Source organism: Haliotis cracherodii, unplaced genomic scaffold, assembly GCF_022045235.1.
Source record: "Haliotis cracherodii isolate W230 unplaced genomic scaffold, xgHalCrac1.p SCAF_25, whole genome shotgun sequence".
Taxonomy (NCBI): Eukaryota; Metazoa; Mollusca; class Gastropoda; order Lepetellida; family Haliotidae; genus Haliotis; species Haliotis cracherodii.
Window position 1 is genome coordinate 6,404,596 of NW_027266281.1, and position 68,371 is coordinate 6,472,966.

General features: G+C 42.9%; 1 protein-coding gene across 1 annotated transcript; it reads left to right on the forward strand.

The window, feature by feature from the left end:
• The first annotated feature begins 323 nt into the window (after positions 1-323).
• Positions 324-53,666, forward strand: LOC139472848 (DNA-directed RNA polymerases I, II, and III subunit RPABC3-like). The gene is made up of 4 exons (XM_071255317.1): positions 324-460; positions 6,001-6,084; positions 10,085-10,259; positions 52,927-53,666. The coding sequence occupies exons 1-4, from the start codon at positions 388-390 to the stop codon at positions 53,042-53,044; spliced, it is 450 nt and encodes a 149-aa protein (XP_071111418.1). The 5' UTR covers positions 324-387; the 3' UTR covers positions 53,045-53,666.
• The last annotated feature ends 14,705 nt before the right edge of the window (positions 53,667-68,371 follow it).

A 68,371-nucleotide genomic window follows, 5' to 3' on the forward strand; every position in this document is an offset into this window, starting at 1 on the left:
AAAAGTGATGAACGAAATAAAAATCTAGCGTCTTTCTTTGTTTCCTTTTTAGATTAGTTATTAATTACATTAATTTAAGTTTTAAGGATATCGCTGCGACTTTTTTTATGCAAATGACAAGCTTCTACAAAATTGTTTAGAGTTATGTCCCTTGGGGGAATCTTTTCGCTCTAAGATCATTAAGTTAAATGCAATACTCTCAATGGTTTTGACATAAACAGCGCAGTCATTCTTAAAGGGAAAGAACAATCGCCTCACATATAACCTAGATACTCCGAATTGATAAAATAGTCTGCAGTCATGTGATGATCGACCTCATCTTTTCAAATCTAAGAGAAAACGTATCCTTCGTCACATGGTCGTCGAGGCTATTTCCGCGAAATAAACATGGCGGGTGTTTTGTTTGAGGATATTTTTGATGTTAAAGATATTGATCCAGATGGCAAGAAATTCGACAGAGGTGAGTGAAACTTTGTTCCCTTGCATATTATGAATGTATGTCAGCGCCCGCCATTCACTGATGGCGTTTAGGCGAATGTCACAGTAAACAGGCCAGGTCACGTCGCCCTCGTATCGCACCGGCTCCGAGCATGGCCGGACATGTGATTCTGTGTGATGCGCAGTATTTTGTGTTGGATCGCAGCCAAAATGATGACGGTTGATGTTAATGCTGTTTTAAAAGAAATTGGTTCGTGATAGTGAAAGTATGACATGTTGCTATAGTGATTTTTATTTATGATCGACCCCGACTGGCGTGGTCGGCCACGATCGTACCCGGCACCCGCTGGCGTGTTGTGACATGTCACCAGAAATCGTGAACATTGGACGATCTGTCAAACATTGCTGAACGCACGCCACCAGGCGCGGTCTGTCCAGGGGATGTTCTCTCCCACCTTCACCGCACCAAGTCCACATATGTGGCCAGCCACCCCCAGGGACAGCAATCCCCACCCCCGGGACTCTGCAGGGCAGGGTGGGGGCATCTGCCAGGAACGTTGGATGGTGAGCTAGCTACATTAATTTACGTTCAGTGACTGTTATGTAGATCCAATACTTAGGACGTGTGAGGGCATGTACCTTATCTACACATTCTTATTTGACAAATTGCTTATGAATTTCTGTCTGTTTTATGCGTTTGCTAGTATTGTATTAATGAAAATGTGGAGGCAATATTAGCTAAAACTTGAACCCTATGTTGCTTATTATGCAGGAACTTCAGTATCAAATGATGGAAACTTATGAGTCAGCTTTTTTTGCTGTGTAATCATAATCAATGACACTCAAAAAGACAAAAGGCATGAAAACTATGGTAACAAAATAACTTATTTGGCAGTTATTTATCTAGCTGATGTTACTTTGTCCCTGTTACCAACATGGTTTGCGATTGTTTGTATATCCTCTGTTTTAATTATTGATTAATAATTAAGATTTCTGAAATTGATAAGCGTTCAGTGTTGAGAAACTCTAGCCCTTGATCAGTGATACAGTTCCAAAGAATGCAAAATAAAATTATGAATTGAAAAGAAAATCCTCTTGCATGACAGGACATGCTTTATAAATTTCAGGTCAGACTACTCACAGATAAATGTCTATTCTTATCTGATTCAGCTGCTATTGCAAACTGCTAAAGTTTCTGGTTCGTGTTCAGACTTCTGCTTTCTTTCTCTCCACACTTAAGCCCCTGTGTCTCATGCCCACGTCCCTCTGCTAGTTGCATGTGTTTTGTGATGTAAAACACATTATGTTAGGAGTATCGTGACAGGCCTGTAGTTGCAGCTATGAAGGTAGATTGGTGTTATAATAATATCAGAATTTAAGATAGGTTCAATTTGACTGACTGTCATCCTAAAAGGATTTTACGATTTTGGGGATGGTATAGACAATTGTGTTCAAAATTTGCTATGTTCATGTAAATGTCTTTATGACATTGGCTTCTTTCAAGATCACTGTACTGTTTTGTATTGGTAAAGTCAGTACTAGTGGACCAGTGCTGTCGGGGTTCTGCTAGTCAGCATGCAAGGTGCAGGTTAGATCACGACATGCTGGTTGCTAGGATGTACAGGACAACAGTGACTGAGTCAATGCCGGTCTACAGAGGATCAGCTGACACATTGACCTTAGTGCTGGGGGCATGTGTCACATGATATACTGCAGCCAGCAGCAGGTGAATAAGGAATATATATATATAAAATATATGCCATATATATACATGCCACATGATATACTGCGGCCAGCAGGTGAATACAGACTATATATATACTATATGCCACATGATATACTACAGCCAGCAGGTGAATAAGGACTATATATAATAAATGACACATGATATACTACAGCCAGCAGGTGAATACAGACTATATATATAATATATGCCACGTGATATACTAAGCCAGCAGGTGAATACAGACTACTGTAAACAGCTTTATTTCTGTGCTGTTAAAATATTGCGAATACCACGCCAAAGACAATACTGCGACGAGATATTTTTGCGAGTTGCCGTTTTGAGATGACCCCTCGATTACCAATCTGAATTGACCGTAAAGTTGAACGGAAGGGATTGTGACCAATTATCAAATTTGACAATTGACTCAACTCAGTGTCATGACTGTAAGACTGTGACTGACGCAATCAAGCAAGGTTGGAAGAAGGCAGGATTACTGTGAGGTAACAGTGACACTAATTGGTCTGTTTACACTGTCATTTGTGATGTTTTGTGTGACCATTCTGCATTCATTTGTGTTTTTAACTTATTGAGTAACTTGTGGTTCTGGTTGATGATTTCAACATTTGATGACGTGTTGCAATGAATAAAGTATGTATGTATTATTTATACTTTTTTTTGTGTTTTGAATTTTTGCGATTGAGTCTCGTTCGCAAAGCTCGCAATAATAAAACGGTCGCAAAACATTCCCTGTTTACAGTATATATATAATATATGCCACATGATATACTACAGCCAGCAGGTGAATAAGGACTATATATAATTAAATGCCACATGATATACTACAGCCAGCAGGTGAATAAGGACTATATATAATATATGCCACATGATATACTACAGCCAGCAGGTGAATACAGACTATATGTATAATACATGCCACATGATATACTACAGAAAGATGGTGAATAAGGACTATATATATATAATATATGCCACATGATATACTACAGCCAGCAGGTGAATAAGGACTATATATATATTATATATAAGCAGGTGCAACTGACAGGTCACATGATATACTACAGCCAGCAGGTGCAACTGACAGGTCACATGAAATACAGTCAGTGACCTACCATCACATTTTGACTTTTCTTATATTTTAAAACTACAGTATCTCTGGAACGCAAAAATACAATTCACAAGCTTCAATTCATATTTCGAACATTTGGACTCATTTTCTGACTAATGACTGTTAATGTAATAACTGCAGTTTTTATACATAATGTGTGATGAATTGAAAGTAGACATGTATGCTGAAAGGTTTTGAAATAGTGTTTTTATTACCTTATGAACTAATGTGAGAAAAATAATATATGTTTGTACGGTCCTCACACATGGCGATCTTCACTAAAGTAAGTTGACGTTAAACGTCTTATGATGTCACAGCATTATATCCTAGGACCGATTTGGTCCTTTTTCTCAAGGTGGATCACAGAGAGAGATGATTGATCATGGGGACTTTTACACACAAAATTCCTAATGGCACAAAAAAATAAGTTGGGCACTGCATGATATACAGAAACTGAAAAATGATTTCAATCATATCTTTCACTATTGTCTTTAATTCAACTCTAATTTTCATTGATCTTTGTGACAATGCGAAGTAAATACATTTTAACAATTGGAATTCATTAATCATAAAGTCTTCAGTTCACATCAGTGATCATAGGTTTAATGATATGTTCCAAATGAATTTACTAACGTTGCCATGTAACGTATGGTTTGGTCATCTGCTATAATCATTTCCGAGAACAAGAGTTATGTCCCTTACATAACCAGGCCCTATCGTCTTTAAGCTTTCATTTTACAATCTCGTATACCTGTCCCTCACACTTTTCATAGTGTCTGAGAAAAGAAGGCGGACGAATTTTTAAATGAGGTGATGAATTTCATCAGCTTTCTTTACAATGACAAATCATAAAATAGTTTATGATTGATGTTTGTTGGTTTTGAAGTTAATTTTTTCTGAGGAAGTGCAACTTATGTGTTGAGTTTACAATTGTCGCCTTGAACGTGACTGTTGCCTTGAACGTGACTGTTGCCATGAACTTGAACGTGACTGTTGCCTTGAATGTGACTGTCACCTTGGTCGTGACTGTCTCCTTGGTCCTGACTGTTGCCTTGAACATGACTGTCACCTTGGACGTGACTGTTGCCTTGGACGTGACTGTTGACACACTGAAGAAAGTGGGATTCTTCATCTCTGAGAAAATTGTGACTGAACTTTGTGTGAATGGCGTGTAGATCTAAGTAACTTTAGAGATGATGTCATGTTGAATGAAATAAAACCAGATTAACCTTTTTTAATTGTTGAAAGTTGGGACTGACAAAAATAAGGAGGGACTGGTAATTTTTAGCATGTATAGTGTTGCCAGACCACCAGGACTGCCAGTTTCAAAACTGACTAGAAGAAATAAAATGTGAAAAGTGACAATGTCACATCATGTGAATACATATAGTGACACTGACGAAGCTGACATGTTGAATTCCTGATGTGAAATAGGTAACCATGGTAACTTTCTCTAAGTTTTATGTCTTTATTTAAAAAATAATTGTGTGTCCGCTGGTTTCCTCAAGTGTCCCCAATTGTTAAGAAGGTCGCATTCATTCACCAGTTTCTGAACAATGAATCATGATAAACTGGTTCTAAGAATCCACTGACTGAATCTGACATCTCATCACCTCCACACCGTGGTCCACTGACTAGCTGACATCTCATCACCTCCACACTGTGGTCCACTGACTGACTAGCTGACATCTCATCACCTCCACACTGTGGTCCACTGACTGACTAGCTGACATCTCATCACCTCCACACCGTGGTCCACTGACTGACTAGCTGACATCTCATCACCTCCACACCGTGGTCCACTGACTGACTAGCTGACATCTCATCACCTCCACACCATGGTCCACTGACTGACTAGCTGACATCTCATCACCTCCACATCATGGTCCACTGACTGACTAGCTGACATCTCATCACCTCCACACCGTGGTCAACTGACTGACTAGCTGACATCTCATCACCTCCACACCGTGGTCAACTGACTGACTAGCTGACATCTCATCACCTCCACACTGTGGTCCACTGACTGACTAGCTGACATCTCATCACCTCCACACCGTGGTCCACTGACTGACTAGCTGACATCTCATCACCTCCACATCGTGGTCCACTGACTGACTAGCTGACATCTCATCACCTCCACACCGTGGTCAACTGACTGACTAGCTGACATCTCATCACCTCCACACCGTGGTCAACTGACTGACTAGCTGACATCTCATCACCTCCACACTGTGGTCCACTGACTGACTAGCTGACATCTCATCACCTCCACACCGTGGTCCACTGACTGACTAGCTGACATCTCATCACCTCCACATCGTGGTCCACTGACTAGCTGACATCTCATCACCTCCACACTGCGGTCCTCTGACTGACTAGCTGACATCTCACCACCTCCACACTGCGGTCCTCTGACTGACTAGCTGACATCTCACCACCTCCACACTGCGGTCCTCTGACTGACTAGCTGACATCTCATCACCTCCACACTGTGGTCAACTGACTAGCTGACATCTCATCACCTCCACACCGTGGTCCTCTGACTAGCGATAGCGAGAACTAAGATCTGATTTTAATGAGATTGATGTTTTGAAGGTCAACAAATCCGCAGTGAAGTGTGGAATTTGGCTTTCGCATGTTTAGTAACAGTTAAGTATCACTTGGTTTTTGTGTGTCAGTGTAACCATGGTAACATGTCATGTTTCAGTGTCTCGGTTGTTCTGTGAGAGCGAGTCCTTCAAGATGGACCTGATTCTGGACGTGAACACACAGATCTACCCTGTGGAGCTCGGTGAGTGCCTCTGGAGAAATGCCCTTGGGCACGCCAGAAACCTTTGATTGTGGGTTTGAATCCCTGTTCACACCAATTATGTTTCTAGGTTTGTCAGCACCCTACTCGTGCTCGTGGGTTTCACCGAAGTGGTAAGGTGAGGTGAGGTGAAATGGGGTTTAACGTCGCGTCCAAGATTATTGCACTTATATAGCGACATCCATGCACGTGTGTGTGTGTGGCTGCTTGTACTAGTCCGGACTGATGCCAATTTATAGTGCTAGCCCACTGAGATACCATGCCGCATCCAAGATTATTGCACTAATGTTGCGACATGCATGCACGTGTGTGTGTGGCTGCTTGTACTAGTCCGGACTGATGTCAATTTATAGTGCTAGCCCACTGAGATACCATGCCGCCGTTTAACTTTAACAAGAATACCCCACTCAGACACAGTATACTGACTCCGAGCCGACCAGTCCTTGTTTTAGTCCCTTATTGTCGAGCGCCAGACAGGGCAACAGCAAGTACCATCTTGTAATGTCTTTTGGTATGACGAGGACGGGGATCGAACCCCGGACCTCTACTACTAGACCACGGAGGCGGTCCCGAAGTGGTAAGCGTCTGAGACCTGCATCACTTCAGGTTTTCCTCCCACATTAAGCTGACACGCCGTGATATAACTTGAATACTGTTAAACTCAACTCACTCACTCTGGATAAAACAGGGTTGGTTCATCCATCAGAGCAGAGTTTCCCCTGACGCAGAATTCTTGCGAATATGACTCTCAATTAAGGAAAAATATGTCAAGAAATAAATGACTGCGTCATGACTGACGCAATTTCAAAATATCTATGTCGTTGTTTACCAGCTTTGGAATGAAAATATTACAACTACTCACCTGAACTTTATTTATAAACATTTTCTGAAGACAATATATGCAAACATCTTAAAATTTGCGTCTAGTTTTTAATTATTTGTCGTTTTTAGAAGGAACATAACTTCGCATAACACCACTGCCATGGGCTAATTTGCAAAGCCTGTCACATGACCAGACTTTTCTCTCGTTTTAAAACAAACGCTAAAATCAGAACAGCCCGGGGCTTTACATATTGTTTTGCATAATTATGTAGATATGCTACTAAAACTGTGCGACTGTGAGGTACACGACAAAATATATATAGTTGAACGTAACTCTCACACTCCGTGTGGCTTCTATGACAGCATGTGATGTAAACAAAGGAAAACTCCGCAAATGGACAAGGTTTTTCATGTTTCGGCATATTTTCTCACTAAAAGTTAACCATGACATGTTTATCTAGATGTGTAGACTCGTAAAAAAGGAAACAGAAGAAAATAGTATCATTGTTGCGGTGAATAATGTGATTTGGCGCGGTCACAGTATGTGGTTAAGCGGAACCTATGGAACGGGGTAAATGGAAGTTGTAAGTATCGGAGGGATACGTTTTGGCCGAAATTTAGGTAAACATTATTGAACGAAATGTTAAATAAAATTAATAAAATAGATGACACACATAAGGTCAGATATACAGAGAACACATTTTTATTACCAGATAGTGTGACAACAGGATTAACTTGCGTAATTCAATTCGGATTTGTTATGCTATATCCGATGACGGATCATGACAGCCTGAAATGAGACTGAAGAAAAGTCTGTGCATATCATACACGAGAGATATTTTTTTCAGGATTTGATTGCCCATAATTAAGGATGCGTATTATATACGAACAAATATGGTATATTCGAAATGTATGGGCATGTTTGTTGTTGCTAATAAACTGTATTCAACCAGAAAATATTACGAGTGTTCACAATTCTTCAGTTCAACTTCACTGTTGATAGATAATACAAGATAACTAGATAAAACATGTAAATGAGTTAGTAGTATTAAATTATAATCTGACATGAAATGTATTTTAATATCCATCCATGATTAAAAATTATGTCTCACAGTTGAGACTGATGTTATTTATTCATCCTGTATTAGTGTCACTGTAAATTGTTTCATGAGCTGTGAAGTAATTAAAGATAAAACCAACAAACTTTGTTTTTCATTCATATATCCTTTATTTCTCTGTAGTACAACCAGCTTAGAACATTAATTAGCACTTGTTAACTTAAACTAAAGACATATTATATTTAAAAGATATTTAACTTTAAGTGTAACATTAACAGTGAACACTTTAAATTTCATTAATCACACAATAAAACATTTGACTCTCAAAAAATATTTTTGACTCCCAAAAATTCATAGGCTGAGTCAAGGTGACTCTCAGATATTGGAGTCTAGGGAGAACCCTGGTCAGAGTGATGACTGACAGAGAGTCACTGCTTTGAAGTGAACCGATTCATGAGTACCAGCTCTACCAAGGTGGTCTGGGCTGTCAGATCCATGACACAGATGTACCGAAGTGTGATGGATGACCTGTCATGTGACTGCTTCTTGAGTGACTGATGACCTGTCATGTGACTATTTCCATGGTGATTGATGACCTGTCATGTGACTGTTTCCATGGTGATTGACGACCTTTCATGTGACTGTTATCATGGTGATTGATGACCTGTCATGTGACTGTTTCCATGGTGATTTATGACCTCTCATGTGACTGTTTCCATGGTGATTGATGACCTGTCATGTGACTGTTTCCATGGTGATTGATGACCTGTCATGTGACTGTTTCCATGGTGATTGATGACCTGTCATGTGACTGTTCCATGGTGATTGATGACCTGTCATGTGACTGTTTCCATGGTGATTGATGACCTGTCATGTGACTGTTTCCATGGTCATTGGTGACAGACAGATAGACAATCTTACAAGGGGTACAGAAGTGGTTATAGCGTTTGCTCGTCACTCGGAAGGCCCGGGTTCGATTCCCGACATGGGTACAATGTGTGAAGCCCATTTCTGGTGTCCCCCGCTGTGATATTGCTGGAATATTGCTAAAAGCAGCGTAAAACTATACTCACGCTCATGGTGATTGGTGACAGACAGGTCATTACCAGTTCCCAATGGCCTGTATGCTGGGCTCCAGTTAGGGAACGAGTTATAGCTTGCTTGTGCCTGGAGTATGTTCACATCACAACCTTGTTACACTCACCTGTCATGGAACCTGTAGATGTTTATGAAAAATATTACTAGACCAGTGTGGTTAATATTCTGAAATGTCCAGTTCACAGTAAAGACCCTTTTGAAGGGAAACACTTATAATGTCCCATCAATTGTCTTGCGTTCTTGTCATTTACATAAGATTGACTCGATTAGATTCATTGACAGTCCTAGACGATTTCTGTAGTAAAATATTAAAAAGGTTTTTGTGGCAACATTACCAAATTCTGCAGTATATTCTGAGATATATTCCCCCCTTAAAAATTTATACAAACTCATTTTTCGAAAACTCAAGCCAGATCCGAAACAAATTTTTTCCACAAACTGTCCTTTCAAAAGTCATCATTGGATAAGAGGAAGATTATGCAAACAGTTATGCACATGATGCACAGTGGCACTGATATTAATATTTGGTCAGATGTAAACGTTGAATTTTAAGATGCACTGGTTGCATGTAGAGATAAACAAAAAGATAAATAACAGGTTGCCTTTGTTTGCACTAGTGCATGTTTTGTTGTGAAATCGAGCCCTGGTGACATACTTCCTGTTTTTTTCAAGCCCACAGTTACCTGTACGACATATTATCTGATTATCATTGTAATTACGTGTTACGGTTGTCAAGATTCTATTACTATATGTAAATTGATGTTAAAGTGACCGTTTCCAAGGTAACTGCTGACATGTCATCTTTTGACTGTTTCCTAGGTAACAGATGACATGTCATCAAGTGACTGTTTCCTAGGCGACTGATGATATGTTGTCATGTGACTGTTTCCTAGGTAACTGATTACATGTCATCATGTGACTGTTTCCTAGGTGACTGATGACATGTCACTGTGTGACTGTTTCCAAGGCAACTGATGACACTTTGTCATGTGACTGTTTCCTAGGTGACAAGTTCCGCCTGGTGATCGCGACGACTCTGCGGGAGGACGGGTACCCGGAGGACGGAGAGTACAACCCCACACAGCAGGGCCCGTCTCGTGCCGACCAGTTCGAGTACGTCATGTTTGGCAAAGTCTACAGAATCGAGGGTGACGATGGCGGCATGGACTCCTCCCGACTGTAAGTAGAACATTGCTCTTGTTGCCATGGTTACAACACCAATACACTTAATGAATGTACCTTTTTTTTGCAAGTCCACATTGACCTGAATGACATATTGCCTTGATTTACAAGTCCACATTGACTTGTATGACATATTGCCCTGATTTACAAGTCCACATTGACCTGTACGACATATTGCCCTGATTTACAAGTCCACATTGACCTGTACGACATATTGCCCTGATTTACAAGTCCACATTGACCTGTACGACATATTGCCCTGATTTACAAGTCCACATTGACCTGTACGACATATTGCCCTGATTTACAAGTCCACATTGACCTGAATGACAAACTGCTCTGATTAACAAGTCCACATTGACCTGTACGACATATTGCCCTGATTTACAAGTCCACATTGACCTGTACGACATATTGCCCTGATTTACAAGTCCACATTGACCTGAATGACAAACTGCCCTGATTTACAAGTCCACATTGACCTGTATGACAAACTGCCCTGATTTACAAGTCCACATTGACCTGTATGACAAACTTCCCTGATTAACAAGTCCACATTGACCTGTATGACAAACTGCCCTGATTTACAAGTCCACATTGACCTGTATGACATACTGTCCTGATTTACAAGTCCACATTGACCTGTATGACATATTGCCCTGATTTACAAGTCCACACTGACATATTAGAGTGTATGAGTTGTGATATGTTCGTTTTGTGAAAGTGGACTCACATATGAGTTATCTCCCTTACATTGTGCCCTGACTGACAGTCACTGTCATTGCTTTGAATAATTAAACTGGGAAATTAGTAGCAACACCCTCTAACATGCCCCAAGTATCATGGTGTGCATGTAAAGACTTACCCTTCCTAGCACAATGCACTGGTCCGTGGTTTTCAGTCACAGTGCTGAATGTCACAAGGTCAGTCCACTTGAAGGGGTGTTTGAATAACCGTCAGGCCACACCCTCATTCAGCCACGAGTCGTGTGTGGACATGTGCCCCTGCAGTACTGTACATGCTCGGGTAGATTCTACACCTGTATACATGCATGCCAGGGGAGAATGAATGTCTCCAGGAGCATGTGCTGGACCGAAGACTGTTAGCAAGTCTACGCACATAGAGGTTTGTGTGTGAGTAGATTCACTGCATGCCCCCTCTGTGTTGGTTGTGGTGGGGGGAGTGAGATCACAAGGTAAGGCTGCGTAAATATGTAGCGCTGCTAAGTTACAAGGGTCACTGATGGTAGATGGACTTCCTCAAACAAACATTATGAAAGATTTAATCAAAACCCCCAAATTGTTCGTTTAAACTGTTATCATGGTAACTGGTGATTATGTAGTTGACCTAACTGCCCTGACCATGGCACCTGTTGATAGCAGAGCCCTGTTGTATAAGGACACCTGTTGATAGTAGAACCCTGTTGTATAAGGACACCTGTTGATAGCAGAACCCTGTTGTATAAGGACACCTGTTGATAGCAGATCACTGTTGTATAAGGACACCTGTTGATAGCAGAACCCTGTTGTATAAGGACACCTGTTGATAGCAGAACCCTGTTGTTTAAGGACACCTGTTGATAGCAACACCCTGTTGTATGAGGGCACATGATAGCAGAACCTTGTTGTATAAGGACACCTGTTGATTGCAGAACCTTGTTGTATGAGGTCACCTTTTGATAGCAGCACCCTGTTGTATAAGGACACCTGTTGATAGCAGCACCCTGTTGTATAAGGACACCTGTTGATAGCAGAACCTTGTTGTATAAGGACACCTGTTGATTGCAGAACCATGTTGTATGAGGTCGCCTGTTGATAGCAGAACCATGTTGTATGAGGTCACCTGTTGATAGCAAAACCCTGTTGTATGAGGTCACCTGTTGATAGCAGCACCCTGTTGTATGAGGTCACCTGTTGATAGCAGCACCCTGTTGTATAAGGACGCCTGTTGAGAGTAGCACCCTGTTGTATAAGGACACCTGTTGTAAGCATAACCCTGTTGTATAAGGGCAAATGATAGCAGAATCATGTTGTACAAGGACACCTGTTGCCTGAGGTCACCTATTGATAGCAGCACCCTGTTGTATAAGGGCACCTGTTGATAGCAGAACCCTGTTGTATAAGGACACCTGTTGATTGCAGAACCATGCTGTATGAGGTCACCTGTTGATAGCAGAACCCTGTTGTATGAGGTCACCTGTTGATAGCAGATCACTGTTGTATAAGGGCACCTGTTGATAGCAGCACCCTGTTGTATAAGGACACCTGTTGTTAGCATAACCCTGTTGTATAAGGGCACATGATAGCAGAATCATGTTGTATAAGGACACCTGTTGATAGCAGCACCATGTTGTATAAGGACACCTGTTGATAGCAGAACCCTGTTGTATAAGGGCACATGATAGCAGAATCATGTTGTGTAAGGACACCTGTTGATAGCAGAACCCTGTTGTATAAGGACACCTGTTGTTAGCATAACCCTGTTGTATAAGGGCACATGATAGCAGAATCATGTTGTATAAGGACACCTGTTGATAGCAGCACCATGTTGTATAAGGACACCTGTTGATAGCAGAACCTTGTTGTATGAGGGCACATGATAGCAGAATCATGTTGTGTAAGGACACCTGTTGATAGCAGAACCCTGTTGTATTAGGACACCTGTTGATAGCAGAATCCTGTTGTATAAGGGCACATGATAGCAGAATCATGTTGTATAAGGACATCTGTTGATAGCAGCACCCTGTTGTAAAAGGACACCTGTTGATTGCAGAACCTTGTTGTATGAGGTCACCTGTTGATAGCAGCACCCTGTTGTATAAGGACACCTGTTGATAGCAGCACCCTGTTGTATAGGTGCACCTGTTGATAGCAATACCCTGTTTATAAGGGCACATGATAGCAGAACCCTGTTGTATGAGGTCACCTGTTGTTAGCAGCACCCTGTTGTATAAGGGCACCTGTTGTTAGCATAACCCTGTTGCTTAAGGGCACATGATAGCAGAATCATGTTGTATAAGGACACCTGTTGATAGCAGCACCCTGTTGTATTAGGACACCTGTTGATAGCAGAACCCTGTTGTAAAAGGACCTCTGTTGATAGCAGCACCCTGTTGTAAACGGACATCTGTTGATAGCAGAACCCTGTTGTATTGGGGCACCTGTTGATAGCAGTACCCTGTTTATAAGGGCACATGATAGCAGGACCCTTTTTAATAGAAGAGCCCTGTTGTAAGAGGGCACCTTTTGATAGCAGTAGCCTGTTGTATCAGGGCACCTATTGATTGTGGCACTCTGTTGTATAATGGCACCTGTTGGTAGCAGAACCCTGTTGTATCAGGGCACATGATAGCAGTTCACTGTTGTATAATGGCACCTGTTGGTAGCAGAACCCTGTTGTATCAGGGAACATGAAAGCAGTTCACTGTTGTATAATGGCACCTGTTGGTAGCAGAACCCTGTTGTATCAGGGCACATGATAGCAGTTCATTGTTGTATAATGGCACCTGTTGGTAGCAGAACCCTGTTGTATCAGGGCACATGATAGCAGTTCACTGTTGTATAATGGCACCTGTTGGTAGCAGAACCCTGTTGTATCAGGGCACATGATAGCAGTTCACTGTTGTATAATGGCACCTGTTGGTAGCAGAACCCTGTTGTATCAGGGCACATGATAGCAGTTCATTGTTGTATAATGGCACCTGTTGGTAGCAGAACCCTGTTGTATCAGGGCACATGATAGCAGTTCACTGTTGTATAATGGCACCTGTTGGTAGCAGAACCCTGTTGTATCAGGGCACATGATAGCAGTTCACTGTTGTATAATGGCACCTGTTGGTAGCAGAACCCTGTTGTATCAGGACACATGATAGCAGTTCATTGTTGTATAATGGCACCTGTTGGTAGCAGAACCCTGTTGTATCAGGGCACATGATAGCAGTTCACTGTTGTATAATGGCACCTGTTGGTAGCAGAACCCTGTTGTATCAGGGCACATGATAGCAGTTCACTGTTGTATAATGGCACCTGTTGGTAGCAGAACCCTGTTGTATCAGGGCACATGATAGCAGTTCCCTGTTGTATAATGGCACCTGTTGATTGTGACACCCTGTTGTATAAGGGCACCTGTTGATAGCAGTACCCTGTTGTATAGCAGGCACCCAGGTTTGTGTCTACTGTTTGAACCTTCTCATGCATGGCACGCAATCTGAATGTGAGGCAGCGTGTTTTGTTTGCGGAGAGGGACTCTGCCTGGCACACAGACTGTGGCCCCTGCCCCCTGCCCCCTGCCCTCACCCACCACCCTCAGCCCCCCCTACCGGCCCCTTGCTCTGTCTGTCAATATCGCCACCACGCAGACAGCACGAGCCCCACCGCGCAACCCAGCCCTACGCCCTGGGGTGGACATCCAGTTGTCACCTGTAACCTCTGACCTGCGAGGCAACGTGCTGAAAGTGTGTGTCGAGAGCCACCAGTGCAGTTGTGGGATGTGCTGGTGCCTGCATACTCTGAGAGAGGGAGAGAGATACCACTCAAGTAGGTGGCACTTTACCCAGTCTTTCTCCACTGTCCAGCAGCCTCTGTATCTACAGTACTGGTGTGTGTCAGTCGAGTACTTGTGTGTGTCAGTCTCAAGTACTTGTGTGTGTCAGTCTCAGTACTTGTGTGTGTCAGTGTCTGTACTTGTGTGTCAGTCTCAGTACTTGTGTGTGTCTCTCTCAGTACTTGTGTGTGTCAGTCTCAGTACTTGTGTGTGTCAGTCTCAGTCCTTGTGTGTGTCAGTCTCCAGTACTTGTGTGTGTCAGTCTCAGTACTTGTGTGTGTCAGTCTCCAGTACTTGTGTGTGTCAGTCTCAGTACTTGTGTGTGTCAGTCTCAGTACTTATGTGTGTCAGTCTCAGTACTTGTGTGTGTCAGTCTCAGTACTTGTGTGTGTCAGTCTCAGTACTTGTGTGTGTCAGTCTCAGTACTTGTGTGTGTCAGTCTCAGTACTTATGTGTGTCAGTCTCAGTACTTGTGTGTGTCAGTCTCAGTACTTGTGTGTGTCTCTCTCAGTACTTGTGTGTGTCAGTCACAGTACTTGTGTGTGTCAGTCTCAGTACTTGTGTGTGTCAGTCTCAGTACTTGTGTGTGTCAGTCACAGTACTTGTGTGTGTCAGTCTCAGTACTTGTGTGGGTCAGTCTTAGTACTTGTGTGTGTCAGTCTCAGTACTTGTGTGTGTCAGTCTCAGTACTTGTGTGTGTCTCTCTCAGTACTTGTGTGTGTCTCTCTCAGTACTTGTGTGTGTCAGTCTCAGTACTTGTGTGTGTCAGTCTCAGTACTTGTGTGTGTCAGTCTCAGTACTTGTGTGTGTCAGTCTCATTACTTGTGTGTGTCAGTCTCAGTACTAGTGTGTCAGTCTCAGTACTTGTGTGTGTCAGTCTCAGTACTTGTGTGTGTCAGTCTCAGTACTTGTGTGTGTCAGTCTCAGTACTTGTGTGTGTCAGTCTCAGTACTTGTGTGTGTCAGTCTCAGTACTTGTGTGTGTTAGTCTCAGTACTTGTTTGTGTCAGTCTCAGTACTTGTGTGTGTCAGTCTCAGTACTTGTGTGTGTCAGTCTCAGTACTTGTGTGTGTCAGTCTCATTACTTATGTGTGTCAGTCTCAGTACTAGTGTGTCAGTCTCAGTACTTGTGTGTGTTAGTCTCAGTACTTGTGTGTGTCAGTCTCAGTACTTGTGTGTGTTAGTCTCAGTACTTGTGTGTGTTAGTCTCAGTACTTGTGTGTGTCAGTCTCAGTACTTGTGTGTGTCAGTCTTATTACTTGTGTGTGTTAGTCTCAGTACTTGTGTGTGTTAGTCTCAGTACTTGTGTGTGTTAGTCTCAGTACTTGTGTGTGTCAGTCTCAGTACTAGTGTGTCAGTCTCAGTACTTGTGTGTGTCAGTCTCAGTACTTGTGTGTGTCAGTCTCATTACTTGTGTGTGTCAGTCTTAGGGCTGGGACGATTCACCGATACAGCGATGTATCACGATACATTACAGTTCGATACGGCTATCGATTCGTGGGTCTATGTATCGATACAAAACGATACACAGCTGATATACTACGAGTAACAAAACGTATTTGCCGCTGTTTACATCGTCCGTTTTGTTCCAACGCAGTCAGTAAAGAAAATAAAGCGATGAAACAAGGGCAAATATGATTGGTTGATTTTCATAGTACGACCAATCAAATGACTCGTATTAGTTTCAGCCTTCAAACATGGCGACGTGTTTTCCTGCCAAGAAACATTGAGTCCCCAGACACCGTAGGCCGGTTTACGGGACAAGCCGTAGTCACGTCAAAATAGTATATATTTTTATGGACCTACATGTAATATCATTCATTTATTAAATCTATCACATTTCATAATGTCTGAAATACATATTCCAATTCAATTTATCATTTTTATGATATATTAAAAACATATTCACTAATTCCCGGGATGTTATTGAAATACGGGTTCACATCGAACATGTCAAAGAGCAAAATAAAGACGTTTTAAACAAATCTTTAAATATATCATACAAAGTAATAAATAATATCAACAAAAATATGTCTAAAAGTAATCAAACTTACATCTAAGTTATTATTTCCATCTTTTCGTGCGATCGCGTGTAATGTAAGTCAAATGACATCTCGGCTTTCGTCGCCTTGAATTCTCGGCTCGGACACGATGTTTGATGCAAAAATATATATGCATGAAAAATCTTTGTCACGGATCTTAACCTAGCACGATACGTTCACGAAGTTCCATATTTTTAATATATATCGTGATTTCCTGCTTAAAACGTTCAGAATAGCACGATTTAACAAAAATCTTTCGCCAACTTCTGAAATTTATCAAACACGAGTATCACAGCTGTAATGATTGGCTGCCTTAGGTCACGTGCTCAAAATTGTCCAATCACGAAACTTGTAGCAGATTTCGGCAAGAAAGCGTCATTAAAAACCAATTTTAATCCAATTAAATCGCTTGTTATAACTACGGAAAAAAACCAGTTGATTTTACAAGAATGTAAATGAAGGAATAAGCTTTCCAGCGATGTGTCATATGCCATTGTTTGACGAAGGTTTTATTCATACGAAGCCTCGAAAACGGGGGTATTTCTTCATGTTACTGATCGGACAGCCGCTGTTATCGGGAAATGGGTGATGACAGAAACTATTCATAATTCTTTTTTTAAAATGATTTTCCAATTACGTAAACAATGAAAATAAAACAGAAATTAGTAAGTGGATTTTATGAAATCTTATATTTGCCGAAAATCGTCAAGTTTTCACTTCCTTGGTCCTTAATCTGGATGTTAACAACCTGTTGGCTTACATTTTTTATTTACAACGAACTTAAATAAGTTGTAAATGCATTATTTTAAATAATGTGAAAAACATAACTTTCATATTCATAAACCATAGGATCAGACCTTTCAAATGGTGTATAACATGTAGTAGCAAATATATTTTACAAGCAGGTATTTTCTTTGATAAATGTTGGCTTCATCTATCACACAAGAGTCTCTGGGAACTCGGTGTCCCAGCAGTAAACACTTCTGGTTGACTGGTGTTGAAAGAGTTAATGTTCAGACATCAATTAAACATGTCTGACTTTGTGATTTACTAATAAGTGTGATGTTGATTATTCAAGTTCAGAGTTTCAGACAATTTGCCTTTCATTGATCATTGTGAGAAAATCAAAAACCAGTGGTTGTGTTTACCAAATAGTTCTGCTGTTCAGATGACATTTAGAATGCATTTTTGTTGCAGAAAATCCAGGTATTTAGTCAGGCTCCTTAACTCAGGTGTTTTGAGTTTTGCTATTGAGTGACATGTGCTGTGTTTGACACATGTTCTGAAGGAAAATTTGAGTTATTTGATGAGAACTATTTTACATTAAACTTTCAACATCTTCCACCAGCTTCTGACATTATTTTTTGTATCGTATCGTACGTATCGTATCGTGACCCCACTATCGTGATACGTATCGTATCGTGACCTTGTGTATCGTCCCAGCCCTTGTCAGTCTTAATACTTGTGTGTGTCAGTCTCAGTACTTGTGTGTGTCAGTCTCAGTATGTGTGTGTCAGTCTCAGTACTTGTGTGTGTCAGTCTCAGTTCTTGTGTGTGTCAGTCTCAGTACTTGTGTGTGTCAGTCTCAGTACTTGTGTGTGTCAGTCGCAGTATGTGTGTGTCAGTCTCAGTACTTGTGTGTGTCAATCTTAATGCTTGTGTGTGTCAGTCTCAGTACTTGTGTGTGTCAGTCTCAGTACTTTAGTGTGTCAGTCTCAGTACTTGTGTGTGTCAGTCTCAGTACTTGTGTGTGTTAGTCTCAGTACTTGTGTGTGTCAGTCTCAGTAGTTGTGTGTGTCAGTCTCAGTACTTGTGTGTGTCAGTCTCCAGTTCTTGTCTTTGTCAGTCTCAGTACTTTGTGTGTAGATAGATGCGCGTGATATCAATCACTGGATTGTATGGTCCAGACTAGATTAATTACAGACTGTCGTCAAATGGCTGCAGTACTGCTGAGTGTGATGTTAAACAACAAACAATACAGTTTTCCCACAGGTTATTAAAGACACGAGTTCTCCCCCCCACCCCCCGCCCCCCTCCTCCCTGCCCAGACACACACACAGGTAATACAAGGCAAACAAAACACTATTAAAAAACAAAACATCAACATCTTTGTATTGACTGTTGTTAGATGAACAACTTCTTTATTACAATTAGTGCGACGTTTCGGTGTGGATCCTAACACCATCAAGCAAGTGATGGATAGTGCTGACTGACTGATATAAAAGATTTAACGAGCGCTTTCCGACTACAGCGTATTTCGCACACGGGGGATAGTGCTGAACAACATAGGTATATATACTTATTAACATCAATGTTTATACAGTAAATTGATTGATGGACACAGAGAGCTGATTAAGATGATTGGAAGCCAGTGAATGACTAATGGGACAGGGTAGATCTAGTGACGACATGTCTGACTTTATCATTGGTGATTTGATAAAAGACAGATACCCGTGATCACTAATATGCTATTTTTTAAATTCATTTCTCCAAGTAAATATCCAAAATCTAGATTTAAAAACATGCTGTAAATAACGCCCTGAGTAGTGATTTAGTAATGTGTAAAAAATGGCGACATTTACTATGTATCTAATTTTCAGAGGTCAGTTTTAGTACTTTTACTTGGCCTAAAATGCCAGTGGATGATATCACAGAACAGAGAATTTCCCACCTTATTCAAAACTGTGAAGCGTATTTGTGTGGGTGATGCATTTTGAATTTTATTCGACTTCAAAGTGAGGGTTGTAGAGGAGGGACATATATGTCCCTGTGGCATCCAGGAGGTTAACTGACACTGGTAGCTGTGGTTGTGTCACTCAGTCTCCGATGTAGGGATAGAAAATTGATGGCATCTTGCAGAAGTTCTGCTGTTGCGTCATGACTGTGCGACTGTGTGACTGTGCATGCAGCGACTCTTTGAACACTTACATTCCACATTCTACAAATCGGATTATGTTAATCTCCGTGGTCAGCTCTTAGAGAAGTTAATGAGATTAAGTCAATCTGCTTGACTTTGCGTGAACGTGTTACGCGATGAGTGTGTAGCAGCAGGCTGTTGTCCATGCGACAGGCGGACGTCCGTCATCCCCCCCGGCGTGCGACACCAGGAGGGCCTCCATGCACTGTGGACGTGTGGTCAGCTCAACTGGGCAAACAATGAGTGACCGTCCACGTACAGTCCAGCCAGGACACACAGACCCTGCTGGCACGGGGCTGCTAATCCAGGCAAGACAAACCGACTGACACGCGACAAACTCAACCCTCGTCTTATTATAGCCTCATCTATCTGGGGACGAGATGAATTCTGCCGTTCGTTTATTTTCGCGTGGCCATTGGTGATCGGGCGATGTTTGACGCTGGCATGACGATGAGCGCGTGCCAGAGAGGGGGACCGGCATTCCTGCACAATCTGCGAGTTTGTCAACATAAATTTGCCTCATCAGTGTCAACAACCGCACACGGAACGGGGCAAAATACTCATCTTCGTCACTTGTTCCGTGAAGGCCTGGCGCCTCGTGGCGCCACCACCCACTGCTGCTGGGATGGCGACGACGCTCCACTGGCGCAGCTGACAGCTTAAATTGCGACAGGTAGTCGTGGCTCGTCAGACGCTTCTTAGCTCTTGCAGGAGACACATCGGAGGAGGCTGACGCCTTCAGCTTGTACTGTGTGTTTTCTCTGCTGGCTGTGTTGGGGATGCCTTCTGTTGAAACTCATTGCTTCTTCGTCTGATGGACCAGCCTGCATCTACCTTCTGAGTTTAGGGATCTGTTATTACCACATGTGAGGTATGGTGAGATTTGAAGGTGGGATACAGGTGTCTTGTCTCATTGCTTCTTCGTCTGATGGACCAGCCTGCATCTACCTTCTGAGTTTAGGGATCTGTTATTACCACATATGAGGTATGGTGAGATTTGAAGGTGGGATACAGGTGTCTTGTCTTGTCTTGAGTTAGTGTATACGTGGTGTGATAGTGGTATATGATACAGGGTTCTGACTGAGGTAGGGAAGTATACAAGGATGTGATATGACAGTGGTATATGATACAGGGTTGTGTCTGACCTAGGGAAGTATACAAGGATGTGATATGACTGGTATATGATACAGGGTTGTGTCTGACCTAGGGAAGTATACAAGGATGTGATATGATAGTGGTATATGATATAGGGTTGTGGCTGACCTAGGGAAGTATACAAGGATGTGATATGACTGGTATATGATATAGGGTTGTGGCTGACCTAGAGAAGTATACAAAGATGTGATATGACTGGTATATGATATAGGGTTGTGTCTGACCTAGGGAAGTATACAAGGATGTGATATGACTGGTATATGATATAGGGTTGTGGCTGACCTAGGGAAGTATACAAGGATGTGATATGACTGGTATATGATATAGGGTTGTGGCTGACCTAGAGAAGTATACAAAGATGTGATATGACTGGTATATGATATAGGGTTGTGTCTGACCTAGGGAAGTATACAAGGATGTGATATGACTGGTATATGATATAGGGTTGTGGCTGACCTAGAGAAGTATACAAAGATGTGATATGACTGGTATATGATATAGGGTTGTGTCTGACCTAGGGAAGTATACAAGGATGTGATATGACTGGTATATGATATAGGGTTGTGGTTGACCTAGGGAAGTATACAAGGATGTGATATGACTGGTATATGATATAGGGTTGTGGCTGACCTAGGGAAGTATACAAGGATATGATATGACTGGTATATGATACAGGGTTGTGTCTGACCTAGGGAAGTATACAAGGATGTGATATGACTGGTATATGATATAGGGTTGTGGCTGACCTAGGGAAGTATACAAGGATGTTATATGACTGGTGTATGATATAGGGTTGTGGCTGACCTAGGGAAGTATACAAGGATGTGATATGATAGTGGTATATGATATAGGGTTGTGTCTGAGGTAGGGAAGTATACAAGGATGTGATATGACTGGTATATGATAGAGGGTTGTGGCTGACCTAGTGGGGTATACAAGGATATGATACATTGGTGACATATGATACAGTGTTATGTCTGACCTAGGGGGTTACAGGGTTATGTCTGACCTAGGGGGTAAAGGGCTTTTTGTATAGTGGGAGACAAGAGTTGATTGAGATGTGACTGAGGTAGCACTACATCAGATGAGGGATGCGGACTCCTGTCTGTGTTGGGGAGGGTACCATGCCGTGTTCACAGTCTGACCACTTTGTGAACACAGCTGGTGGTATCTTCTCGGATATGGACCTGACCTACAATGACTTCTCCTTTCATGTATAGACCGACATGGAATTACAAGGAATTCTCCCTTGACGATGGCACAGAGAGGGAATTGCAATGATTTCTCCCTTCCTGCATCGACGGACAGGAAACTACAATGATTTCTCCCTTCATGCATGTATGTTTTGTTCATTGGTTTGTTGTTTTATGCAATATTCTAGCTATAAGACGGTGATCTGGATACAATCGAGTCTAGACCAAACAATCCAGTGATTGATATCATGAACATTGATTTGAGCAATTGGGATACGATGACATGCATCTACCAAGTCAGCGAGCTTGACCACCAGATCCCATTAGTCGCCTCTTACAACAAGCATGGGTTACTGAAGACATGCACCGACAGGAAACTGAAATGGTTTCTCCCAGCATGCATACACTGACAAGGAATTACAATGATTTCTCCCTTCGATATAACATGAACATGTTCAACATTCCACCAGCACTTCTCCCACATGCAGGGGCACGGGTGGCCCAGTTGTCTAAGGTGCTGTGATTCACCGAGACGAGGGGCGTCCCTTGGGCACGCCAGAAACCTATGATTGTGGGTTCAAATCCCGGTTCACCCCGATTATGTTTCTAGGTTTGCCACACCATACCCGTGCTCGTGGGTTTCACCGAGGTGGTAAACGTCTGAGGCCTGCATCACTTCGGGCTTTCCTCCCACATTAAGCTGACACGCTGTGATATAACTGGAATAGTGTTAAAAGCGGCGTTAAACCCAACTCACTCACTCACTCACTCTCACAGATGTGACACCAGCAGAGGACTGGATACAGCAGAGGGCCGGAGACAGTTGAGACAATGTCGGCAGAAGTCCTACTCTACCATCACATGTTGTGTATTGTCACATTTACCCTGTCGTCCTGGTTACGTGTTTGCCAAGGGATTACGACTGGTTGTGTGTTTAACACTGGGACCACCTCTTGGTCGGGTGAACATGACTTTATTTCAGCCTAAGGAATGAACTTTTGTACAAGATTGACTTTTGGTGGTTTTCTGTGAGTTTTTGTGCTGTCTGCACGAGGTATGGTCTGTGTGCCTTTAAGCGTCCTGCCTCGACATGTTTACACAGCCACCGCGCTGTGTTGTAGACTTCAATCAATGGCTTTATCAATACACTTTACTTACATACTGACCTGGTTACATACCTCACTGTAACACCAACTACCTCACTATAACGCTACTCCTGAACAGAACACCCTCTACCTCAACAGAACACCCTCTACCTCACTATAACACTACTCCTGAATAGAACACCCTCTACCTCATTATAACACTACGCCTCAACAGAACACCCTCTACCTCACTATAACAGTACACCTCAACAGAACACCCTCTACCTCACTATAACACTACTCCTGAATAGAACACCCTCTACCTCAGTATAATACTACACCTTAACAGAACACCCTCTACCTCACTATAACAGTACACCTCAACAGAACACCCTCTACCTCACTATAACACTACACCTCAACAGAACACCCTCTACCTCACTATAACACTACACCTGAATAGAACACCCTCTACCTCATTATAACACTACACCTCAACAGAACACCCTCTACCTCACTATAACACTACACCTCAACAGAACACCATCTACCTCAATATAACACTACACCTCAACAGAACATCCTCTACCTCAACAGAGCACCCTCTACTTCAACAGAACACCCTCTACCTCACTATAACACTACATCTCAACAGATCACCCTCTACCTCAATATAACACTACACCTCAACAGAACACCCTCTACATCACTATCTGTATTATGTGTTTATGAATCCCTATCAAAAGTGATTATACCAGAAGTTCAAGAAAATGTCTGTATCCTGCATCACTGGTGGCACTGTTCACAAACACATGCAAAGGCTAGTCAACTGTTCACTGAAAAAACATGAAAACATGGAGCATTGGACATCATATTTGTTACTGATGCGTCAAACTTAGAAATGTCACCCACATGTCTACCATAAAATGTTTTGAAAGCTTTACTGAGGCCTTGAATGTTGTAACCTTGATCAAACAACTTCTGAGCAAGAGTCGAATGATGGTCTTTGAAATCTTGGTAGAAAGAGCATGTAACTCAAAAGTTGCGAAATGTAAACACCAGAGGCTTGAGCTGCTGGAATATTGCTCAACATGAAGGGAAAGTTGACTAATGGAAAGTTGAAGTCATCCCTCTTGTCATACAGTCTTGTGGAGAGTTGTTTGTAACTCTGACTACATACTCTAACACTACACTAACGCTATGCCTCAGTATAACACATTATATTAGTACACTTCAATATAACACACTATAATGCTGTACCTCAATGCAACACCCCAAAATACAAAACCTCAATATAACACTATACCTCAGTATAATGAGCTGTTACACTATGTCTTTGTATAACACAACACAACTATACACATCTATATATCACCATGGAACTATAACACTTTAAAAAGCTATACCTCTGTATATCACACTATAACACTAAAAACCTTCATCTAACACACTATATTGCTCTATAAATAACACACTGTAATGTTATTCCTCTATATAATGCACTGTAGCACTATACCTCAGTATCACACACTACCTCAGTATAGCACACTATACTCAATACAACACACTCTGACACTAAGCCTCAGTATAACACTTTAACATAGTGCCTCAGTATAGCACACCTTACTCAATACAACATGATACTTTAGTTCACAGTTTGTTCACTACTTAACAGTGATATATTGTGTACTGATAAATACTTAAAAAAGTTGGGCATCGTCGGCTGCTACGCGTGATGTCGTCACAGTTTAACGGGCCCCTGTTGTATGAGATCTGTATACATCGTCCATACAACCAGTATTGAACATGGTGTGAAGACACAGACCCGTGGAGGGTGTAACCTGAATATTCAATTATGCCACGTCAGCAGAAATCGTGGCACGTCTCCAATACGTAACCTAAGCCAGGAAAGTCCTGCTATTATGATTGAACTGATTATTCAACTAGAGGACAATCAGTGAGCCGCACACAGCAACACTGTAACCACAACACATGCAAGTGTACAGACTACATACAGACCGCGTACAGACTGTACAGACTGCGTACAATGTACCGAGCTGCCTGCATGAAACACTGTCAGCAGATTCCAGGAAGCCACACCTCTGTTTCCATGAAATCTAATCAATTGTAACGATTAGAGAAAGGAATTCCGGCTACAGGACTGTCATGGTTAGGAATAGAACTTATCAGTGTCATAATTGACTTATTTGAAGTGGAGTTTATGCAACATACCTGTCATGATCAGAAATAGATTGTTCATGTACTTGACCCTTCGTTTCAGGATCAAAGTTCTTAAAAGGTGGGCGGAAAGAATGTACGCTTGAAAGCTGTCTAACAGTACCCATCTATTGTAAGAAGTACAGAGATGATATAGTGATGGGGATATATGGACACAGGGGGGGGCGGGGTAGAGAGACACGGGATAGAGAGAGACATGGGGATATAGAGAGACAGGGGGATAGAGAGACACAGGAAGGATATAGAGAGACAGGGGGATAGAGAGACACGGGGATATAGAGACACAGGAAGGATATAGAGAGACAGGGGGATAGAGAGACACAGGGGATAGAGACACGGGGGATATAGAGACACGGGGGATATAGAGAGACAGGGATATAGAGACACAGGGATATAGAGACACGGGGGATAGAGAGACACGGGGGATATAGAGAGACAGGGGATAGAGAGACGGGGGATATAGAGACGGGGGATAGAGAGACACAGGGGATAGAGAGACACGGGGATATAGAGACACGGGGGATATAGAGACACGGGGATAGAGAGACGGGGGATAGAGAGACACAGGGGATAGAGAAACACGGGGATATAGAGACACGGGATATAGAGGCACAGGAAGGATATAGAGACACAGGAGATAGAGAGACACAGGGGATATAGAGACGGGGGATAGAGAGACACAGGGGATAGAGAGACGGGGGATAGAGAGACACAGGAAGGATATAGAGACACAGGAAGGATATAGAGACACAGGGGGGATATAGAGACACAGGGGGATATAGAGACACAGGGGGATATAGAGACACGGGGGCTATAGAGACACAGGGGGATATAGAGACACAGGAAGGATATAGAGACACAGAAAGGATATAGAGACACAGGGGGATATAGAGACACAGGGGGATATAGAGACACAGGGGGATATAGAGACACAGGGGGGATATAGAGACACAGGGGGATATAGAGACACAGGAAGGATATAGAGACACAGGGGGATATAGAGACACAGGAAGGATATAGAGACACAGGAAGGATATAGAGACACAGGGGATAGAGAGACACAGGGGATAGAGACGGGGGATAGAGAGACACAGGAAGTATATAGAGACACAGGGGATATAGAGACACAGGGGGATGTAGAGACACAGGGGGATGTAGAGACACAGGGGGATGTAGAGACACAGGGGGGATATAGAGACACAGGGGGGATATAGAGACACAGGGGATAGAGAGATGGGGATATAGAGACAGGGGATATAGAGACACAGGGGGATGTAGAGACACAGGGGGATATAGAGACACAGGGGGGATGTAGGGACACAGGGGGGATGTAGGGACACAGGGGGGATGTAGAGACACAGGGGGGATATAGAGACACAGGGGGGATATAGAGACACAGGGGATAGAGAGATGGGGATATAGAGACACGGGATATAGAGACACAGGGGGATGTAGAGACACAGGGGGATATAGAGACACAGGGGGGATGTAGGGACACAGGGGGGATGTAGGGACACAGGGGGGATATAGAGACACAGGGGGGATGTAGGGACACAGGGGGGGGGGGGGGGATATAGAGACACAGGGCTGATAAAGAGACACAGGGCTGGATGTAGAGACACAGGTTATATGCAAGGCAATGAATGAGTTGCTATCAGAACTTCCTCCATGACCGATGAAGGAAGAGAGAAGCTGACCTACCCCCCACCCCCACCCCCCACACAACCACCCCACCCCACACAACCCTCAGACATCTATACATTTGTACTACCTGATGAAAACATACATGAGAAGCAGTTTTATCACATGCCAATTGTTTCGTCACTATACCAACGCCCCTCACTATAACACTGTCCTCTCTGCGTACACCAGGGCTACAAGCTTCCTAGTACAAGTACCAGCCTGTCAAGTCACATGACAGCTATTTATAGACACCATGTCACACTTTCTCTGTCAATCGGATCGGGAGAGGACTTTGAAGGGGGCTGATGGTTCTGTCGATGCAGGTAAAGAGCTTCTCATCTCTTGTTACAGGTCCTAGTTTGCCCCCATCTCACCTGTCCCCACCTGTAATCAGACTTGAGAGTGAGTTACTTCACATATTCGATTGTTGTAGATAGAGATCACCTCCAACTTGTCAAGTGACAGACTTCTCGAGGGGTAGTGAAGTGTAATGCGTCCAGTGTCATGCTGATGGAGAGTGCATCAAGTTGATTGTTTGTTTGTTTGTTTGTTTGTTTGTTGATGCCAAACTGAGCCATATTCCAGCTATATGACAGTTGTCTGTACATAATCATGTCTGGACCAGACAAGTCAGTGATTGACATGATGATGGGGTACATCTGGTGGGTATATCTGGTGGGTACATCTAGTGGGTACATCTAGTGGGTACCTCTAGTGGGTACACCTAGTGGGTACCTCTAGAGGGTACGTCTAGTGGGTACATCTAGTGGGTACATCTAGTGTGTACATCTAGTGGGTACATCTAGTGGGTACACCTAGTGGGTACATCTAGAGGGTACATCTAGTGGGTACATCTTGTGGGTACATCTAGTGGATACATCTGGTGGATATCTAGTGGGTACATCTAGTGGGTATATCTAGTGGGTACATCTAGTGGGTACATCTATTGGGTACATCTGGTGTGTACATCTAGTGGGTACATCTAGTGGGTACATCTAGTGGGTACATCTAGTGGGTACATCCAGAGGGTACATCTAGTGGGTACATCTAGAGGATATCTAGTGGGTACATCTAGAGGGTACATCAAGTGGGTACATCTAGGGGGTACATCTAGTGGGTATATCTAGTGGGTACATCTAGTGGGTACATCTAGTGGGTACATCTAGAGGGTACATCTGGTGGGTACATCTAGAGGGTACATCTGGTGGGTATATCTAGTGGGTACATCTAGTGGGTACATCTAGAGGGTACATCTAGAGGGTACATCTAGTGGGTACATCTAGAAGGTTCATGTAGTGGGTACATCAGGCGTGTACATCTAGTGGGTACATCTAGTGGGTACATCAGGTGTGTACATCTAGTGGGTACGTCTAGTGGGTACATCTAGAGGGTACATCTAGTGGGTACATCTAGTGGGTACATCTAGAGGGTACATCTAGTGGGTACATCTAGAGGGTACATCTAGTGGGTACATCTAGAGGGTACATCTAGTGGGTATATCTAGTGGGTACATCTAGTGGGTACATCTAGTGGGTACATCTAGAGGATACATCTAGTGGGTACACCTGGTTGGTACATCTAGAGGGTACATCTAGTGGGTACATCTAGTGGGTACACCTGGTGGGTACATCTAGAGGGTACATCTAGTGGGTACCTCTAGTGGGTACACCTAGTGGGTACCTCTAGAGGGTACGTCTAGTGGGTACATCTAGTGGGTACATCTAGTGGGTACATCTAGTGGGTACACCTAGTGGGTACATCTAGAGGGTACATCTAGAGGTACATCTAGTGGGTACACCTGGTGGGTACATCTAGTGGGTATATCTAGTGGGTACATCTAGTGGGTACATCTAGAGGGTACATCTAGTGGGTACACCTGGTGGGTACATCTAGAGGGTACATCTAGTGGGTACATCTAGTGGGTACACCTGGTGTGTACATCTAGAGGGTACATCTAGTGGGTACACCTAGTGGGTACATCTAGTGGGTACCTCTTGTGGGTACACCTAGTGGGTACCTCTAGAGGGTACATCTAGTGGGTACACCTGGTGGGTACATCTAGAGGGTACATCTAGAGGGTATATCTAGTGGGTACACCTGGTGGGTACATCTAGAGGGTACATCTAGTGGGTACATCTAGTGGGTACACCTGGTGGGTACATCTAGAGGGTACATCTAGTGGGTACCTCTAGTGGGTACACCTAGTGGGTACCTCTAGAGGGTACGTCTAGTGGGTACATCTAGTGGGTACATCTAGTGGGTACATCTAGTGGGTACACCTAGTGGGTACATCTAGAGGGTACATCTAGTGGGTACACCTGGTGGGTACATCTAGTGGGTATATCTAGTGGGTACATCTAGTGGGTACATCTAGAGGGTACATCTAGTGGGTACACCTGGTGGGTACATCTAGAGGGTACATCTAGTGGGTACATCTAGTGGGTACATCTAGTGGGTACACCTGGTGTGTACATCTAGAGGGTACATCTAGTGGGTACACCTAGTGGGTACATCTAGTGGGTACCTCTTGTGGGTACACCTAGTGGGTACCTCTAGAGGGTACATCTAGTGGGTACACCTGGTGGGTACATCTAGAGGGTACATCTAGAGGGTATATCTAGTGGGTACACCTGGTGGGTACATCTAGAGGGTACACCTAGTGGGTACATCTGGTGGGTACATCTAGAGGGTACATCTAGTGGGTACATCTAGAGGGGTACATCTAGTGGGTACACCTGGTGGGTACATCTAGAGGGTACATCTAGAGGGTACATCTAGAGGGTACATCTAGTGGGTACATCTAGTGGGTATATCTAGTGGGTACATCTAGTGGGTACATCTAGTGGGTACATCTAGAGGGTACATCTAGTGGGTACATCTAGAGGATATCTAGTGGGTACATCTAGAGGGTACATCAAGTGGGTACATCTAGGGGGTACATCTAGTGGGTACATCTAGTGGGTACATCTAGTGGGTACATCTAGTGGGTACATCTAGAGGGTACATCTGGTGGGTACATCTAGAGGGTACATCTGGTGGGTATATCTAGTGGGTACATCTAGTGGGTACATCTAGAGGGTACATCTAGAGGGTACATCTAGTGGGTACATCTAGAAGGTTCATGTAGTGGGTACATCAGGCGTGTACATCTAGTGGGTACATCTAGTGGGTACATCAGGTGTGTACATCTAGTGGGTACGTCTAGGTGGGTACATCTAGCAGGGTACATCTAGTGGGTACATCTAGTGGGTACATCTAGAGGGTACATCTAGTGGGTACATCTAGAGGGTACATCTAGTGGGTACATCTAGAGGGTACATCTAGTGGGTATATCTAGTGGGTACATCTAGTGGGTACATCTAGTGGGTACATCTAGAGGATACATCTAGTGGGTACACCTGGTGGGTACATCTAGAGGGTACATCTAGTGGGTACATCTAGTGGGTACACCTGTGTGGGTACATCTAGAGGGTACATCTAGTGGGTACCTCTAGTGGGTACACCTAGTGGGTACCTCTAGAGGGTACGTCTAGTGGGTACATCTAGTGGGTACATCTAGTGGGTACATCTAGTGGGTACACCTAGTGGGTACATCTAGAGGGTACATCTAGAGGGTACATCTAGTGGGTACACCTGGTGGGTACATCTAGTGGGTATATCTAGTGGGTACATCTAGTGGGTACATCTAGAGGGTACATCTAGTGGGTACACCTGGTGGGTACATCTAGAGGGTACATTTAGTGGGTACATCTAGTGGGTACATCTAGTGGGTACATCTAGTGGGTACACCTGGTGTGTACATCTAGAGGGTACATCTAGTGGGTACACCTTGTGGGTACATCTAGTGGGTACCTCTTGTGGGTACACCTAGTGGGTACCTCTAGAGGGTACATCTAGTGGGTACACCTGGTGGGTACATCTAGAGGGTACATCTAGAGGGTATATCTAGTGGGTACACCTGGTGGGTACAACTAGAGGGTACACCTAGTGGGTATATCTGGTGGGTACATCTAGAGGGTACATCTAGTGGGTACATCTAGAGGGTACATCTAGTGGGTACACCTGGTGGGTACATCTAGAGGGTACATCTAGAGGGTACATCTAGAGGGTACATCTAGTGGGTACACCTAGTGGGTACCTTTAGAGGGTACATCTAGTGGGTACACCTGGTGGGTACATGTAGAGGGTACATCTAGTGGGTACATCTAGAGGGTACATCTAGTGGGTACACCTGGTGGGTACATCTAGAGGGTACATCTAGTGGGTACATCTAGTGGGTACCTCTAGTGGGTACACCTAGTGGGTACCTCTAGAGGGTACGTCTAGTGGGTACATCTTGAGGGTACATCTAGTGGGTACATTTAGTGGGTACATCTAGTGGGTACACCTATTGGGTACATCTAGAGGGTACATCTAGTGGGTACATCTGGTGGGTACATCTAGTGGGTACATCTGGTGCGTACATCTAGAGTATACATCCAGAGGGTACATCTAGTGGATACATCCAGAGGGTACATCTAGTGGATACATCCAGAGGGTACATCTAGTGGATACATCCAGAGGGTACATCTAGAGGGTACTTCTAGTGGGTACATCTGGTGGGTACATCCAGAGGGTACATCCAGAGGATACATCTAGTGGGTATATCTAGTGGGTACATCTAGAGGGTACATCTAGTGGGTATATCTAGTGGGTACATCTAGTGGGTACATCCAGGGGGTACATCTAGTGGGTACATCTTGTGGGTACATCTGGTGGGTACATCTGGTGGGTACATCTAGTGGGTACATCCAGAGGGTACATCCAGAGGGTACATCTGGAGGGTATATCTAGTGGGTACATCTAGAGGGTATATCTAGTGGGTGCATCTAGTGGGTACATCTAGTGGGTACATCCAGAGGGTACATCCAGTGGGTACATCTAGTGGGTACATCTGGTGGGTATATCTTGTGGGTACATCTAGTGGGTACATCTAGTGGGTACGTCCAAAGGGTACATCTAGTGGGTACATCTAGTGGGTACATCTAGAGGGTACATCCAGAGGGTACATCTTGTGGGTACATCTAGAGGGTACATCTAGTTGGGGACATCTAGTTGGTACATCCAGAGGGTACATCTAGTGGGGTACATCTAGTGGGTACATCCAGAGGGTACATCTAGTGAGTACATCTAGTGGGTACATCCAGAGGGTACATCTAGTGGGTACATCTGGTGAGTAATATGACAAATATCTACAAGTAAACTGTAACAACTCTATGCTGGAGATGTTTGTGAGCATACTGCAGTTTGTGAACTGGTTACTGTGTATCCTCTTGCATATTAAGGGGTCTGATTGTTGCCTGAGACGGAGTATTGATTGTTGAACAGCTGTTGGGGACCACACGGAAGTTATTGATGACTAGGTCAAAGACTGCAGGTGACTCAAGTTACTTCTGCAAGTGATTTTATTCCACTTAACTAAATTTGAAGGCACTGCTAATTTAGTCATGTGCTGATTTCCCCTTCACCTCTCTCTCTCTCTCTCTCTCTCTCTCTCTCTCTCTCTCTCTCTCTCTCTCTCTCTCTCTCTCTCTCTCTCTCTCTCTCTCTCTCTCTCTCCTCTCTCTCTCTCTCTCTCTCCTCTCTCTCTCTCTCTCTCTCTCTCTCTCTCTCTCTCTCTCTCTCTCTCTCTCTCTCTGTGTGCTAGCACTATAAATCAGCATAAGTCCAGACTAGTACAAGCAGCCACACACTCACGTATATAAGTGCAATAATCTTGGACGCGACGTTAAACCCAATTTCACCTCACCTCACCTCACCTCACCTCACCTCATCTCTCTCTCTCACAGTTACTTTATTCTGTCAGTATATTTTCTATACATACAGCTGACGGCGGGTGTAATGTACATAGTGTATGTGTCTACGTGGTATATATATATGTACGTATATACTGCTGACGATTGACGGTATCTGGGGTTGCGTAATGTAGATCACCCGTGTTCAACTATCTGTACATATCAGTTGGCAATTTGTCAACATATACCAGACCTGGCAGCATCACGGCAGTGTGCCGCCGTCATTGACCTCACTGTTTGATACAGTGGTTATAACATGTAGCAGCTTGATGATATATTGGTTATAACATGTAACAGGTTTGTGATATGTTGGTTATAACATGTAACAGGTTTGTGATATGTTGGTTATAACATGTAGCAGGTGTGTGAAATATTAGTTATAACATGTTGCAGGTGTGTCATATGCTGTTATAACATGTTGCAGGTGTCGTATGCTGGTTATAACATGTATTGGGATATGTTGATTATGATATGTAGCAGTTGTGTGATATGTTTGTTATAATCTGCAGCAGGTGTGATACAGTGGTTATACTATGTAGCAGGTGTGTGATAGTGGTTATATCATATAGCAGGTGTGAAATGATGGTTATTTTATGTAGCAGGTGTGATACATTGGTTATAACATGCATGTGTGTGATAGTGGTTATAACATGTAGCAGGTGTTATGCGGTGGTTATAACATGTAGCAGGTTGTGATAGTGGTTATAACATGTAGCAGCTGTGTGAAAGAGGTCAAACATGTAGCAGGTGTGATACAGTGGTTATAACATGTAGCAGGTGTGATACAGTGGTTATAACATGTAGCAGGTTGTGATAGTGGTTATAACATGTAGCAGGTGTGATAGAGGTTATAACATGTAGCAGCTGTGTGATAGGAGGTTAGAACATGTAGCAGCTTTCTGATAGTGGTTATAACATGTAGCAGCTGTGTGATTATAGCATGTAGCAGGTGTTAGACATGCTGTTACGACACATGTAACAGGAGTTCGTTGATTTGATATATTATAACACATTAGGCCTGTAGGTGCAAAGATCTGGGGCACAGCATGAAGCAAGTGTACTGGTCTAGGTAGGGCCTAGGTCAGGTATGTAGAACACACACCGTAATACCGCGAGCTGTCTCAACCTGTGCTCCTGTGTCGGAGTCAGCACTACTTGTGTATAGCAGCCACCGGACAGGGTAGGGTTTGCCGCACACTCAACATTCTTCAACCAGGAAGGGTTCGTGTTGGCTAGCTGCCAGGGCATGTAAACACCCCTCTTTGTCTGCTTGGTATGGGCCATTACCAGGGCAGGACAAGTCCATGAGAGCAGATTAGGGTGGGAGGTTAGAAAAGCTTGTTGAATCATGAAGATGTCTGTATTTGCATTACTTACCACTGTTTGCACAGCGTTGTTACAAGGGGGCGTCGTATTGCTGTTTGCAGAGTGTTGTTGCAAGATGTTGTCATACTGCTATTTGGGGGGCGTTGTTACAGGGGCTGATATTCTGTGCTAATATTCTTCCTGTTATATTGTGTACCTGCCTGTGTGAATTAAAACTCTCTCATGTTCTTATCTAATCCCATTTCCTACTTCCCAGAACCATGCAATCTGACCGTCAGGGAGGAGGTGTGTTATGGGGGGGAAGAGAGGGGGGGTTATACCAGGCCATCGTTTGTTGTTAAACGCCGCACTCAGCAATATTCCAACTATATGACGGTGGTCTGTAAACTAATCGAGTCTGGACCAGACAATCTACGCAATTGGGATCGATGACATGTATCAACCAATTACGCAAGCCTGAGCACCCGATCCCGTTAGTCGCCTTTTACGACAAGCATAGTCGCCTTTTACGACAAGCATAGTCGCCTTTTACGACAAGCATAGTCGCCTTTTACGAGTATGGGTGCTGATAACAGGGTCTGGAATCAGAGGGGAAGACAGACTTTATGCAACATGGGAATGACCCGGGTTGTTGGTCAGCATGTTATACAGTAATGTGTCCACGGTTCACAGTGTGTCAGTCTTATGACCATCAGGGAAGGGGTGGGTGTCAGTGTGTTATACAGTAACGTGTCCACGGTTCACAGTGTGTCAGTCTTATGACCGTCAGTGAAGGGGTGGGTGTCAGCGTGTTATAAAGTAGCGTGTTCACGGTTCACAGTGTGTCAGTCTCATGACCGTCAGGGAAGGGTTTTTGGTCAGTGTGTTATACAGTATCGTGTTCACAGTTCACCGTGTGTCAGTCTTATGACCGTCGGGGAAGGGGTGGGTGTCAGCGTGTTATACAGTAACGTGTTCATGGTTCACAGTTCACAGTGTGTCAGTCTTATAACCGTCGGGGAAGGGGTGGGTGTCAGCTTGTTATACAGTAACGTGTTCACAGTTCACAGTGTGTCAGTCTTATGACCGTCGGGGAAGGGGTGGGTGTCAGTGTGTTATACAGTAACGTGTTCACAGTTCACAGTCAATGTGTCAGTCTTATGACCGTCGGGGAAGGGGTGGGTGTCAGTGTGTTATAAAGTAACGTGTTCACAGTTCACAGTCAATGTGTCAGTGAAGCTTTTTCAGCATGAGTACAAGGAGCTAATTTCCGAAACACAATTACAAGCTAATTTACTTTCCGAGTTAAGCCTATATATTCAGAACAGCTATATACTTCTAAAACATTATTTAATTTTTTTTTTGAAATCTTAAAATGTTCACTAATTTGGGGAAAAACCCAATAGTGTGATGAACTGATAAGGGGAAAAATATTGGTTACCCAATAAAAAATGTAATAGCCTAAAATTAAAATAGAAACCCTAGAGTGAATACTTAATTGCTCAAAAAGTTATCTGGAGCTCTGTGTCAGTCTGATGACCGGGTAGCAGTAGTATCAGGTATCAGCCCGAACTTTTTGAACCACACAACTATTCTCAAAATGTATAATCTTCAGTGACGTTTGACATATTTGACATGTTTGAGAGCATGTCTTGTCAGCAGGCCAGGTTGATACAGGTTCTATCTGCTCAGTGGCCACGCCCAGATTGTGGTGTTGCTGCACAATGCACACACACACAGGTGGCAGACACAGGTAGTGTTCATAATACTCTCCATACAAATACACCTTCCACAATAAACCATGACTCAGGAGATATGGACTTTGGTTTTTAAGTCACATGACCACACTCGCCACCTACCAGTGTCGTATATCCCGGTAGATTAATTGAGTTGTGAGTGTGGGCGAGGTAGGTAGTGTGTCTTGTCGTCAGGATCGCTGGTGTACTCATCGTGTACATTCACAGTTTGTGTATTTTCTTTTTACCTTTGTATATACTTGCATGTTTTTTCGGGGTTTGTGAAAGACGTCAAACCACTTTTCCAGTTTATGTTGTGGTCGTACAGACGTTGATCAGCTGTGCTGGTTGTGTGAGAGTTGGATGCAGCGTTGTGTTATCTTCACTCACTCACTCACTCATCTCGTCAGCTCATCAAATACATGTTTAGGTTGGTTCGAGAACAGATTCGCACGGACAGCAAATGTGTGCTGTGTTTGAGGCTGTGGGTGGGCGTGATGTATGGCATGACAAAGGTGGGAAGGAGTGGGCGTGGCACATGTCCTGACATGTCGGTCGGAGTCGTCCGTGACTGTCTGCAATCTGACTGACAATCATTAACCGCCTGTTTGCCTCGCTGTTACGTGTGATTGAGTTGCCATTGAGGCTACAAGTGTACTCCCGTCTACCAGGGTGGGAAAGAGTGGGCGTGGCACCTTCTTGTCTCACTGTCATGACATGGTAATATTTCTCCTGGGTGAGGTTTTGTTTTAAAGTAGATACTGCTAAATGGTTGTGGTCAGGGGAGACAACCTTGTCACAGGCAATTATTTTTGGTTTTCACCGTAAGAAATTCTCCTTGATTGGATGTCCAGCCAGTGATTTAACTCCGCCTTGCTGTGTGAGGTGTTGCTATGGCTACCTGTGTAGACAAATGTTGTGTATAAAATGTGTTGCTATGGCAACTATGGAGGCAAATGTCTTGTATGGATACACATATTCGATAAGTAAAGAACGACATACGATTGATTGTCTTTTGATATCAAATATATCAACACGAGTTGATAAAAGTTTACAACTTGAAGTTTGCAGAGGAGTGTTGATATGTTTGATATCAAAAGATATTCGGGTGAGTTTCTATTTATCATACAAAGTCATTCTTCCAGATTTTCCAGTTTGAAAAGCGTAATAACCATTGTCTTGAGTGTAAAAAGTATAGCTAACCTGATTCAGTGGCAGAGAAATTAGTGCCGTCATTTGATTGTGACGTCATAGTAACTGATGACATCAGAATGTTATGCAATTTTATTGTAGCGATATCTCCAGATAGACATGGTTTGATCTCACTCAACTCCTGATGATAAAGTAAATTTCAAAACAACCTTATTCAAGAGAAAAACATTGTTGTAATTATTATGAGTGGTCAGAGGAGGGTAAGTCAGTATGTGTTTTGTTAACCCTGCCTGTGTTCACCTGCATGTGTGTTTCTCTATGTATTCTCTGTGTGTTTGTCTCTAATACAAGTGTACACTTTGTGCCAGCAGAAGGGTTAAACCAATTCACTTCCGCCAGGAATCTTTCTTCCAAATTTGAGTGAACATTTATACTTTCATAAGGCATTTATTTTCTTTTGGCAAATGAGCACAGTTGTCAACTGGTTGCTATGGTAACTACTGTAGCTCACCTTGTCAGGAACCCTTCTGCTTGAAACAGGTTGTTTAATCATGTTGTAGATCATATCATGACTGTATTTTCTGTCTCTAACATCTCGATTAACTAGGTTCGAGCCCCAGGAGCAGACATCCTTGTTCAGCAGAATTTTTAGATGATTTTGAAATTCCAGAATGTTTTGGTACAGGATGACTGTGCCATTAACAGACCAAAGTTCTACCTTGTAGAACCATATCATTCTGAGACCAAAGTTGTATCTTGTAGAATCATTTCATTCTGAGACCAACATTTTGTCGTCTTGAACCATAGCGCTTAGATATCAAAATTATATCTTGTAAAAGCATGGCGTTTCTAGAAGCATGGCGCTTAGAGATCAAAATGGTATCTTGTAAAAGCATGGCGTTTCTAGAAGCATGGTTTTTAGAGACCAAAATTATATGATGTGGAGCCATGTGTGCGACCAAAATTATCTTTATCGTTTTGAGACCAAAATTATATTCTGTAGAACCATTGCGTTTAGAGACAGAAATTATAGACGTGCAAAGTAGCACATTGCGTTAGCAGGATTCTTCAGGCCGCATCAAGTAGAGCAAAAAAGCCCGAATGTTCCGACCTCGAGTAAGTTGCCGCTTGACCTCTGTACCAGATATGCATTCTACATTTAACGTTGCTAACTTGTAAATGCATCATCTGGTATCTGAGACGAGTGGGCGCTGACATCACCGTAAACCGCTCACCTCATCTTAATTCAGCAAATAACATCGAAGGACTAATTCGTTACCGCCAACAAATCACCATGGTTACCACTAAATGTTTGGAAATCAAGATGGCTGCCATTTTGGTTTGGGACTGAAGATGACTTCCTGTAGCTCACCTGCATGTTGACTGGCAACGCTAACCTTTGACCTGTGTCTACACGTGCATGTTGTTGTTACCATGGTTACTGAGTCAATAAATGATGTCTGAAGCATGTTGTCTCCTCATTCTTTGTGTACCTCTCACTGTAACCATAGAAACAACCTGTATCTCTCACTGTCCCCCTTTCTTATGGGGTTGCATGTTCTGTATCGTGTAACCATAGCGACCACATATAACCATTAACACAGTGTATCCATGTAAGCCTGATTGTAATCTGTGACTTGACCTTGCTTCATACAGTAACTTGGATGTTGCCATAGCAACCATTAAAAAAGTTTTTGTATGAACCTGATTGTAATCATTGACTTGACCTCGCTTCATACAGCAACTTTGATGTTGCCATAGCAACCGTTAAAAAAGCACACTTATTTAGGCTAGATTGTAACTAGCTACGTGACCTTGCTTCATACAGCAACTTGGGTGTTGCCATTGCAACCATTAAAAAAGCATATTTATTTAGGCTAGATTGTAACTAGCTACTTGACCTTGCTTCATACAGCAACTTGGGTGTTGCCTTGCAACCATTAAAAAAGCATATTTATTTAGGCTAGATTATAACTAGCTACATGACCTTGCTTCATACAGCAACTTGGGTCCACGCAGCATAAATATGACGTGGCGGTGTAAATTGCGGCAATCAAGCTTATGTCATAATAACTGTGGCATTACCGTGGCAATACATCTGGTCGTGTGACCACAACGAGATCTCACTTCCATTTTGTTTCAGGGGATGAAATAGGGATGCTCAGGAAAGTCAGGTTACCATAGCAACATAATGATATATCACGGTACATATTCACCTGGCATTTCACAATATCACTGAACATTATAGTATTTAGTATTTTAGAGAGTTGTCAGCTACCTTATTCATGATATATCACCTGATTGTTTTACATCACATTTTACAGTGCAACCGGTGAAGGTCTGGTGCTGAATCGGTCTTCAGCAACCCATGCTTGTTGTACGAGGCGACTAACGGGATCAGGTGCACCATTTGCATAGATCTATGCTGATGATGTCAATCACTGGATTGTCCGGTCCAGACTCGATTATTTACAGACCGGGGGCGGACGCGTAGCCTAGTGGTTAAAGCATTCGCTCGTCACGTCGAAGAACCGGGTTCAAATCCCGACATGGGTACAATGTGTGAAGCCCATTTCTGGTGTCCCCCGCCATGATATTGCTGGAATATTGCTAAAAGCGGCGTAAAACCAAACTCACTCGCTCACTCACTATTTACAGACCGCTGTCATAGAGACGAAATACTGCAGAGTGTGGCATAAAACAACAAACAAACAAACATAGCGATGCAAGGTTTATGTCACCTTACCGGTACTATTTACTGTAAATCTTGAAATTATGCGAGCATGAATTAAATGCGAAAAATGTGAGTGGGATTTGTTCGCATTAACGAAACTTCGCATTTATGTCTACAAAATGACTATCAATAATAAGACAGCCTCACAGCACACTTTAGATATCGGAAATACTAATTTGAATACAAACACAAACACGGTTTATTGATCAGCAGTTGTAACGAGTATGTAAGGTTGTCATTCAAAGAATAGGGGCGGTCGGGTAGCCTAGTGGTTAAAGCGTTGGATCGTCACGCCGAAGACCCAGGTTCGATTCCCAACATGGGTACAATGTGTGAAGCCCATTTCTGGTGTCCCCCGCCGTGATATTGCTGGAATATTGCTAAAAGCGGCGTAAAACAATACTCACTCACTCATTCAAAGAATAGGAATTACACAAGGGGCATCCGGTGAGTTATCACTGCTGAGGTCAAGAGTTCTGGAGTCAAACCAGGCATCATTGACCACTCCAGCAGTCCAGACAGACGCCAGCGACGTCACATTTCGTTAAAGGCTGACACGACCCAACACGCAACAATAGGCTTCACCATACTCCTCAGATCTACATCCTTTGTCTTGTCATCTGCCTTCAACTTTGTTGACACCTTCTCTGCATAACAGACAGTGAACTGTTGTTTGTTCAATTATTTTATTGCCTTTGAACTTTCATAATGCCAGTCAACAGAATAAACATATAAACTGTGTGTTGTTTTTAGGAAAACACTGTTTATTGTTTTCACGGAAAAGCTCTACTGAGCGCTAATAAGCGATGCAATTTGTGTTTGATTGTATTAAGGTTAGGGTGGATTAAGGTAAGGGTATGTATCATTCCACTGGGAATGGGGTGGGGGAGTCGCATTGATATTGAGTCACATTTTTGTCTAGGGGTCAGCTGTCGTATAAATTTGGAGACGCATTAATTTCAAGATTTACAGTATATGTCACCCTACTGATACAAGAGATATATCACCTCACTGATGTAAATATATATCACCTTACTGATACAAGATATATATCACCTCACTGATACAAGATATATATCACCTCACTGATACAAGATATATATCACCTTACTGGAAGAAGATATATATCACCTTACTGATACAAAAATATATCACCTTACTGATACAAGGTATATATCATCTCACTGATACAAGATATATATCACCTTACTGATACAAGATATATATCACCTCACTGATACAAATATGTATCACCTTACTGGAAGAAGATATATATCACCTTACTGATACAAAAATATATCACCTTACCAATAATTGATATATTTGACCTTACTGATACAAGATATATATTACTTTACCAACAGATGGTTTGCATAGCCATGCCATGTTTTCCACGTCACATGACCAGCTGTGTGATGTTCTGCTCAGAACTATGTACAGTAGACAGAGTTGTGTGATGTTCTGCTCAGAACTATGTTCAGTAGACAGAGCCGTGTGATGTTCTGCTCAGAACTATGTACAGTAGACAGTTGTGTGATATTCTGCTCAGAACTATGTTCAGTAGACAGAGCCGTGTGATGTTCTGCTCAGAACTATGTACAGTAGACAGAGTTGTGTGATGTTCTGCTCAGAACTATGTACAGTAGACAGAGTTGTGTGATGTTCTGCTCAGAAGGGATGTTGAATGTAAAGGCCATCTGTGTGTACACTACACCTGTGTATGTATGTTCTGGGAAGGGGCGCTAACATCCACCATCCGCTTCGTAACCATCATCATCACCAGCGTTGTCATCATCATCATCCTCAGAGTGTGTCTGAGTGTCTGCCCTTGTATGTCTATGTGTCTGAGTGTCTGCCCTTGTATGTCTATGTGTCTGAGTGTCTGCCCTTGTATGTCTATGTGTCTGAGTGTTTGCCCTTGTATGTCTATGTGTCTGAGTGTCTGCCCTTGTATGTCTATGTGTCTGAGTGTCTGCCCTTGTATGTCTATGTGTCTGAGTGTCTGCCCTTGTATGTTCATGTGTATGAGTGTCTGCCCTTGTATGTCTATGTGTCTGAGTCTCTGCCCTTGTATGTCTATGTGTCTGAGTGTCTGCCCTTGTATGTCTATGTGTCTGAGTGTCTGCCCTTGTATGTCTATGTGTCTGAGTCTCTGCCCTTGTATGTCTATGTGTCTGAGTCTCTGCCCTTGTATGTCTATGTGTCTGAGTGTCTGCCCTTGTATGTCTATGTGTCTGAGTCTCTGCCCTTGTATGTCTATGTGTCTGAGTCTCTGCCCTTGTATGTCTATGTGTCTGAGTCTCTGCCCTTGTATGTCTATGTGTCTGAGTGTCTGCCCTTGTATGTCTATGTGTCTGAGTCTCTGCCCTTGTATGTCTATGTGTCTGAGTCTCTGTCCTTGTATGTTTATGTGTCTGAGTGTCTGCCCTTGAGGCTGTGTGTCTGAGTGTCTGCCCTTGAGGCTGTGTGTCTGAGTCTGCCCTTGAGGCTGTGTGTCTGAGTCTCTGCCCTTGTATGTCTATGTGTCTGAGTGTCTGCCCTTGAGGCTGTGTGTCTGAGTGTCTGCCCTTGTATGTCTATGTGTCTGAGTGTCTGCCCTTGAGGCTGTGTGTCTGAGTGTCTGCCCTTGTATGTCTATGTGTCTGAGTGTCTGCCCTTGTATGTCTATGTGTCTGAGTGTCTGCCCTTGTATGTCTATGTGTCTGAGTGTCTGCCCTTGAGGCTGTGTGTCTGAGTGTCTGCCCTTGTATGTCTATGTGTCTGAGTGTCTGCCCTTGAGGCTGTGTGTGTGCATGTCTGCCATTCATCCCTGTACCCTCACCCTAGTCCACACATAACCCCACCCTCCTCTCTTCACCCTCCCCACATATAATCCCAAACCTCCCCCTCCACCCCCATCACCCCAACACCCACTGCCACACCTATCACCACACACAACACCACACACAACACCACACCCACGGCCACACCCACCACCACATCCACCGCTATACCCACCGCTACATCCACCGCCACACCCACACCACATCCACTGCCACACCCAAACCACATCCATCGTCACATCCAACGCCACATCCACCACCACACACTGCCACACCCAACGCCACATTCACACCACAGCACACTGCCACCCACCTCCACACCCGCCGCCAGACCCACCGCCACAACCACACACTGTCACACCCATCGCCACACCCATCGCCACACCCACCACCCCAGCTGCACAGCACTTCAGTCAGTGAGACAGTCAGCAGCAGCCTCACACAAACGCCGCTGACAGGCATGTGCTATATCATTCAACACCAGGTGCTACAGACTGTATGCTAGACAGTGTCCTACAGACTGTATGCTAGACAGTATCCTACAGACTTTATGCTGGACAGTATCCTACAGACTGTATGCTAGACAGTATCCTACAGACTTTATGTTGGACAGTATCCTACAGACTGTATGCTAGACAGTATCCTACAGACTGTATGCTAGACAGTATCGTACAGACTATGCTAGACAGTATCCTACAGACTTTATGCTAGACAGTATCCTACAGACTGTATGCTAGACAGTATCGTACAGACTATGCTAGACAGTATCGTACAGATTGTATGTTGGACAGTATCCTACAGACTGTATGCTAGACAGTATCCTACAGACTGTAAGCTAGACAGTATCCTACAGACTATGTGCTAGACTGTATCCTACAGACTGTATGCTGGACAGTATCCTACAGACTGTATGCTAGACAGTATCCTACAGACTGTATGCTAGACAGTATCCTACAGACTGTATGCAAGACAGTATCCTACAGACTGTATGCTGGACAGTATCCTACAGACTGTATACTACATACAGTATCCCACAGTTGGTACGCTACAGTCTGCGGCACCGGGCGATGTCTGTCCAGTGAACATGAAGCCATAAATATCATAGTCAAGCAATTCTGTTTGTTCAGTAAAAGAACTCAACATTTCTGGCTTGACGTTCCAAATTGTGGTAAATGCCTGTCAGTGCTCACTGTGTTCAGAGTCATGTTTGTAACCATCGCATCATCACATTGGATGTTGGTGCGATTTCCTGGCAGTGTGGTTAGCTGGTTGTCATGGCAACGTACAACCACTATCGACACTACCGCGTGAACGCACACAAATTTCGGCCCCATTTTTCATCTCATTTTCTGTTTTCATAAATTCACAATTATTTTCTAATTTAACCATCGGTGTTTGGTTGCGTTCAGCTGTGGCTTGGGTGTTGAGTGGAGACAGCATAACACTTTCACTAACCAGGGTACTTTGGTGTATCTGTGGGTGTGAGGTGTGATATATCAGGGTGGGTGTGAGATGTGGTATAACAGGGTGGGTGTGAGGTGTGGTATATCAGGGTGGGTGTGAGGTGTGGTATATCAGGGTGGGTGTGAGGTGTGGTATATCAGGGTGGGTGTGAGGTGTGATATATCAGGGTAGGTGTGAGGTGTGATATATCAGGGTTTGTGTGAGGTGTGATATATCAGGGTGGGTCTAGAGTGTCATATATCAGGGTTTGTGTGAGGTGTGATATATCAGGGTCTAATTTCACCATCGGTGTTTGGTTGCGTTCAGCTGTGGCTTGGGTGTTGAGTGGAGACAGCATAACATTTTCACTAACCAGGGTACTTTGTATCTGTGGGTGTGAGGTGTGGTATATCAGGGTGGGTGTGAGGTGTGATGTTTCAGGGTTGGTGTGAGGTGTGATATATCAGGTTGGGCATGAGGCACGATATATCAGGGTGAGCATGAGGCGTGATATATCAGGGTGTGCATGAGGCGTGATATATCAGGGTGGGTGTGAGGTGTGATATATCAGTGTGGGTACAGAGTGTGATATATCAGGGTGGGTGTGAGGTGTGATATATCAGGGTGGGCATGAGGCATGATATATCAGGGTGGGTGTGAGGTGTGATATATCAGGGTGGGTGTGAGGTGTGATATATCAGGGTGGGCATGAGGCATGATATATCAGGGTGGGCATGAGGCGTGATATATCAGGGTGGGCATGAGGCATGATATATCAGGGTGGGCATGAGGCGTGATATATCAGGGTGGGCATGAGGCGTGATATATCAGGGTGGGCATGAGGCATGATATATCAGGGTGGGCATGAGGCGTGATATATCAGGGTGGGCATGAGGCGTGATATATCAGGGTGGGCATGAGGCATGATATATCAGGGTGGGCATGAGGCATGATATATCAGGGTGGGTGTGAGGCGTGATATATCAGGGTGGGCATGAGGCGTGATATATCAGGGTGGGTGTGAGGTGTGATATATCAGGGTTGTATCACCGATGTGTAGGTGACTAGCCTGATTGCTGTACAGGAAGTTGTGAAGTGCTAAGTCAGCAGAACATGCCGGTCCCCTGTGATTATCTAGTCTCACCACAGCCTTGTAAACACTGTCCGAGTAGGGATGTTGGGAGTCTCGTGGACACAATGCTCACTGCATGTGATGCATCTTTGCACTTTAAATCTCTAACTTGAATTTCAGAACATACTTTCGGTCATTGCAGCACCTAATCGTACACACAGTGATAGGTACAGCCGCCAAGGTGCTTACAACATAGTTGCCATGGTAACATCCTAGGTCTGTGTGTCACATCAGAATGAGTGAGTGAGTCGGGTTTAACGCTGCTTTTAACAGTATTCCAGATATATCGCGGCGTTTCAGCTAAATGTGGGAGGAAAGCCCGAAGTGATGCAGGTCTCAGACGTTTACCTCTTCGGTGAAACCCACAAGCACGGTTATGGTGCTGACAAACCTAGAAACTTAATGGGGCGAACCGGGATTTGAACCCACAATCATAGGTTTCTGGCGTGCCCAAGGGACGCACCTCTGCACAGTGAATCGCGGCGCCTTAGACGACTGGGCCACCCGTGCCCCCGGTAACACCTCGTAGGAGGGCTTACAATCATTATAACTTCCGTTCAGATTGTAACATGTTATGAAATGTAAAATCAAATGAAAAATGTTTTCTTTATATTCCCGAGGATCGAACTCGCAACCTTCATATCTGTAGCCCAGTGAGTGTACCACAAGGCTACAGAGGTGTTGATAAGCAGCACTGCTTTTTAGAATGTCCTTTTTAAGATCTGTACGCCAGCAACAGACTGTACAATGAATGAGCGTCGGTCAAAGCAAAACGTGTAATAGTCTTAGCCTACGAGACGCACATGCAGATTTCATGCCATTGCGAGGCGCACGTGCAGATTTCACACTGTTGCGAAACCACGTGCTGAGGTCACCGGTTTCATTGAACCGAGATTACGACTGCAGGCGATATTTCATCTCCGATACAGGTTAAACATTTGAGAGTTTTTATTACAGTTATTTAATTAAAAACGTTGTCTATGCGATGAGTCGGTTCATAAGTTGGACAAACCATGTCTCTTCGAGATTACTAGAGATTTTAAACCCTCACATTCGGGAACGTCCATCATGTGAGGGTTTACAATCTCTAGTAATCCCTCGGAGACATGGTTTCTCCTACGCATAGTTGCCATGGTTACATCCTCGGTCTGTGTGTCACATCAGAAGCCATGCCTTACATTAGAACTTTGTATCTGGAATAGTACTGAGTAGTGCCACCCCTTGACGTTTGTACACACACTGCGCAGTGAGCTGGGTGACAGGGCTGTTTGAAGAGACCTGATTTAGTGTCGGTGTAAAGACTTGTGAAGACAGGCTTGTGAGGTCAGACTAGTAAAGACAAGTTTTGTGCGGTCAGACGTGTGAGGTCCTGTCTGCCGTCGTCTGCTGGAGTGAGTGAGTAAGGGCTGACCCAGATCACGGTTTACCATTGAGCTGTGTCCAGGTATTGACGGTTGTCTACCTCACCGCCAGGCAACACCGTAACTACCACACACGGGAGGGAAGCTTGTCGTCTACCACAGACATGGGGTTGACTGTCACATTGTACTTTAACATTGTATATTACAGTGCTGACTTTAACATTGTATATTACAGGGCTGACTGTAACATTGTATATTACAGGGTTGACTGTCACATTGTATATTACAGGGCTGACTGTAACATTGTATATTACAGTGCTGACTGTCACATTGTATATTTCAGTGCTGACTGTAACATTGTATATTAAAGGGGCTGACTGTAACATTGTATATTACAAGGCTGACTGTAACATTGTATATTACAGGGTTGACTGTCACATTGTATATTACAGGGCTGACTGTAACATTGTATATTACAAGGCTGACTGTAACATTGTATGTTACAAGGCTGACTGTAACATTGTATATTACAGTGCTGACTGTCACATTGTATATTTCAGTGCTGACTGTAACACTATATTTCAGTGCTGACTGTAACATTGTATATTAAAGGGGCTGACTGTAACATTGTATATTACAGGGTTGACTGTCACATTGTATATTACAGGGCTGACTGTAACATTGTATATTACAAGGCTGACTGTAACATTGTATATTACAAGGCTGACTGTAACATTGTATGTTACAGGGCTGACTGTAACATTGTATGTTACAAGGCTGACTGTAACATTGTATATTACAGTGCTGACTGACTGTAACATTGTATATTACAGAGGTTTACATTAAGGGACAAACAATTTCTTAAAATGGAGGTTTGGTATTGATGAATATTCTAAGACAAAATTATCCATGTTAATGTCTAACTTCATAAATGAAAAGGCAGAACATGGATTATTAGCCATTGATAAGGGGTCATTGGGACAGACATTTGTGAATGTTTTTATCGAGATCTACCAACGATTTGAAGTTTGTGGATTCAGTCAAGTTCAATGGCTGTTCTGATGCTACTGTACTGAGTAGTGAGTTCATGTCGTAACTGTGAGAATTACATCAATGATTCATGTCATAATTGGCATATAAACATATTTTAGTAAGAGTGTATTTTGGATCCAGCATTTCCTTGATAAATCTTGTCAGCATGTTTCAGGTGCTATAAATGTTTAAAAATGTCAGTTACACTGATAACTGTTCTAGCAAAATGTGTTTTGCAATTCTTAGGGTAACTCACAAAAGAATGAATTATTAACAGCTGGATAAGTGTGTGTTGTAGAATAACTAAATATTCAGAGTCCGCTATATAAAAACAATGCTTACATTCAAGTGTTCACATTTGTTCTTTATCATATACAGAATCTTGGTATCAATAAATCTCGTAATCCACACAAGCTGTCGACTGTTTACTTATGCAAATCTAAGCACGATATATTTGATCGCATGATCGAATACAGGACTCGTAGTGGTATGTCACGGCTACATGCAAGTATACACACATTAGGGTTGACTGTCACATTGTATATTGCAGGGCTGACTGTAACACTGTATATTCCAGGGCTGACTGTAACATTGTATATTACAGGGCTGACTGTAACATTGTATATTGCAGGGCTGACTGTAACATTGTATATTACAGTGCTGACTGTAACATTGTATATTACAGGGTTGACTGTAACATTGTATATTACAGTGCTGACTGTAACATTGTATATTACAGTGCTGACTGTAACATTGTATATTACAGTGCTCACTGTAACATTGCATATTACAGGGCTGACTGTAACATTGTATATTGCAGGGCTGACTGTGACATTGTATATTCCAGGGCTGACTGTAACATTGTATATTACAGTGCTCACTGTAACATTGCATATTACAGGGCTGACTGTAACATTGTATATTGCAGGGCTGACTGTGACATTGTATATTCCAGGGCTGACTGTAACATTGTATATTACAAGGTTCAATTGTTTATTCCAGGGCTGGCTGTAACATTGTATATTCAAGGGCTGTCTGTAACATTGTAAATGACAAGGCTAACTTGTATATTCCAGGGCTGACTGTAACATAGTATATGACAAGGGTAACTTGTATATTACAGGGCTGACTAACATAGTATATGACAAGGCTAACTTGTATATTACAGGGCTGACTTGTATATTCCAGGGCTGACTGTAACATTGTAAATGACAAGGCTGACTTGTATATTCCAGGCCTGACTGTAACATTGTAAATGACAAGGCTAACTTGTATATTCCAGGGCTGACTGTAACATAGTATATAACAAGGGTAACTTGTATATTACAGGGCTGACTAACATAGTATATTCCAGGGCTGACTGTAACATTGTATATTCCAGGGCTGACTGTAACATTGTATATTCCAGGGCTGACTGTAACATTGTATATTCCAGGGCTGGCTGTAACATTGTATATTACAGGGCTGACTGTAACATTGTATGTTACAGTGCTGACTGTAACATTGTATATTACAGTGCTGACTGACTGTAACATTGTATATTACAAGGTTCAATTGTATATTCCAGGCCTGACTGTAACATTGTATATGACAAGGCTGACTTGTATATTCCAGGGCTGACTGTAACATAGTATATGACAAGGCTAACTTGTATATTACAGGGCTGACTTGTATATTCCAGGGCTGACTGTAACATTGTAAATGACAAGGCTGACTTGTATATTCCAGGCCTGACTGTAACATTGTAAATGACAAGGCTAACTTGTATATTCCAGGGCTGACTGTAACATAGTATATAACAAGGGTAACTTGTATATTACAGGGCTGACTAACATTGTATATTCCAGGGCTGACTGTAACATTGTATGTTACAGTGCTGACTGTAACATTGTATATTACAGGGCTGACTGTGACATTGTATATTACAGGGCTGGCTGTAACATTGTATATTACAAGGTTCAATTGTATATTCCAGGGCTGACTGTAACATTGTATATGACAAGGCTACATTGTATATTCAAGGGCTGACTGTAACATAGTATATGACAAGGCTGACTTGTATATTCCAGGCCTGACTGTAACATTGTATATGACAAGGCTACATTGTATATTCCAGGGCTGACTGTAACATTGTATATTCCAGGGCTGACTGTAACATTGTATATTACAGGGCTGACTGTAACATTGTATGTTACAGTGCTGACAGTAACATTGTATATTACAGGGCTGACTGTGACATTGTATATTACAGGGCTGACTGTAATATTGTATATTACAGGGCTGACTGTAACATTGTATATTACAAGGTTCAATTGTATATTCCAGGGCTGACTGTAACATTGTATATGACAAGGCTGACTTGTATATTCCAGGACTGACTGTAACATTTTTTATGACAAGGTTCAGTTGTATATTACAGGGATGACTGTAACATTGTATATGACAAGGCTAACTTGTATATTCCAGGACTGACTCTAACATAGTATATAACAAGGGTAACTTGTATATTACAGGGCTGACTAACATTGTATATTCCAGGGCTGGCTGTAACATTGTATATGACAAGGTTCAATTGTATATTCCAGGGCTGACTGTAACATTGTATATGACAAGGCTACATTGTATATTCCAGGGCTCACTGTAACATAGTATATAACAAGGTTAACTTGTATATTACAGGGCTGACTAACATTGTATATTCCAGGGCTGACTGTAACATTGTATATTCCAGGGCTGACTGTAACATTGTATATTCCAGGGCTGACTGTAACATTGTATATTACAGGGCTGACTTTGACATTGTATATTACAGTGCTGGCAGTAACATTGTTTATTACAGGGCTGACTGTAACATTGTATATTCCAGGGCTGGCTGTAACATTGTATATTACAAGGTTCAATTGTATATTCCAGGGCTGACTGTAACATTGTATATGACAAGGCTACATTGTATATTCCAGGGCTGACTGTAACATAGTATATGACAAGGCTGACTTGTATATTCCAGGCCTGACTGTAACATTGTATATGACAAGGGTAACTTGTATATTACAGGGCTGACTAACATTGTATATTCCAGGGCTGACTGTAACATTGTATATTCCAGGGCTGACTGTAACATTGTATATTCCAGGGCTGGCTGTAACATTGTATATTACAGGGCTGACTGTAACATTGTATGTTACAGTGCTGACTGTAACATTGTATATTACAGGCCTGACTGTGACATTGTATATTACAAGGCTGTCTGTAACATTGTATATTCCAGGCCTGACTGTAACATTGTATATTACAGTGCTGACTGACTATAACATTGTATATTACAAGGTTCAATTGTATATTCAAGGGCTGACTGAAACATTGTATATGACAAGGCTGACTTGTATATTCCAGGCCTGACTGTAACATTGTATATGACAAGGCTGACTTGTATATTCCAGGGCTGACTGTAACATAGTATATGACAAGGCTAACTTGTATATTACTGTGCTGACTGTTACATTGTATATTACAAGGCTGACTTGTATATTCCAGGGCTGACTGTAACATTGTAAATGACAAGGCTGACTTGTATATTCCAGGCCTGACTGTAACATTGTAAATGACAAGGCTAACTTGTATATTCCAGTGCTGACTGTAACATTGTATATTACAGGCCTGACTGTGACATTGTATATTACAAGGCTGTCTGTAACATTGTATGTTACAGTGCTGACAGTAACATTGTATATTACAAGGTTCAATTGTATATTCAAGGGCTGACTGAAACATTGTATATGACAAGGCTGACTTGTATATTCCAGGCCTGACTGTAACATTGTATATGACAAGGCTGACTTGTATATTCCAGGGCTGACTGTAACATAGTATATGACAAGGCTAACTTGTATATTACTGTGCTGACTGTTACATTGTATATTACAAGGCTGACTTGTATATTCCAGGCCTGACTGTAACATTGTATATGACAAGGCTACATTGTATATTCCAGGGCTGACTGTAACATTGTATATTCCAGGGCTGACTGTAACATTGTATATTCCAGGGCTGACTGTAACATTGTATGTTACAGTGCTGACAGTAACATTGTATATTACAGGGCTGACTGTGACATTGTATATAACAGGGCTGACTGTAACATTGTATATTACAGGGCTGACTGTAACATTGTATATTACAAGGTTCAATTGTATATTCCAGGGCTGACTGTAACATTGTATATGACAAGGCTGACTTGTATATTCCAGGACTGACTGTAACATTGTATATGACAAGGTTCAATTGTATATTACAGGGCTGACTGTAACATAGTATATGACAAGGCTACATTGTATATTCCAGGCCTGACTGTAACATTGTAAATGACAAGGCTAACTTGTATATTCCAGGGCTGACTCTAACATAGTATATAACAAGGGTAACTTGTATATTACAGGGCTGACTAACATTGTATATTCCAGGGCTGGCTGTAACATTGTATATGACAAGGTTCAATTGTATATTCCAGGGCTGACTGTAACATTGTATATGACAAGGCTACATTGTATATTCCAGGGCTCACTGTAACATAGTATATAACAAGGTTAACTTGTATATTACAGGGCTGACTAACATTGTATATTCCAGGGCTGACTGTAACATTGTATATTCCAGGGCTGACTGTAACATTGTATATTCCAGGGCTGACTGTAACATTGTATATTACAGGGCTGACTTTGACATTGTATATTACAGTGCTGGCAGTAACATTGTATATTACAGGGCTGACTGTAACATTGTATATTCCAGGGCTGGCTGTAACATTGTATATTACAAGGTTCAATTGTATATTCCAGGGCTGACTGTAACATTGTATATGACAAGGCTACATTGTATATTCCAGGGCTGACTGTAACATAGTATATGACAAGGCTGACTTGTATATTCCAGGCCTGACTGTAACATTGTATATGACAAGGCTACATTGTATATTCCAGGGCTGACTGTAACATAGTATATGACAAGGCTGACTTGTATATTCCAGGCCTGACTGTAACATTGTATATGACAAGGCTGACTTGTATATTCCAGGGCTGACTGTAACATTGTAAGTGACAAGGCTGACTTGTATATTCCAGGGCTGACTGTAACATTGTATATGACAAGGTTCAATTGTATATTACAGGGCTGACTGTAACATTGTATATTACAAGGTTCAATTGTATATTACAGGGCTGACTGTAACATTGTAAATTGACAAGGCTGACTTGTATATTCCAGGGCAGCCTACATCTCCTACGGAGGGCTGCTGATGAGGCTGAAGGGAGACCCCAACAATCTGCACGGTTTTGAGGTTGACTCGCACGTTTACCTCATGATGAAAAAGCTGGCTTTCTAAGGTTGTCACGGAAACAGGTTACCGGTTTTTGCTCACTCAGCATCTAATGCATATCGATGTATGAGTGCCCAGATGTCAGGCTCCGGCTGGCACTCCACAGGGTCACAGTTGAACTCCCATGTCAAAGTATTCGTTCCTTGAGAAAAAAATCCCAATGCAGTAGTCAGTAGTCAGTAGTCAGTGTGGCGATGGGAGAAGGGGCTAGTATCTCGGTCACCACAGGACTATCATATGTTGTCTCAAGACAGTGAAATAAAATCACTCAATACTAAGTTTCCATGACCTGATACATTTTAACAATAAACCAACACCGCATAAAAAATATACTAGGATAAAGGGTGAGTTGAAGCTCTGTGACAACAGTTCAGCTTGTAGAAAACAGCAGCAGAGAAATACCTGAAGTACGGGGAGGTTTATGTCCATGTCCTGTGCACTGCTCCTGTGTCCTGTGTCCTGTGTCCTGCCCCTGTGCCCTGTGCCCTGTGCCCTGCCCCTGTGTCCTGTGTCCTGTGCCCTGCCCCTGTGTCCTGTGCCCTGCCCCTGTGTCCTGTGTCCTGTGCCCTGCCCCTGTGCAATAGTCAGCTGTTCTCATTGTACATATCTCTCATCACAATAAACATGTCATCAGTAACTCCTGTCTGTTGTATATTTCTGCAACAGTGCAGAAAGTTTTCCACCCATCACCACTGCCAGCTGGATATAACAGTATCACCACTGCCAGCTGGATATAACAGTATCACCACTGCCAGCTGGATATAACAGTATCACCACTGCCAGCTGGATATAACAGTATCAACACTGCCAGCTAGATATAACAGTATCACCACTGCCAGCTGGATATAACAGTATCAGCACTGCCAGCTGGTTATAACAGTATCAGCACTGCCAGCTGGGTGTAACAGTATCAGCACTGCCAGCTGGGTGTAACAGTATCACCACTGCCAGCTGGATATAACAGTATCAACACTGTCAGCTGGATATAACAGTATCAACACTGCGAGCTGGATATAACAGTATCAACACTGCCAGCTGGATATAACAGTATCAACACTGCCAGCTGGTTATAACAGTATCACCACTGCCAGCTGGATATAACAGTATCACCACTGCCAGCTGGGTGTAACAGTATCACCACTGTCAGCTGGGTATAACAGCATCACCACTGTCAGCTGGGTATAACACAGAATCAACACTGTCAGCTGGGTTTAACAGTATCAACAATGTCAGCTGGGAATAACAGTATCACCACTGTCAGCTGGGTATAACACAGTATCACCACTGTCAGCTGGGAATAACAGTATTACCACTGTCAGCTGGGTTTAACAGTATCACCACTGTCAGCTGGGTGTAACAGTATCAACACTGCCAGCTGGGTACAACACAGTATCAATACTGTCAGCTGGGTATAATACAGTATCAACTCTCAGCTGGGTTTAACAGTATCACCACTGTCAGCTGGGTATAACAGTATCACCACTGTCAGCTGGGTTTAACAGTATCAACACTGCCAGCTGGGTACAACACAGTATCAATACTGTCAGCTGGGTATAACACAGTATCAACACTGTCACCTGGGTATAACACAGTATCAACACTATCAGCTGGGTTTAACAGTATCACCACTGTCAGCTGGGTTTAACAGTATCACCACTGTCAGCTGGGTATAACAGTATCACCACTGTCAGCTGGGTATAACAGTATCACCACTGCCAGCTGGGTATAAAAGTATCACCATTGTCAGCTGGGTGTAACAGTATCAACACTGCCAGCTGGGAATAACAGTATCACCACTGTCAGCTGGGTATAACAGTATCACCACTATCAGCTGGGTGTAACAGTATCAACACTGCCAGCTGGGAATAACAGTAACACCACTGTCAGCTGCGTATAACAGTATCACCACTGTCAGCTGGGTATAACAGTATCACCACTGTCAGCTGGGTTTAACAGTATCACCACTGTCAGCTGGGTTTAACAGTTTAAACTCTGGCATCTGGGTATAACAGTATCACCACTTTCAGCTGGGTATAACAGTGTATCAACACTGCCAGCTGGGTATAACGGTGTATCAACACTGTCAGCTGGGTACAACAGTATCAACACTGTCAGCTGGGTATAACGGTGTATCAACACTGTCAGCTGGGTGAAATACCGTATGAACACTCTCACCTGGGTATAACACTGTATCAATAATACCAGCTGGGTACAACATATTATCAACACTGTCAGCTGGGTATTACAGAGTATCAACACTGTCAGCTGGGTATAACACTGTATCAACAGTGTCGGCTAGGTATAACATAGTGTCAACACTGTCAGCTGGGTGTTACACAGTATCAACACTGTCAGCTGGGTATACCACTGTATAAACACTGTTAGCTGGGTATCACACTTGACAGTGTTGATACTGTGTTGTTCCCAGCTGACAGAGTTGATACTGTGTTATACCCGGTTGATAGCTGGCACTGTTCATGCTGTTATTCCCAGCTGGGTATAACACTGTATCAAGGCTGTCAGCTGGGTACAAAACAGTATCACCACTGCCAGCTGGGAATAACAGTATCAACAGTTCCAGCTGGGAATAGAGCTGTATCAACACTGTCAACTGGGTATAACACAGTATCAACACTACCAGCTGGGAATAATACGGTTTCAACACTGCAAGCTGGGTACAACATAGTGTCAACTCTGTCAGTTTGGTATAACACAGTATCAACACTTTCAGCTGTGTATAATAGTATCAACACTGCTAGCTGGATATAACAGTATCAACACTGCTAGCTGGATATAACAGTATCAAAACTGTCAGCTGGGTACAACAATATCAACACTGTCAGCTGGGTATAATGCTGTATCAACACTGTCACCTTGGTATAACACTGTATCAATAATACCAGCTGGGTACAACATCGTATCAACACTGTCAGCTGGTTATAATACTGTATGAACAATGTCAGCTGGGTGAAATACCGTATCAACACTGCCAGCTGGGTACAAGACTGTCAGCTGGATATAACACTGTCAGCTGGGTATAACACTGTATGAAGACTGCCAGCTGGGCATGACAGTATCAACAATGTCAGCTGGGAATAACACTGTATGAAGACTGTCAACTGGGTATAACACAGTATCAACACTGTCAACTGGGTATAACACAGTATCAACACTGTCAACTGGGTATAACACAGTATCAACACTATCAACTGGGTATAACACAGTATCAACACTGTCAACTGGGTATAACACAGTATCAACACTGTCAACTGGGTATAACACAGTATCAACACTGTCAGCTGGGTATAACACAGTATCAACACTGTCAACTGGGTATAACACAGTATCAACACTGTCAACTGGGTATAACACAGTATCAACACTGTCAGCTGGGTATAACACAGTATCAACACTGTCAACTGGGTATAACACAGTATCAACACTGTCAACTGGGTATAACACAGTATCAACACTGTCAACTGGGTATAACACAGTATCAACACTGTCAGCTGGGTATAACACAGTATCAACACTGCTGGCTGAGTACAAGACAGTATCAACACTGTCAACTGGGTATGACACAGTATCAACACTGTCAGCAGGATATAACACAGTATCAACACTGCTGGCTGAGTACAAGACAGTATCAACACTGCCAGCTGGGTACAACACAGTATGAACACTGTCAGCTTGGTACAACACAGTATGAACACTGTCAGCTGGGTATAACACAGTATCGACACTGTCAGCAGGATATAACACAGTATCACCACTGCTAGCTGAGTACAAGACAGTATCAACACTGTCAACTGGGTACAACACAGTATCAACACTGCCAGCTGGGTACAACACAGTATCAACACTGTCAACTGTGTATAACAGTATGAACACTATTAGCTGGTTATAACAGTATCAACACTGTCAGAAAGATAAAACAGTATTAACACTGTAGGCTAGGTGTCACACTTGACAGTTTGGATACTTTGTAATATCCACCTGGCAGAGTTGATACTGTGTTATACCCAGTTGACAGTGTTGATACTGTGTTATACCCAGTTGACAGTGTTCATACAGTGTTATTCCTAGCTGGCACTTTTGATGCTCTTATTCCCAGACGGGTATAACATTGTATCAGGACTTTCAACTGGATATAACACTGTCAGCTGGGTATAACACTGTCAGCTGAGTATAACACCGTATGAATACTGTCAGCTGGGAATAACAGTATCAACACTGTCAGCTGGGAATAACAGCAACAACACTCCCAGCTGGGTATAACACAGTATCAATACTGCCAGCTAGATATAACACAATATCAACACTGCGAGCTGGGCACAACACAGTAACAGCACTGTCAGCTGGATATAACACTGTCAGCTGGGTATAACACTGTATGAAGACTGTCAGCTGGGCATAACAGTATCAACACTGTCATCTGGGTATAACACTGTCAGCTGGGTATAACACTGTATGAAGACTGTCAGCTGGGCATAACAGTATCAACACTGTCAGCTGGGTATAACACTGTATCAAAACTGTCGGCTTGGTATAACACTGCATCAGCACTGTCAGCTGGGTATAACACTGTATAAACACTGGTAGTTGGGTATACACTTGACAGTGTTGACACTGTGTTATACCCAGTTGACAGCTGGCACTGTTGATGCTGTTGTTCCCAGCTGTGTCAACACTGTTAGCTGAATATAAAACTGTATCAACACTGCGAGCTGGGTACAACCCAGTATCAACACTGCCAGCTGGGTATAACACTGTCAGCTGGGTAACACAGTATAAAAACTGTCAGCTGGGTATAACACGGTATCAACACTGCTAGCTGAGTATAACACAGTATCAACACTGTCAGCTGGGTATAACAGTATGAACACTATTAGCTGGTTATAACACAGTATCAACACTGTCAGCTGGGTATAACACAGTATCAACACTGTCAGCTGGATATAACACAGTATCAACACTGTCAGCTGGGTATAACAGTATGAACACTATTAGCTGGTTTTAACACAGTATCAACACTGTCAGCTGGGTATAACACAGTATCAACACTGTCAGCTGGGTATAACACAGTATCAACACTGTCAGCTGGATATAACACAGTATCAGCACTGTCAGCTAGGTATAACACAGTATCAACACTGTCAGCTGGATGTAACACAGTATCAACACTGTCAGCTGGATATAACACAGTATCAGCACTGTCAGCTAGGTATAACACAGTATCAACACTGTCAGCTGGATGTAACACAGTATAAACACTACCAGTTCGATATAACACAGTATCAGCACTGTCAGCTGGGTATAACACAGTATCAACACTGTCAGCTGGGTATAACAGTATGAACACTATTAGCTGGTTTTAACACAGTATCAACACTGTCAGCTGGGTATAATACAGTATCAACACTGTCAGCTGGGTATAACACAGTATCAACACTGTCAGCTGGATATAACACAGTATCAGCACTGTCAGCTAGGTATAACACAGTATCAACACTGTCAGCTGGATGTAACACAGTATCAACACTGTCAGCTGGATATAACACAGTATCAGCACTGTCAGCTAGGTATAACACAGTATCAACACTGTCAGCTGGATGTAACACAGTATCAACACTGTCAGCTGGATATAACACAGTATCAACACTGTCAGCTGGATGTAACACAGTATCAACACTGTCAGCTGGATGTAACACAGTATCAACACTGTCAGCTGGATGTAACACAGTATCAACACTGTCAGCTGGATGTAACACAGTATCAACACTGTCAGCTGGGTATAACACAGTATCGACACTGTCAGCAGGATATAACCAAATTCAACACTGCTGGCTGAGTACAAGACAGTATCAACACTGTCAGCTGGGTATAACACAGTATCAACACTATCAACTGGGTACAACACAGTATCAACACTGTCAGCTGGGTATAACACAGTATCGACACTGTCAGCAGGATATAACACAGTATCAACACTGCTAGCTGAGTACAAGACAGTATCAACACTGTCAACTGGGTACAACACAGTATCAACACTGCCAGCTGGGTACAACACAGTATCAACACTGTCAACTGTGTATAACAGTATGAACACTATTAGCTGGTTATAACAGTATCAACACTGTCAGAAAGATAAAACAGTATAGTGAGTGAGTACGGTTTTACGCCGCTTTTAGCAATATTCCAGCAATATCACGGCGGGGATAAAACAGTATAAACACTGTAGGCTAGGTGTCACACTTGACAGTTTGGATACTTTGTAATATCCACCTGGCAGAGTTGATACTGTGTTATACCGAGTTGGCAGTGATGATACTGTGTTATACCCAGTTGACAGTGTTCATACAGTGTTATATCCAGTTGACAGTGTTCATACAGTGTTATTCCTAGCTGGCACTTTTGATGCTCTTATTCCCAGACGGGTATAACATTGTATCAGGACTTTCAGCTGGATATAACACTGTCAGCTGGGTATAACACTGTCAGCTGAGTATAACACCGTATGAATACTGTCAGCTGGGAATAACAGTATCAACACTGTCAGCTGGGAATAACAGCAACAACACTCCCAGCTGGGTATAACACAGTATCAATACTGCCAGCTAGATATAACACAATATCAACACTGCGAGCTGGGCACAACACAGTAACAGCACTGTCAGCTGGATATAACACTGTCAGCTGGGTATAACACTGTATGAAGACTGTCAGCTGGGCATAACAGTATCAACACTGTCATCTGGGTATAACACTGTCAGCTGGGTATAACACTGTATGAAGACTGTCAGCTGGGCATAACAGTATCAACACTGTCAGCTGGGTATAACACTGTATCAAAACTGTCGGCTTGGTATAACACTGCATCAGCACTGTCAGCTGGGTATAACACTGTATAAACACTGGTAGTTGGGTATCACACTTGACAGTGTTGACACTGTGTTATACCCAGTTGACAGCTGGCACTGTTGATGCTGTTGTTCCCAGCTGTGTCAACACTGTTAGCTGAATATAAAACTGTATCAACACTGCGAGCTGGGTACAACCCAGTATCAACACTGCCAGCTGGGTATAACACTGTCAGCTGGGTAACACAGTATAAAAACTGTCAGCTGGGTATAACACAGTATCAACACTGCTAGCTGAGTATAACAGTATGAACACTGTCAGCTGGATATAACACAGTATCAACACTGCCAGATGGGTATAACACAGTATCAACACTGTCAGCTGGGTATAACAGTATGAACACTATTAGCTGGTCAAAACACTGTATCAACACTGTCAGCTGCGTATAACACAGTATCAACACTGTCAGCTGGATATAACACAGTATCAACACTGTCAGCTGGGTATAACAGTATGAACACTATTAGCTGGTTTTAACACAGTATCAACACTGTCAGCTGGGTATAACACAGTATCAACACTGTCAGCTGGGTATAACACAGTATCAACACTGTCAGCTGGATATAACACAGTATCAGCCCTGTCAGCTAGGTATAACACAGTATCAACACTGTCAGCTGGATATAACACAGTATCAGCACTGTCAGCTAGGTATAACACAGTATCAACACTGTCAGCTGGGTATAACACAGTATCAACACTGCCAGCTGGATATAACACAGTATCAGCACTGTCAGCTAGGTATAACACAGTATCAACACTGTCAGCTGGATGTAACACAGTATAAACACTACCAGTTCGATATAACACAGTATCACACTGTCAGCTGGGTATAACACAGTATCAACACTGTCAGCTGGGTATAACACAGTATCAACACTGCTGGCTGAGTACAAGACAGTATCAACACTGTCAGCTGGGTACAACACAGTATCAACACTGTCAACTGTGTATAACACTGTATCAACACTGCCAGCTGGGTACAACACAGTATCAACACTGTCAACTGGGTACAACACAGTATCAACACTGCCAGCTGGATATAACACAGTATCAACACTGTCAGCTGGGTATAACACAGTATCAACACTGCTGGCTGAGTACAAGACAGTATCAACACTGTCAACTGGTTACAACACAGTATCAACACTGCCAGCTGTGTATAACAGTATGAACACTATTAGCTGGTTATAACAGTATCAACACTGTCAGAAAGATAAAACAGTATAAACACTGTAGGCTAGATGTCACACTTGACAGTTTGGATACTTTGTAATATCCACCTGGCAGAGTTGATACTGTGTTGTACCCAGTTGACAGTGTTGATACTGTCTTGTACTCAGCTAGCAGTGTTGATACTGTGTTATATCCTGCTGACAGTGTTGATACTGTGTTATACCCAGTTGACAGTGTTGATACTGTGTTATACCCAGTTGACAGTGTTCATACAGTGTTATTCCAAGCTGGCACTGTTGATGCTCTTATTCCCAGCCGGGTATAACATTGTATCAGGACTTTCAGCTGGATATTACACTGTCAGCTGGGTATAACACTGTCAGCTGAGTATAACACTGTATGAAGACTGTCAGCTGGGAATAACAGCAACAACACTGCCAGCTGGGTATAACACAGTATCAACACTGCCAGCTGGATATAACACAATATCAACACTGCGAGCTGGGCATAACTCAGTAACAGCACTGTCAGCTGGATATAACACTGTCAGCTGGGTATAACACTGTATGAAGACTGTCAGCTGGGCATAACAGTATCAACACTGTCATCTTGGTATAACACTGTCAGCTGGGTATAACACTGTATGAAGACTGTCAGCTGGGCATAACACTGTATCAACACTGTCAGCTTGGTATAACACTGCATCAGCACTGTCAGCTGGGTATAACACTGTATAAACACTGGTAGCTGGGTATCACACTTGACAGTGTTGACACTGTGTTATACCCAGTTGACAGCTGGCACTGTTGATGCTGTTGTTCCCAGCTGTATCAACACTGCGAGTTGGGTACAACCCAGTATCAACACTGCCAGCTGGGTATAACACTGTCAGCTGGATAACACAGTATAAAAACTGTCAGCTGGGTATAACACAGTATCAACACTGTCAACTGGGTATAACACAGTATCAACACTGTCAACTGGGTATAACACAGTATCAACACTGTCAGCTGGGTATAACACAGTATCAACACTGTCAACTGGGTATAACACAGTATCAACACTGTCAACTGGGTATAACACAGTATCAACACTGTCAACTGGGTATAACACAGTATCAACACTGTCAGCTGGGTATAACACAGTATCAACACTGCTGGCTGAGTACAAGACAGTATCAACACTGTCAACTGGGTATGACACAGTATCAACACTGTCAGCAGGATATAACACAGTATCAACACTGCTGGCTGAGTACAAGACAGTATCAACACTGCCAACTGGGTACAACACAGTATCAACACTGCCAGCTGGGTACAACACAGTATGAACACTGTCAGCTGGGTATAACACAGTATCGACACTGTCAGCAGGATATAACACAGTATCACCACTGCTAGCTGAGTACAAGACAGTATCAACACTGTCAACTGGGTACAACACAGTATCAACACTGCCAGCTGGGTACAACACAGTATCAACACTGTCAACTGTGTATAACAGTATGAACACTATTAGCTGGTTATAACAGTATCAACACTGTCAGAAAGATAAAACAGTATTAACACTGTAGGCTAGGTGTCACACTTGACAGTTTGGATACTTTGTAATATCCACCTGGCAGAGTTGATACTGTGTTATACCCAGTTGACAGTGTTGATACTGTGTTATACCCAGTTGACAGTGTTCATACAGTGTTATTCCTAGCTGGCACTTTTGATGCTCTTATTCCCAGACGGGTATAACATTGTATCAGGACTTTCAACTGGATATAACACTGTCAGCTGGGTATAACACTGTCAGCTGAGTATAACACCGTATGAATACTGTCAGCTGGGAATAACAGTATCAACACTGTCAGCTGGGAATAACAGCAACAACACTCCCAGCTGGGTATAACACAGTATCAATACTGCCAGCTAGATATAACACAATATCAACACTGCGAGCTGGGCACAACACAGTAACAGCACTGTCAGCTGGATATAACACTGTGAGCTGGGTATAACACTGTATGAAGACTGTCAGCTGGGCATAACAGTATCAACACTGTCATCTGGGTATAACACTGTCAGCTGGGTATAACACTGTATGAAGACTGTCAGCTGGGCATAACAGTATCAACACTGTCAGCTGGGTATAACACTGTATCAAAACTGTCGGCTTGGTATAACACTGCATCAGCACTGTCAGCTGGGTATAACACTGTATAAACACTGGTAGTTGGGTATACACTTGACAGTGTTGACACTGTGTTATACCCAGTTGACAGCTGGCACTGTTGATGCTGTTGTTCCCAGCTGTGTCAACACTGTTAGCTGAATATAAAACTGTATCAACACTGCGAGCTGGGTACAACCCAGTATCAACACTGCCAGCTGGGTATAACACTGTCAGCTGGGTAACACAGTATAAAAACTGTCAGCTGGGTATAACACGGTATCAACACTGCTAGCTGAGTATAACACAGTATCAACACTGTCAGCTGGGTATAACAGTATGAACACTATTAGCTGGTTATAACACAGTATCAACACTGTCAGCTGGGTATAACACAGTATCAACACTGTCAGCTGGATATAACACAGTATCAACACTGTCAGCTGGGTATAACAGTATGAACACTATTAGCTGGTTTTAACACAGTATCAACACTGTCAGCTGGGTATAACACAGTATCAACACTGTCAGCTGGGTATAACACAGTATCAACACTGTCAGCTGGATATAACACAGTATCAGCACTGTCAGCTAGGTATAACACAGTATCAACACTGTCAGCTGGATGTAACACAGTATCAACACTGTCAGCTGGATATAACACAGTATCAGCACTGTCAGCTAGGTATAACACAGTATCAACACTGTCAGCTGGATGTAACACAGTATAAACACTACCAGTTCGATATAACACAGTATCAGCACTGTCAGCTGGGTATAACACAGTATCAACACTGTCAGCTGGGTATAACAGTATGAACACTATTAGCTGGTTTTAACACAGTATCAACACTGTCAGCTGGGTATAATACAGTATCAACACTGTCAGCTGGGTATAACACAGTATCAACACTGTCAGCTGGATATAACACAGTATCAGCACTGTCAGCTAGGTATAACACAGTATCAACACTGTCAGCTGGATGTAACACAGTATCAACACTGTCAGCTGGATATAACACAGTATCAGCACTGTCAGCTAGGTATAACACAGTATCAACACTGTCAGCTGGATGTAACACAGTATCAACACTGTCAGCTGGATATAACACAGTATCAACACTGTCAGCTGGATGTAACACAGTATCAACACTGTCAGCTGGATGTAACACAGTATCAACACTGTCAGCTGGATGTAACACAGTATCAACACTGTCAGCTGGATGTAACACAGTATCAACACTGTCAGCTGGGTATAACACAGTATCGACACTGTCAGCAGGATATAACCAAATTCAACACTGCTGGCTGAGTACAAGACAGTATCAACACTGTCAGCTGGGTATAACACAGTATCAACACTATCAACTGGGTACAACACAGTATCAACACTGTCAGCTGGGTATAACACAGTATCGACACTGTCAGCAGGATATAACACAGTATCAACACTGCTAGCTGAGTACAAGACAGTATCAACACTGTCAACTGGGTACAACACAGTATCAACACTGCCAGCTGGGTACAACACAGTATCAACACTGTCAACTGTGTATAACAGTATGAACACTATTAGCTGGTTATAACAGTATCAACACTGTCAGAAAGATAAAACAGTATAGTGAGTGAGTACGGTTTTACGCCGCTTTTAGCAATATTCCAGCAATATCACGGCGGGGATAAAACAGTATAAACACTGTAGGCTAGGTGTCACACTTGACAGTTTGGATACTTTGTAATATCCACCTGGCAGAGTTGATACTGTGTTATACCGAGTTGGCAGTGATGATACTGTGTTATACCCAGTTGACAGTGTTCATACAGTGTTATATCCAGTTGACAGTGTTCATACAGTGTTATTCCTAGCTGGCACTTTTGATGCTCTTATTCCCAGACGGGTATAACATTGTATCAGGACTTTCAGCTGGATATAACACTGTCAGCTGGGTATAACACTGTCAGCTGAGTATAACACCGTATGAATACTGTCAGCTGGGAATAACAGTATCAACACTGTCAGCTGGGAATAACAGCAACAACACTCCCAGCTGGGTATAACACAGTATCAATACTGCCAGCTAGATATAACACAATATCAACACTGCGAGCTGGGCACAACACAGTAACAGCACTGTCAGCTGGATATAACACTGTCAGCTGGGTATAACACTGTATGAAGACTGTCAGCTGGGCATAACAGTATCAACACTGTCATCTGGGTATAACACTGTCAGCTGGGTATAACACTGTATGAAGACTGTCAGCTGGGCATAACAGTATCAACACTGTCAGCTGGGTATAACACTGTATCAAAACTGTCGGCTTGGTATAACACTGCATCAGCACTGTCAGCTGGGTATAACACTGTATAAACACTGGTAGTTGGGTATCACACTTGACAGTGTTGACACTGTGTTATACCCAGTTGACAGCTGGCACTGTTGATGCTGTTGTTCCCAGCTGTGTCAACACTGTTAGCTGAATATAAAACTGTATCAACACTGCGAGCTGGGTACAACCCAGTATCAACACTGCCAGCTGGGTATAACACTGTCAGCTGGGTAACACAGTATAAAAACTGTCAGCTGGGTATAACACAGTATCAACACTGCTAGCTGAGTATAACAGTATGAACACTGTCAGCTGGATATAACACAGTATCAACACTGCCAGATGGGTATAACACAGTATCAACACTGTCAGCTGGGTATAACAGTATGAACACTATTAGCTGGTCAAAACACTGTATCAACACTGTCAGCTGCGTATAACACAGTATCAACACTGTCAGCTGGATATAACACAGTATCAACACTGTCAGCTGGGTATAACAGTATGAACACTATTAGCTGGTTTTAACACAGTATCAACACTGTCAGCTGGGTATAACACAGTATCAACACTGTCAGCTGGATATAACACAGTATCAGCCCTGTCAGCTAGGTATAACACAGTATCAACACTGTCAGCTGGATATAACACAGTATCAGCACTGTCAGCTAGGTATAACACAGTATCAACACTGTCAGCTGGGTATAACACAGTATCAACACTGCCAGCTGGATATAACACAGTATCAGTACTGTCAGCTAGGTATAACACAGTATCAACACTGTCAGCTGGATGTAACACAGTATAAACACTACCAGTTCGATATAACACAGTATCACACTGTCAGCTGGGTATAACACAGTATCAACACTGTCAGCTGGGTATAACACAGTATCAACACTGCTGGCTGAGTACAAGACAGTATCAACACTGTCAGCTGGGTACAACACAGTATCAACACTGTCAACTGTGTATAACACTGTATCAACACTGCCAGCTGGGTACAACACAGTATCAACACTGTCAACTGGGTACAACACAGTATCAACACTGCCAGCTGGATATAACACAGTATCAACACTGTCAGCTGGGTATAACACAGTATCAACACTGCTGGCTGAGTACAAGACAGTATCAACACTGTCAACTGGTTACAACACAGTATCAACACTGCCAGCTGTGTATAACAGTATGAACACTATTAGCTGGTTATAACAGTATCAACACTGTCAGAAAGATAAAACAGTATAAACACTGTAGGCTAGGTGTCACACTTGACAGTTTGGATACTTTGTAATATCCACCTGGCAGAGTTGATACTGTGTTGTACCCAGTTGACAGTGTTGATACTGTCTTGTACTCAGCTAGCAGTGTTGATACTGTGTTATATCCTGCTGACAGTGTTGATACTGTGTTATACCCAGTTGACAGTGTTGATACTGTGTTATACCCAGTTGACAGTGTTCATACAGTGTTATTCCAAGCTGGCACTGTTGATGCTCTTATTCCCAGCCGGGTATAACATTGTATCAGGACTTTCAGCTGGATATTACACTGTCAGCTGGGTATAACACTGTCAGCTGAGTATAACACTGTATGAAGACTGTCAGCTGGGAATAACAGCAACAACACTGCCAGCTGGGTATAACACAGTATCAACACTGCCAGCTGGATATAACACAATATCAACACTGCGAGCTGGGCATAACTCAGTAACAGCACTGTCAGCTGGATATAACACTGTCAGCTGGGTATAACACTGTATGAAGACTGTCAGCTGGGCATAACAGTATCAACACTGTCATCTTGGTATAACACTGTCAGCCGGGTATAACACTGTATGAAGACTGTCAGCAGGGGATAACACTGTATCAACACTGTCAGCTTGGTATAACACTGCATCAGCACTGTCAGCTGGGTATAACACTGTATAAACACTGGTAGCTGGGTATCACACTTGACAGTGTTGACACTGTGTTATACCCAGTTGACAGCTGGCACTGTTGATGCTGTTGTTCCCAGCTGTATCAACACTGCGAGTTGGGTACAACCCAGTATCAACACTGCCAGCTGGGTATAACACTGTCAGCTGGATAACACAGTATAAAAACTGTCAGCTGGGTATAACACAGTATCAACACTGCTAGCTGAGTATAACACAGTATCAACACTGTCAGCTGGGTATAACAGTATGAACACTGTCAGCTGGATATAACACAGTATCAACACTGCAAGATGGGTATAACAGTATGAACACTGTCAGCTGGATATAACACAGTATCAACACTGTCAGCTGGGTATAACAGTATGAACACTGTCAGCTGGTTATAACACAGTATCAACACTGTCATCTGGGTATAACACAGTATCAACACTGTCAGCTGGGTATAACACAGTATCAACACTGTCAGCTGGGTATAACACAGTATCAACAGTATCAGCTGGGTATAACAGTATCAACACTGCCAGCTGGGTATAATAGTATCACCACTGTCAGCTGGGTATAACACAGTATCAACACTGTCAGCTGGGTTTAACAGTATCACCACTGTCAGCTGGGTTTGACAGTATCACCACTGTCAGCTGGGTGTAACAGTATCACCACTGTCAGCTGGGTGTAACAGTATCACCACTGTCAGCTGGGTTTAACAGTATCACCACTGTCAGCTGGGTGTAACAGTATCACCACTGTCAGCTGGGTATAATAGTATCACCACTGTCAGCTGGGTTTAACAGTATCACCAC

Coding starts and splice junctions, on each gene's coding strand:
- LOC139472848 (XM_071255317.1), top strand. CDS start 388: ATGGCGGGTGTTTTGTTTGAGGATATTTTTGATGTTAAAGATATTGAT. Junction 6,085..10,084: donor GATCTACCCTGTGGAGCTCG/GTGAGTGCCTCT, acceptor ACTGTTTCCTAG/GTGACAAGTTCCGCCTGGTG. Junction 10,260..52,926: donor GGCATGGACTCCTCCCGACT/GTAAGTAGAACA, acceptor TGTATATTCCAG/GGCAGCCTACATCTCCTACG.